Raw genomic sequence first — 72,089 nt, 5'->3', positions numbered from 1 at the left:
CAATCTCAATCAAGAGGTTGGGACCCTCAAGGTGGCTAGCTATGTGCAACTCCTTCTTGAGTAGGGTTTTATACAAGAGGGGGTGATGCTCTAATTTTGGATGTAGACCAAGTTATATGAGAGAATAATGGAGAGAAGAGAGACATTGTTGCAGTGAGTTGGATTTGATTGAATTGTTTTGGTGGTACATTGCTACTCTACATTGCTCATGATTTGACAATCCCTATAGGCACTGTCAACTCGATGCATATACGATTTCTTCTAAAATGGGTATTGAGAGTTGCATTGTTATTTGATTTCGTTGACTTGGGATTGATCTTGAATTTTTGTGGCAAGTGTAAAACTAGGGATAAGTGCTCTAGCATTCTTCTTGGGCAACATCTTTAGTACGACATCATGACTACCAGTTGCATGGGGCATCCTTCAATATATACAGGCATGTGGTTCACAAGCAAGTGCATGAGGCCTTGATTTTTAGGAACGATGTCCATCATTTTTTCCACATTGGCCATTTCGATTGAGACAAACTTTTGTGGAGTATACTAGGGAACTATCTTCTTATGCACATACTTCAAGCTAAGTTGAGTAACACCTTAGTAGGATCGATATTCATGCTCTATGCTAGGGTGATAGTTGTGTGAACACAAGCATTTGTAGTACATGGTGCAAGTGAAACTCACGAGTCACTACATGGTCTAGGGACTAAAATAGATGTAGCTAGTTTTCCAAGCAGCTCAATAAGATAGAGGTACTCTGGTATTACCTTTTTCAATGAGATTTGTATACATGGTGGTATTACTTTTTTATTATAAGTCACTTGTGGATGAGGGAAGGAGAAATTTGACACAAAAGAAAAAGGCTTGTAGGTGATAAGTCTAGCAAGAGATGTTGAAGAAATTTAGAGCTAGCAATGCGGGTCGAGGGCTAGAAGTTGTACTTTAGGTGCGAAGCATCGACCTAGGTGCATAGAGCTGAGTAAAAGCATTTACAAGTCTAATCTTTATGTGAAAAAACCTTGCATGACTATTGATTAATAGGTGTGTGCACCCATAGTGTTCTCCTAATGATAGTAACTCCATGGCTTCTTTGTGATCAAAGGCAAAAATATCTTCTACATATGCTTCCTATGGGCCTTGGAGTGTAGGAGATCATTTCCAAGTGAGTGATACTTATACATGGCAAAAGCAATGATCATGGTGATGCGATTTGCTAATCATCTTGAAAAGTGGTGTACTCTCTCAAGTACCTCTTCTTGGATATAAGGAATGACAATAATAGTAAAAATGGCATTTGAATTGTTGTGTAGTTACTCCAAAGCAACATTGCACCTTATTTTCCAAAGAGTAATGTTTATGTAGATTTTGATTATACAAATGGAAATGATGGTAGGCAAGAGAATGTTTATGTAGATTTTGACTATACAAATGGAAAATGTGATAGGCAAGAGAATGTGGGTGAGTTCAAAGCTTCACAAGAAATGAAGTAAGCATTTTATGAGCTAGATTGCTATTTCTAGATTATGCCAGCACAATTTTTGATGCATTTCTCTTGAGATAATGAATATTCCCATGTAGTGTTGCCACCGTACTTTTATCTAAGTGTGAGTTGATAAGGTTTGATGTGGATATGAGATAAGTGTGATACAAGCTAAGGTTCATAGGTTGGGGCTAATAGAAAAATGGTAATTTTGTGCTAGGCATTGCATTAGAGAGCATGCATGTTAAGTATGCTACTCTTGTAAAAGTGCAAGATGTGTTCCAAAAAAGCTTATAGCACCACATGTAGTCTTGTGGATTGTCCTAACTGCTTGATATCTGGACATGGACATCATGATAAAGCTTTGAAATGCTCTGGGCACATCCAAGATGAAAGTCTCTCTCTAAATGCTCTTGTGTAGGTTTACACACTTACACGTGTCTAGGTCTATGAGTCAACGAACATAAACACACTTTGTCTAAATTAGTGCTCAAAAGTGGGAAATGCAAGGGGAGACAGATAGATAGATATGAGAGATAAGTCTATGAATCAACGAATATAAACATATGTTGTCTAAATTAATGTCCAGGTAGTGCGGGAAATGCAAAGGAAGATAGAGAAAGAGAAAGATAGATCTAAGAAACTTGAAAGTGTATATATTAAACCTACTCGCGTGCGCATACACACAAAGAGAGAGAGAGAGAGAGAGAGAGAGAGAGAGAGAGAGAGAGAGAGAGAGAGAGAGAGAGAGAGAGAGAGAGAGAGAGAGAGAGAGAGAGTGTGTGTGTGTGTGTGTGTGTGTGTGTGTGTGTGAGGAAAATTTTAAATCTCAACAAAGGTGGAGAAGTGAGCTACCCGTTCTTGCAAGTTGCGATGGTGGCCCTATGGCTATTGAGCATGAAAAACCAAGATAGTGTGCAACATGAAAATTAGGTGCTCCTCTACACTTATTCAATCTTTGGAAGAATCCCTCGCAACACCATCCCAAAGCTGACAACATCGAGTTCAAAGATCCCTCGCAACAGTGGGACAATCACAATAGCAAGGTTAGTTTGCCCCATTATATTTTATTATGAGTCATGACGTATTCCACATCTGCAAAACATGAAATCTTGTGAGCTCTCATAGAGACATGGCTTTTTCTTTTGCCCCACTTTAACCACCGGGGCCAGTGTAAGGTCTCCAGTTTTCAAGCACAAAGTGATAGTAGATGCCTTGTGGTTGGATTGCTGGTACAATCCAACCTAGGTTTTTGAAGAGGTCGAAAAAATTAAATCAATGTCCACACTTAAATTGAGAAAAGGGGGGTCTCAAGAGGAGGATCTATCTTTCCAAAGGAGACTACTCATGTTGTGGGATTTGAAGGCTTGTGCAAAGCAAAAGGATGTATTCAAGGGCACAAGGCTACATGACGACATTTGCAAATAGGGGTTACTTGAAAGAAGCCCCTATTTTGCAAGCACTTTAATAACTATGTATGCTAAATGTGGTGCTCTTGCAAAAGCACATCAAAAGTTCTTGACAAACATATTGTTCATGATGGATTCTCTTGGACTGCACTGACTGCAAGAAATGTGCAAAATGGTCGCGGTGATGAAGCTCTAAAATTCTTTGATAAGATGCGGCATTGCCTTTTTCCATCTCAAAGCCAACATGAGACTATAACCAGCAACGTCTAGCATGCATAGGGGGACCCATGTATGTATTTATCCACAGCCCACTGCATGGGTGCCATAATATTATCTTGCTTCATCATGATTCATAACAAATACCCCCTGTCTCTATACAATAATCAACCCATACACTCCCTCTCTCAAAATTTAAAAAGTACAAATTAAAATCACTCACACACACACACACACACACACACACACACACACACACACACACACACACACACACACCCCTCTTCTTCATTTTTTTTCTTTTTTCGTAAAGTCTTCCCCCCTTTTCTCAAAACCAATCTCTCTCTCTCTCTCTCTCTCTCTCTCTCTCTCTCTCTCTCTCTCTCTCTCTCTCTCTCTCTCTCTCTCTCTCTCTGCCTAGTTATGAATTACTTCTTCTGATGTGGTGCAATGGTGGTCTTCACATTAACTCACCATGTCATTTTCTTAAGGCCTTCCAATATGTCATCTTCGGGTCATTTTCTGTTGCCCTCCTTTGCTGTGTAGTCATGTGTGTGGTCTTTCTCAACCAGTTCTTTAGGATAAAGCCTATGTGGATGACCTGCCTCATCAACCTCCAACATGCCCCAGCCACCCAATGTGCCCCCACGTTGTCCTACATTGAGCAATGTGCCCCCACATCCAGCATTGAACAGCTTCACTGATTAAACCAAGCAAGGTAGGATTTCAACAGACTTGGACTATATGCCTTCACTAATAAGCTTTTCTATTGCAGTATAATTAGCAACTCACTCTAAAAATTGGCTACCATGTTTCTATCATTTTGATTATAATGACAAATGTAGCACACCTAGGCTATATGCCATCACTATTTAATCCTACAAAGGCTTCTAACTATGAGAATATTATTTTGAGGGGTCTGGAAGGGGACTTGTATGTGGCAAGTAAATTTGTATGTGACAGCTAGTGTTTGACAATTTACCAGTTCCAAATGTCGTCACATGGAATGCCGCCATGCTTGTTGGGTATGTAAAACATGGGCCTTGTGAAGAAGCGTTGAGATGTTACAAGATGATGTAGCTGCAAAGAATACCTGCAAATGCTATTACATTTATCATGTATTTGAAAGCTTGTGGGACCTTGGGGGCATTAAGAGAGTAGGCTAGGAAATACATACTGAGATCAAGAACTCAAGCTTAGGAAATGATCCTACTATAGGAAATGTGTTGGTAGACATGTATGGGAGGTATGGTTCTATTGCAAAAGGTCACGTGCTTTCAACAACATGCTGACTAGAGATGTTGTATCACCACAGACTGATCTCATGAGGGCATATTGTGAGAATCATGAGAATGAAAAGGCTTTACAATGTTTTGAGGAGATGCAAGAGCAAGATATGTTTGTGGATGATGTAACTTTTGTCCTTTGCTTGAAGTCTTGTGGCATTTCACATGCCTAGATAAAGGATGACGTGTGCATCATGAAGTTTTTTAGAGTGGGTTTGACAAGGAGCTATTTACGAGTAGTGCGATGGTTGGTATGTATGGCCGATGCAACTCTCTTGCAGAAGAAGAACAAGTATTTGATCAGCTATCAATTGCAAACACATTCTCCTGGAAGGCACTCATGGCTAGATATGTTGACCATGGGCATAGTGAAGAGGCCACTGTCATGATTAGCTATGCCTTGAAAGCATGTGTTGCCATAGGAGCAACTGACAAGGATTAAAAAACTCATAATAAGATTGCTAGAATGTGGATGTTGGAGGGCAAGATTGTGTTCAAAAATGCTCTTGTGGATAGGTATGCCAAATGTGGTGCACTTGCAAAAGCATAAGAGGTCTTGGACTAGCTTCTTGCTTGGGATGTAGTGTCTTACTATCTTGGAGTGCACTTATTGCAGAGTATTTTAGAGGACTTGAGATAGTATTAAAGTATTAAAGTATTAAAGTCCCTTACAACAGTGGAACAATCGCAACATCAAGCTTAGTTTGCTCCAATCGATTTGATTATGACATATTCCACACCTGCAAAGCATGAAATCTTGTGAGCTCTCATAGAGACATGGCTTTTTCTTTTGCCCCATTGCAACCGCAAGCCAATGCAAGGTCTCCAGATTTCAAGCACAAAGTGATAGGCTGATGCCTTGTGGTTGGATTGCTGATACATACATACATACGTACGTACGTACGTACGTACGTATATGAACTGATCAAAGGAGTTCACAACAGAAAGGAGTTGTCTTTCCAAAGAAGACTACTTAGTTCTCATGTTGCGGGACTAATGAAGGCTTGTGCAAAGCAAAGGGATGTATTGAAGGGCACAAGGCTAGATGAGGACTAGGTGTATGATATATGAATGGCATCTATTGTGACATCCACAATTGTCGCACCTGTAGCGAGTCGTGCCCGCATGGCGGCCACCTGCAGAAGCCTCCACCTAGCCCTGCATTACCACTACCCGGCTCCTTCCTTTGTCAAGCTCCACTCCTACTCTCTCGCCTGCCACTCTCGAGATGCTCTACTCCTGCTGCCCCAGCAAGAAGCTTCGCAACAGTAGTAGCAAGCGTAAGCTCGACTTCGATGATGCGCCCTCCCTTCAATGGCCTTGTGCCATTTTGAGGCGGACAAGATTGTCCTAAAATTTGCCGCTCAAGGATCTGTAGACAACCTTCTAGCTACAGAAGAGGCAGGGGTGAAGCCAAGTTCGAAGAGGAAGGCACATGCCACCTCTCTTGTGAGCCCCAATGGCTTCTCCCACACGCACGGCCATAGCTCCTTGACTGCGGAGGATGATTGTGCTGACGTTGTGGAGGTCTTTAAAAGGCGTCGGCACTCCAAGCAAAAGAAAGGGCCAGAGATCTTTGCAGGATTTGCAGATAGAGAGTTCCATGTTGACTTTGATTTAACAGAGAAGGATAGAGGTGGGAGTGCCATGACACACGCATACAATAGAGAAGCTAGCAGTGGTGAAATTTCATGTAGTTTAGACTGCCTTGCCTTGGTTCTTGTCATGGACTCAAGCTCAAGGCCTTTAGCAATGGTTGCACTCTCTCAAGATTCAATGGTTGAGGATGTCGACACCCCAATCCTTTACCAGGATCCTTTCCCTTCTTTTCTGAGGCCCTCAGTAGTAGAGTGCATGGGAGTAAGAGAAAGACTATGGAGGCTACACGGGCCCCTTCAGGAGTATGACAAGCATAGAAATGCTAGAATCACTGCTCCATAGGTGATGGATTTGGAATATTCTAAGCAGGTGAACACTTCTGTCAAGGGATAGCAAATGCATCTAAAGGGAACATTGAAACAACAAGTTGCTATGGATGATCTGCACCTTAGGGAATGGTGCATTGTACTTGACTCACTTATTGGAACTATTCTCTCTCAGAACACCATAGATATGAATTCCAGGTGGGCATTTGCCTCATTGAAATGAAGGTACCCAACTTGGAAAGAGGTGATACATCCCCTTTCTCCCCAGCTAACTAGTGTCTTAATGCACTATTATGTTGTTAGTGTATAGGGCAGTCTTTTGTTGTTTGCGCTAATTTTTCTTGCGCAAGAATGGTTTTTGCATCTACTATCAGAACACCACTACAGTGCATTGAACGATGATGGTCTAGCGGGCTACACTTGTCCTTACAACTCGAGCTTGTGGATTCAAGCCTTGTTGGTGCATTACTTGGTGGGGCACCCATGTTCACATGGTGTGTTTGTGGGAAGCCTGCTGGCTCTGGTCAACTTATCACTTAATTGGTCCTCCTCCTCGGTAGGGTCACCAAGGAGTAGGGTGCCAATGCAATCATGCTCCACGGTTCATTGAGCTTGGGAGCTATTCTATGTGTTGGACAAGATGCTCTGGTATTTCATGTGTTAATCTATTGATATGCACATGAGGTTAAGATGATGGGTCTTGTTGCAGTTGAAATATCATATATGTTGTGCAATACATTGAGGTCTACTTTGTTTTAACAAGTCCAAACACCTCATTTTTTTCAGATCATGAAATTCATGAGGATTTAAGTCGGAAGAATGCTTGAAACTGTTGGTTCTCCTTTGAATGAAGGAAGAGTCCTTGGTTGGGAGACCTAATGGTATGCCGTTAAGAAATGCAACAAATGGAAAACGCACAGACAATATGGCTGTTATGCCTTGATAGAGCATAACGGGGTTATTCATTGCTGATTGATCTTTATTAGATAACTATACCACATGTATACAGTTGCTAATTTGATAATCTTTGGTGCTAGGCTAATCACTACTTACTGATCTCACGTCTCGTGTTGAGGCTAGCTTATCAACAGTTCCCCTAACTGTCATAGATGTTTGCATTCTTGTCATTTGACTCCAGCTATATCTTCTTTGACATGCTTGAAGTGCTTGATCTTACCGGTTGGCATTATCCTCTCCATTTGCTCGATTCACTTGTTCATGTCTCAAAATGGCCAGTGGGCAATATATTGTCCTAGAAAGCTTGAATAGCTCTAGCATAGCACTGGCCTTATGAGGGGTTGGTGGCAAGCTTGAGTGAGCAAAGATACTCCTAAACTCATGTATTTTTCATGTCAAACTTAGGTGCATTTTGCGATTGATGTCTCGTTGGTGTTGATTATTCAGTTAACTTGAAATTCAACATCTGCGGGAATGAAACTTGGGACTATCTATAAACATTAGCTTTGGTTTCCTTACTATTGGTAGGCCTCTATTGTGTAGGTGATAAATAGTGAAGCTTTTTACCCTTTATTATGGAGGTTTTTTGAAAGAATGAATTGATTGGCCATTGTGAAGAATGAGTGTTATTGGCTTATTGAGGCTAAGGGCAGTATGTATATCAATGCTTATATGAGGTTTTGTACATTGGACACAATTTGTGCACCTTTGCCCTGACCTATCATCAGTTCACAGTGGATATTCTTGTCTATCTTGTTATAGAAGGGCCCACTTATTTGTGGGCAAGGGCTCAAGAAGTTAAAATGGTTGGCCAGGAACTCAAGAAGTTATAAAAACACAATCTCTTCAACATTGTGTTACTTTGAAATGACAAGCTTCAACATGCTATATATGACATACTGGAGCTATGGTTGCCCATGAAAGTCAAGTTTTATTTTGAACTGGAACTTTGGAGGTGCCAAATATGTTGACTTCGACATGTATCAGGTGTGTAGATTGCACATATTCAAATGTGAATCCCTTGTTTTGGATGATCTCCTTTTCTTAAGGTAAGATATTCATCCTTATTTACTATTCTCTCTCATTGGATAAGAAGAGCTTTTCACAAACGTTGAAAGTGAAAACATTCACCACCAAAGTAGAGTTATGAAAGTAAGTATGCTAAAAGATAATGTGAATCCTTTGATACACTTTTTGAAATGTTCTTTGTAGGACATGCACCTGCCTTCCTCATGCACAAGAACTCCATAGTGTTGAAGCACAATTGGAGCCCCTACTTGGAGGAGAGAACAGCCCCAAAAACTATTTACATTGCTACGCATAAAGGGGTATTGTACAAGATAGCACTTTATTGAACTTGAGGTGGGAAGGACTAAGATGAAGCTAAGGTATAGCTTGTTTCAATCAACAATGTTAGGCCTTCTCATGGATCAACAATGAGTGACAACAACATTAGGTTTGACAACCAGTTGATCCTCCAACTACAAAACCACATTGGCTCACCTTTCAGCCTCAGGCTATAGTGAGGATGGCTCTAGTTGCCCAATTTGAGGATCTAGTATTGACCATACCCCATTGTAGTGGGGTTTTTTAATGGCCTAGAGCTCAAGAGTAAGGAGTCCTCGTCATCAAAATCTCCTCAAGTTGTGTCTCCTTAGACACCGATTGCCCAACTCTTGACATTAGTAGATGCCTTGCATTGGTCAAGCTGGTCTAACCCAAGGGCATGGGGATGTAACACTTCTCCCCTTAAATTGATGTCTCAGTTGTGAAGCTAAGCTCAAATAGCAACTGCCTCTACATTACAGTGATCCTTTCACTCGATCCAATAATTTGGATAGGTCATGTGACATTATTTATTAGCTTTTTGATTGAAAAGCAATTCAAATTCTTGTGGATCAGTGATCTCAATCTTATCCATGAATGGGAAGTCCTTTAGCAATCAAATTGTTGCCTAGTATCTTTTTCCCTAATGAACTCAATATCTAGCAAGTATCATTCTTGATCAACTTGTGTCTTAGAAATGTACGCTCTTATCAAATCTTCCTTTTTGTGATTTGTCCTTTCAGTTTGTTTGTCTATTTCTTCGGGGTGACCTTATGAGCACTAGCCTAGATGACTTTCTAAATTTTGAAAAGTTGTCTAACACAATAGTGTGAATTTAGGATCTCTATCATCGTGTTACCTTTTGGCAATTGAACTTATAACTTATACAGGTGCCATGCCAAGCATCGAGCCAATTCATGACTCTTCAATATGGACATGTTAGGAATAAATCGTGCAATCTTTGTCAAAGGATTAACCATGACCTGTGTTGCATCAAGGTGTAAGGTGTATACTAATTCTAGGCAACTTATTATCTAATCCACACACATGCCATGCTAGGATTTGTAATGGGTGCAAGAGCCCACCTTGATTGTTGATTATGTTCATAATCTTGTACAAATGATTCATACATTGGCAATAAAGGCTACAAGCCAATTGAGGTCAACATTCTCTATATGCCTACATTTTGTGCACTAGTGGATGGGATGAAGGCCATGTAGAGGGGCGAATAAGATCCCATGGGACTTGCCATTGATGTACAAAGACTTGAGTCCATAAAATAAGAATGAAAAGGATTAAGAAAGTACTAAGCACTTTGCACCTAGGCACATATTAACGCACATATATGAATAATTTTAATTATGTACATATTAATGATGAATGTTAATAATTTTAATTATGCACACAGCCATGTGTGTGATAGGAGAGGTTGTTTGACTAGCATGCACAGTGAATTCGGGATATGCATGTCACAAGAATCGATAAGGTAGTCGGCTCCTATCACTCATTGTGCGAAGGTGTATACTCTTCACATGCATGTGTATGACAAGGGATCGTTGATTGGCATGTATGTGTGTCATGACATGGGTCACTTGCCATGCATTATTTGTATCTTTGAGTCTTTGTGAGTTTTTTAGTCACTTGTGAGATACGTGGATTGGCATGTGTCGTGTATTCGACATATACATGTAATGATACTTGTCTTGTGATGGGTGGATGTGTGTGTGTATGGCTGAAAGGTGCTTACCAAGTAGGCACTTAGTCGTGAAGGCAGCAAGTGAGTGTCTTTTGACAAGTATGTCACAATTGACTTGGCAATGTGTCGTGAACTCGGCATAGATGTGTCATTTTGATTGTGACACCCTCCTTTCCCCCTTGGATATGGATGGGCGCTTGGTTGTGAATTCGGCTAGATAGCGTCCTAATGCGCTATAAATGAATAAATAAGTGATGGGTATTTGGTTGTGTTTTGGCTACATAATGTCTTGACATGCTAGTTGTCTAGTGTTGCTTGATGGGATGGGCATGTAGGTCGCACACTTGACCATAAAGTGTCCTCATGTGTGTAGACTTTAAAGCCCTAGCAATATTTTTGTGTATTTATGCTTTCATGAGAAAAAAAACTTGATGCAATCTATGTTGCATCTTCATTGTTCAATGTCTAAATGATATCATGCAATTTTAACTCAATTGAAGTCTATATACAACACTAGTATAACCCAAGTTTGATATCATGTAATTGTGTTTTTAATTAAGGATTGTATATCAAATGCTTATATTCAAGTGATGCAATCTAACTTACAATTGGGAGGCAAGGTCTTGGGTGCTATGCCTAGACGTTTTTTTCCTTTGTCACAAATTGGGGGGAATTGGCCTTGTTGAGATGGCTCTTAACGTTGCCAAAGCACTCTGCATTTGCTTGATAGGGGCCATATCGTCTAGTAACATAAGAGCAAATATCATCCATTGATAGTAACAATGTTGCCTTTGTCAACTTTTGCAATCGAGCATGTATAGCTATGCGTGCCTTGTTGCAACAAAAAGGGCTTTTGCACTTAGTTACTGATGTAGTCATGGATCATGACAAGAACTTGCATCTTTGTTGCACATTGCTTGGAAATGCACCTAAGATGCTTGAAGATCTTAGGGAGTTAGTACCATCATTTGTATCAAATGAGAAGTTGGCCTTATGAAACACAAAGTGGAGAGAGGAGGTGGCACATTCAAAGCAGGTGAAGGACTTGTTTGGTGCTTCCTCTCTGCCAAAGCGTTTGAAGACTACAATAGGTGCAAGTCCTAGTTGCAATTCCACAAGACAACAAGATCATCCATCGGAAGCAAGAACTATGTGGCAGACATTGAGGAATCACCAATGTGTGCCAATTATTGGCATTTCTTTTGATGCAATCAAGCTAGGCAGAGACATCGATAAAGGCTCCTTCGGACCGTGTGGCAACCACAATATATAATATCGGTTATTTTCCTTCAGATTTGAAATTTTGTGCCAAAATGTATAAGGGCTCTAATAATGCAAAGTTACAACAGCTTCAAGTGGAGCGTGGGATGCAAAAGGTCAATGTATCGATTGTGCGATGCATGGCCTTCACTTTTGAGCCCCTTTAGGTTACTGTCTTCACGTTATTCAATGGTGGTACATTGAATGATGTCTTGATGTGGGGTCCTTTCAAGGAATGTAGATACATAAGAACAATCGAGCGCTTGCGCAAGCCATTAGTGGGATTCAGCCCTAATCTTGACAAGGTACCCAATGCAGAGGAGAAAGCTAGGATTGTGGGCGTTATCAATAATATGTTGAACATTATTCATGCACTAGTGGATGGGATGGAGGCTGTGCATAGTGCTAGCATCATCCATTTCTTTCACTTGCATGCAAAGAACATGGTACTAGACTTTACCAAAGAGAACATCCCTAGGGTTGGCATCATAGACTGGAGTCTAATGCTCATTTCTTGCATGACAAGATTGGTAATCAATTGTGGTGGTCCAAATGATTCCATGCACCTCATAGATGAGTGTCGGCAGAAATGGGAGTTGGAAAGGAGAAGAAGACCTTGGATTGCACCTGAGATCTATGACCCACTATGCCAATCTACGTATAGTAAGGAGTTAGATATGTATGCAATTGGTTGGCTCATCATATGTCTTGTTGAGTTTTGGTGCCTAGGCCAAAACTTGTGGTTGTGTAGGAAGCCAAGGGATGCCCTAGATGAAGTGATCATGCATCTAATAGAGTTAAAGGCAAGTGATCGCATGTTGGTAGATGATAGGGCTACATGTATATCCTTTGCAAACCTCGACGACTTTTTGAGGGTAGAGTTTGGGATTGATCCTGCAAAGGCATAAAGACCCCTTGTAGAGCTTGGTCCTATCTTAGCTCACCTCTTTTGAATACCTCGACTCCTACAATCTCTACTTGCATTTTGTAAAACAATCTATCAGTTTTTGGAGTTTCCATTACTAGCCAAACATGTCTTGAAAAGATTGGCAACTTTGTAAAACTCTATACTCCATGGAACGAGACTCGTAATTTGTGCTTATAGATTAAGTTAAGTGCTTTTATTTTTTAGGAGTAATTATTCCAAGATTTCATGTCTATGTCTCATTCATGATTTGTTTTGTATGATTGATAGTTTTTTCAAGTTTTGAAATTCACTATTTGCATTGTGTCATGTTTTATATCGTGGTGAAGATTTTATATCTATAAATTGTTTCTAGTTAGCAAATGTGAAACACTTGTGAGTATTCTAATGCATACACGAGGTTTATGAGTGTGAATAATCATATATTGATATTGACATCATAGGCCATAATGCTTATCATAATCACTAGACCCATTGAGAGATTTTTACGGACCTTTGATAGCTACTTTGCGATTAATTCCATGATAAACTTGGATATCAAATTATCAACCATATCGCATTTTATCTCCATTGAGCTAGTGTCATTATTTAGTAAGCTTTTTTAAAATGTACAACAATGTATGTGTACATGTGTGTGTTTGTGTTATTCCTTGCAAATAAGATGCTTTAATCTAAAAGCTTGAAACCAATCTTTTATGGGTCGTAGTTAAGTTGGTGATGGTCTATATGTTTCTTTCAATTTCAAGTTATATTTGGTTTTATGTGCAACTGCAACAAAATGCGCAAGGATGTGCATGTGCACACATTTAAGGGTGTTGTTCCTTTTTGCAAACAAGGTGATTCAATCTAAAGGCTTGAAACCGATCTTTTATGGATCGTGGTTAAGTTAGTCATGGCTTATATGTTTCTTTAAATTCCAAGCTATATTTTGATTTATGTGCAATTGGTATAAAATGTGATCATATGTGTATGTGCACGTGTGTGTTGTTTCTTGTAAACAAGTTGCTTTAATCTAAAAGCTTGAAACCAATATTTTGTGAGTCGTAGTTAAGTGGTAATGGTTTGTATGTTTCTTTGATTTTCAAGTTATATTTGGATTTATGTGCAGCTGGTATTCTTTAAAAGTTGATATAATTTTATAGTAGCATTATGAAGGAACAAAATCTTAGGTATTGTTTTGCGTGTTTTTCTGCAGGCATGGGTAGATTAAAGAAACAAAAAATTTGGTTTCAAAGGGAGATATTGCCGTTTTTTTTGGCCATCCAAAAAATACCCATGTAACCACAAATGTTATTAATGATTCACAAACATCAACAAATCAACCAGATACGTCTATTCTTGGAAATGAAGCAAATAATGAGACTGAAACACCATATTAAATAGTAAGAGATCAACAAATTTGTGCCACTACTAGTGTTAGAGTAGTTGAAATACAAGTTACACCAACTGTACAAAATCCTTCATGTCAACTTATACAAACAAATGAAGAAGGGATGTCAAGTTCCTTGAAAAGCACACAAGCTAGTGAGAAGAAGAATAAAAGAATTTGGAGCCTTGCAAAGCGTACATTTCAACTAGATTAAGTTAGTAAATTTCCATTCATTGAGCCAGTTATACCGATAGATGATTCTACTCCAAGAAAGGCTCGATGTATTAGTTGCTTATGGAAAAAGGGAACTAGTTACACACATCAACTCAAAAGACACTATAGAGAAGCAAGTAGGTAAGGTATATGAAAAAACCATTGTTGATGGGCAAGAAGTAAGTCAAGTAAGATGGAAGTCTAGTGAGGAGTGTCTGCATGCAGATATGAATTAGCCTTTGCACGAGGAGAGATTCAAAAGATGGCATGAGATCATGAACTTTCAATCAGAACTTAGCAAGAGATTTTTAAAGATAAACAAAAATGGTATAGTATGCATTAAAGTACATTCAAGGTTGGTACATCTTTATGTCTCTAAGAAGCGAGTTCGAGGACGGTTTGTTAGAAGACAACCTATAAAGATGGAAACTTTTAATAATATAGTGGAGAGTGTCAAAATTACATTAGCACAAGTTGCACGGTTTGTGTCATAGGAAATAAGAGAACGGTTTCCAAGAGATGAACTATTGGAGGCAATGTCAACAGTTTATCCAAATTTTTGAACCATCAGCAAGAAATGCATGCTCTTCAAGCAGATTTCAAGAAAAGAGTTTATGTTCTTAAAGATCACTTTGGGAAAGTGTTACAATTGCAAAGGTCTGATGCAACCTTCTCGGCGATAGATGGAGATGTACTTTTGCAATCACAATGATTTGGAGAGACCATGTGGCATCAATTTACATAACTTGTAGGGCCTATAAAATCAGGTGCAATTATTCTATTATGGAATAGGTTGAGCATGAGTTAAGTTCTCCAAGATCGTATGCTTGAATATTTTCGACCTGTTGACTTGGCTCAAACAATGATTTTAGGATACGTGGAGGATGAAATAATGTTTAGTGTTATGGCTTTTTTAAAAGACAAGGTGTGCAACAAGTTAAGTATAAACTTGGATACTTGCATGAGATTATATGTTTCCCATTAGTACTCTCAGTAGAGAACTTTCCCTACGATCGAGCTTTGGCATATGGGATATCAATCAATACTCGGTGAAATCAATTGGATATCAACACAAGGTCGACATCAGTACCGTCATCATCATCAACAAAACTACATGAAAATGATAAAGTTCCCAAATTTACAGATGGATGGCAAGCCTAAGATAATCAAGTTGCTCTTTGTGTAATCAACTTGAATGGTGAAGCTTTTGTATAGACAATCCAAGTGAATGTTGCACTGTGGCTCATCAATACATTATTTATAAGTATTTGCTCATAGGAAAGTTGAGCTTTATAAATCAATGTGTATTGATTTGATTTACCTTACTTTAGTTGTACTATTTTCTTTGCAATAACACGGTCATTGGTTGAATTATCTTTTATTCAATATTTTTTCTACGTTATTATTAAGAAAACTTTACCATCTTGAGTTCAAAAATAACACTTTAAACCTTTTATTACTTTATTATTTTCATAAAAAATATTCGCCAACCAATTATAGGATATCTTTGGTTTAGAGAACAAATTGCCACATTTTCAAAATTCTAAAATACAAGTTTCGCCACATATTCTATAACATATAAGTATACATTGGCTCTTAAAATGATCTATGGCTAGGAGATGTATATGATGGAGCTTACTAAATCTTTCTTTCAATGACAATTGTTGATGTACATATCAATGTATGTGATTTGGGGATCAATTGTTGATGTACATATCAATATATATGATTTTGGGATCTTATAAGTAAAATTCAAAGTTCTGATGTTGAGATACACTAGTATAATATGTTAGACTATACTTTCAAGCTATGTGCCCATTATAATGCGTGAAAAACTAGCAATGCTAAAGTGAAACTTGTGAGTGTGGTGTATATGGGATATTCGAGGAATACAATTGTCATGTACTCTCATGTATATGTACTTGCTTTTCCTATTTGTGGAAAAAATATTATTGTGGCTAAAAAAGAATATAAAACACATATTAGACTACTTCAGAAAGAAGCCATAAAGGCCATAATTTAGAGGAATTTGAACCACTCAGAAGAAACCAAGCAAGGAAAAATGAAATCCCAGAGCTAAGAAATTGAAATAATGAATACCCCATAGTAGGAAAAGGAAAACATTATTGAAAGACAGCCAATCATAAAAAATATCATAGAGATACACATGATAGAGATCTAGTTGTTAATGTGTAGTCGTCATAAAAAATAAAAGAGTTTTAGCCAACAGAAAATAGCGTAGTGGATCGAGTGTGGGTTGAGTTCGGGGGATGCGTGAGTCGCGATCCCTACGTTGTGCATCCTTTGAGGCACATCTTTACTATTAGTTAGGGGGAGGTGGGGGCAGGTGCCACGTGGCAGCCCCCAACCTCCCAACAAAGAAATGCGGGGGCAGGTGCCACGCGTCCAGCACCCGCCGTCACCGCAAAAATCACGCCTGGCCGCCAGGGCGAGTCTCCGCGGCTAGTTGCAAATCTATTGACGGGAAAAATAAAAAAGAAGAGTTTTATATTCTATCATAAAATAGGTCACTATTCAAGTAAAGCATAAGAGACCGCCCACAAGTAGCATGCACGCCTTATCTGGTTTCCCGTTTGGGTGGCAGGCGTGAGAAGGGTGGCGAGTCGAGAGCCTGGCCGTCTCTGTCAGCGCCTCTCAATAGCCCATCAACAAACGATCGAATGCATGCAGAATAGAGAAAGAAAGAAGAGGCTGAGAAGAGGCAAGCCTTCTTTTACCCTCTTGGCAAGGACCCTACTGCCCCACCCCTAAAATATCTCCTGTTGGAATCAGCCAGGCAATCACAGCGACAGCCCCTTGTGAAGGCGGACATTGGGGTTTGTCTGTCTGTCTGTCTGTCTGTCTGTGTGCCTCTCATGAAGGAGCTTGCCTCCTGTCATGCTCACCTACTGTCCATGGTGAGATTAAGCAAATTACACATCCACCAGGACCACTTCGAGGACCAATTCGAGATCCCTTTTGAGGACTCTGCATCCAGATTGCTCCTCTCCCTGACCAATGCCCTGCATTCCCCTCGTGGTGGCCACACCATCTCGCCCAAGGGAACCCGGACGGAGGGCTTGAGAGTCGACTTGCTGCATTTGCGCTTGCCCTTCGGGAGCAGGAAAGGAAGAAGAAATGCAGAGTCAGCGACAATTAGGGGTGGCAGCAACACCTCTGCAGTCCGCGCATTCACACCGGCCCCGACGTGTCAGCCTCACGATCCCGAATTCGGTGTGGAGCACCCTTCTGCAGACCAGCTTTTGAGCCATCCCCTTGCACTCCTATCCTATGTGCCCAAGAATATTGCTCTCTTTGTAGCTGGTGCAGTTGCAGGTGCAGCCGCCAAAATCGTCACTGCTCCCTTGGATAGAGTCAAGCTTCTGATGCAGGTATGGGCATACATTTAGAAGAATGTGTATCTTCATGGGGTAGATGTATTAGGGCAAGCTTGACATGAAATTCGCTGCAGGTTCATGGAGTCAGAGCAGCCCAAGAAAATGCAAGTCAAAAAATTGGTTTTCTAGAGGTGCACATTTAACATTACTTTTCACAATTTCACTACATTTAGGCTTCAGCTTTGTGTGACATGAAGTCAAGAATCACTTGATTAAAAAGCAGGATAGAAAGGAGCCTTGTTGGAGTACGTTTCTACTCTGTTGCACATTTGTGCAATAGTTTTAAGTTCCAAAGAATGTAGTATCTTGGTTGTATTGATTGTTTGTTGTCCTCTTAAATTTGGACCAACTGAGGATCTGAGCTCTTTTAAATTTGTATTAACATATCCAATAAACAGCAATGGCTCCTTAATTTAATGGGGTCACAGTAGACACGAGTAATTGATCTTTATGTTTGCAAGTGCTAGCTGCATGAGATTGGTCATTGAGGGTAGATTGTCTCGTATCAAAGCTATGAATTTAAAATTACAATATTAGGAGAGGATTATGAATAACAGGAAAGCACACTCTAAGAGACAAACTGAATATATTCTTCCTACAATGTTTAACTGATTTTGATTTGCTTTGTTCTATCTCTTTCCTGACCATATATATCACTTTCCATATTCTTTCGGATCACATAGTGTGAAGTAGCACCAGTCAATCTTGTCTCTTCATGCATTTCCATCTGTTGGTGTGGTGTCATTATGAGTAACTGTGTCCTTAAACCATTGGTGAGTCAGGTAGTAACCATTTAGTAGCAGAATTAGTTTCTTATGCAAGAATTCTGGATCATCTGGAGGCATGCCAAAATAGGTATGTGAATTACCCTTACTATCATAACTGAAAAGCTTACCCTTAGGCAGGTAATATCCTTGCATCTGTGAGCCTTGCATGGGTAATTTTGCAAGTTCTTTCACCTCCATTCTCTCAACTCCTTCCCTTAATGTTCTTGGTGGTGGGCTTGACTCATTATATGGGTCGGTACTGGTTCAAAACAGTCCAAGGAGACATTATTCATGGTGCTAGACGGTGTGCACTAGTGTGGCATAGCTGGTGGAGCAGGCTTTCAGCTCAAAGGGAAGACTAAAACTGAGGCTTGAGAAGTAACATGTGAATGAAAAAGTGGAGGATATATCTATTCAAATTGACGATTTCAAGATTCAAGACTCCTTGAAGGTGGCATCTCTAATTAATTTGGATATTATGGTGTAAGCTTAGCAGATGGTCGTACCCATTCAGTTCTCATCTTGGATGAATTGTGGTCATGTGAGCTAGGAGGTTATCATACCTATTCAGTTCTCATTCAGGATGAGTGATGAAGTTCTTCCCAGGCATTGTTACACCCCTTATCAGCAAGAGCTTAAGAGTGGCAGTTATTTATCATATCCAAACATGGCAGGCCTCCTCAATGGTTGACAAGTTTTGTTGGTGTATGTGTAGGAGGGAATGGAGGATCCTTCCATGCCTCCCCAAAGAGTGATGTTGATGAGACATGTATGACATTGCCATGGGAGTTTGACTTTCCATCATTGAATTAGTCAACTAGGAGATGCACAAGAGGGTTTGATGAGCATGCTGCTTCCAAGCTAGAGCTAGATGATCTTACTCTTTGCAGACCCCTTTTTGACAACGCTTTGCTCTCATCTTCTCTTATGCTTCATGTTTGGGCATAAGAGGCAGTGTGATTAGGCTAATTTTATTGTTTGCTAGCTGCAAAGGTTGGCAAAATCTGTCCATTGGAAACAACCCCAAAAAGGGCCAAATTAGATTATTTGTTGAGTTCGAGTTTGATAGGATTGATGCCTACCCAAACTCGATAGAAAGCGACCAAGAGGACAACAGTTCTTGTTCCCATTAATTCCCATTGTTATCAGTGCCAATACTACTTGATCAATGAACACAGACACTCTCTATAGAAAGTAGCCAAGATGACAACAATTCTTGTTCCCATTAATTCCCATTGTTATTAGTGCCAATACTACCACATACACTCTCTAGGAAAGTCTCATAATTTAATGAAAGCTTGGTAATTAGCATGTTTTGGGTATGTTTCAAAGAGCTAATTGATTAATAATGGTTTTTTAGCTCAACACCCCCTCTTGGACCCAAAAGTGGTACCTAAGAGGGACTGCAAAGCAAAAGCTCAGCCCATAATACCCTGAGGCATCCCAACCCAATGTAGCTATGGCATTGGACAAAGGATGCATGTTGGTTGCCCGATGGCCTACCAAGATTACAGAGGCAATGGTAAACTTATCCTGGGAGGCCAACCTAGAGAGACCAAGGCATTAAACAAAGAGTGTTCATTAGCTGCCCAATGGCCTACCAGGACCTATAAAGGCAATGGAATTGCTTTGAGCTTTTTTTTCTCCTTTTTTTGTGGGTCCTTTCAAGATGGTTAGATCCAACATCACATAACAAAAAGCAATCCCAACCACCCATGGGTGTTTGTGTTGAAGAAAATATGGAGGGTAGGTGTGAGATGTAGCCATAGGGCGAATATCACCATAGAGACTGCTATGTGAGCTGCTGTGAATATGGTGGATCCAATCAATCACTCTTTGAATGAAAAGTGTTAAATAAGCATATATGCATGGTAATGCCAATGCATGGGATAATACAAAGGGCAATGTAGAATGTAATAGTCAAGCAAAATGCTACGCTACTATCACTTGGACAGTGTACTCATGTGAAATTGTTCACTTGCTCAAGCGCTCTTTTACAATCATGATGATCAATATGCAAATGGATAATGATACCATAGTATAAAAGGTCACGAATACAATGGTGACCAAAATCATATAAGCACCAAGAAAATAAGCCACTTCCTCTCACCACTAGATAGTGGAAAGAAGTTGTACGAGACCCCCTTTCTCCATCATGTTGAAGTAGAAGAGGGGAAGGAGCACCCATACTGATCCGCGGTAGCAAGTATTGTAAGATTGCTCTAGCTTAAATTCTAAGCAAATAGTACCTAACTCAACTTTTTTGGATTGATGATGGATTTACTAGCTAGTCCAATGGCACTCTAGTTATCATAGAAAATCATTGTTGGAATGTCACATAGAAAATAAAACTCTACTAGTAAGCTTCTCAAGTAGACAGCCTCTATGGTGCCATCAGAGAGAGCTCAATACTAAGCCATGATAGTGAAGGCAGCCATTGCCTCCTACTTATGGCTGGACAAAACAACGGTAGCCATACTTGGGAAAAAAATGTTGTAGAAATTACATGGTGCAATGGACAAAATTTGAACAAGGAGTAGAGAATACATACCAAATATGAGAAGAAGAGAAACTTCTTTTGAATTCAAACAAATTGATACAAAGATGGCTTTGTTCACTTGTGTGCTTCCACTATGAAGCTTAGATGGCGATCCAGAACAAACAAATGATAGGCTAAGAACTTAAGGCTAGTTGTAAGAACTTTGATTGGGTGAAAGATAGATTAATAATAGCTTTGGAGGGGTCCCACACCCTGCAACTCGATGCATTGTGCGTCGAGTTATTACTAGTATAACTACTCTATCTAACTCAAAGGCTAGATCCACAAAGGTCACTTTTTTGCCATCCGGTCACATAGACCTTATCTGACATATATGTCAAGAGCCAACCAATATCCATGCTCACACATGGCTTCTCCTCATAATGGCGACCTTACAACTTAGAGTGCCATGGATCATCGGTGGTACCTTACGAGGATGGACATTGAGCATATCTAACAAATGTATCACCATGGTGTCAAGATCTCTTGCCCAATCAGAGTCAGTATACCCCTACAAAATCAAACCGTTATTATAGTATAAGCCAAAATAATAAGTACAACTTAATATATCTTAACACATGTAAACAAGCAATTCAATCTAACATTTTCGTGCATTGAAATACTAGCCAAGTAATGAAAATGAAAATGCAAGATCTGGCCTAGTGTATATCAACCAAAGGTTGGAAATAAAGGCTCACTGCGCCTTTTACAGTGTTCAGGTGTGAACACACCCTCACACTCTTGTACTTTATATATATTATCAAAACCTAAAAAGTGGTACACTTGTCTTTGTACCGAACATTAAGTGTGTTGAGCTCACTCTCCTCTCTACTGCTCTCTACTCTTTGTGTGATATCTGATGTGCTTACCCTCAGCTCACTCAGTCTAGACACATCAGGCTCCAACAAACCGGTATTAGAGCCAGTGACGAGCGTTAAGCTGCAGGACAGGCGAGTAGGAGTTGCAGGTATCGCAGTGCGTGTCAGTGTTGTTGCAGGAGTTGCAGGGTCGCAAGGCACACAATAAGTCATGCGACAGGTCGATCAAGGGAAGGGGGGTCAAGGAGCTGACGCACAAGGCGGACGGGACCAGTGACCAAGACTAATTGCCATGAGACTGGCACGCGGCGACTAGTCCGCAGTGGCCAGGCGACCATGAGACGGCAGTCAATGTTTTTTTAAATCAGAAATATCTGTTTTTTTCCCTCCCTTCTCTATCTGGCATTCACACGCAAAGGCACAAAGTGAAATTTTGCCCAAGAAAATTGCGGCTTTTCTCCAATTAGGGAATCTCAGCACGGGACAAGACAATCCAACTCAGAAATTGCACATTTGGTGCACATCTGCTTGAGAAATTTTGGGGATTCTCACATTTTAGTGGAATTTCTTCAATTTTATTAAAATGTGTGTACTCTAAATCCAAAATTTTAGGGCTTTTGCAAAATCCCTTCAATCTGTGCAACAGATCTATGGTACATCCACTTGGGTACATGTATTGATGCAATCTAGACGGATATCCTCTAAAATCTTGGGACTTTTGATCAAAATTGTCAAATTTGTGCCTGGGGATGCCTTTAAAGCAGAAATTGCAGTGAAATTTTGGGGATTTCACATGTAACTAGTGGCTTGGTCTCTAAATGTGTTAGTAATTGCTTGAGAAGTGCAGCAAAAGACATCCTTATAACTCTGAAAATCTATTTGTAGATCTGAAATTTCTGCAATCTTGGGATTTTTTCATTGCTGGTTGGTACTTTTGTGTACCATGGATACTTGTGTCACATTTGGGCTTATCTTTGGTGACTTGCTAGTCAATTTGGGACTGCAAATTATGGCTGGAAATAGTGAAGCAATAATCTGTTGCATATTAAAAAGCTTGAGGGTGCACATAATTTTGCAATATGGCAAAAACAATGCTACAATGTCTTGGTGCAAAGAAACATGTAAAGCCCATCAAAACAAAGGGAATCAAACCAGCAGACATGGAACAAGACGAGTGGGATGATTTGGACGAGCTTGCTTGCTCTACCATTGAGCTCTTAGTGTCAAACAACTTGCTCTTTAACATTGAGAAGTTGAATTCAGCATATGCAATGTGGCAAAGGCTTGAAGAATTGTATGCTCAGAAAAGTGCAGCCAACAAGGTTTATTGGTTGAAAAAATTAATGGGCTTTTGCATGAAAGAAGGTATGGCCATGTCTATACATTTGAATGAGTTTAACTCAATTTTCAATCAGTTGATTACTTTGGATTTCCATATTGATGAAGAGTTCAAGGCTACTTTCTTGCTATGTACTTTTCTTGAAAGTTGGGATACTTTTAGGACAGCTTTGAGTAATTCGAATGCTCAGCTGTTATACTCTGATGTGGAGAGTTCTTTGCTGATGGAAGAACTCAATAGGCAGAATAACTTGGCAAACAAGTCTTCTAATATTAGCATTACACATTAGAGGCAGATTTCAGCACAAGGACAGCTTTGAAAATAGAGCACGCAGCAAGTCTCGTGGAAAAATGTGGAGTGCCATCATTGTGGCAAAAAAGGGCACCACAAACGGAATTGTTTTTAATTGAAGAAAGAGAAGGGCAAAAACAAAAACACTGAAGCCAACAAGGTTGAAAACAAGAACAGCCAACCTGCAAAGAAAAGCAATGTGAAAATAGAAGAGGTTAATGTAGTCACTCATGATACTGACAGTGATGGGGATGTACTTCTTGCTTCTTCTTTGAGTGTACATGCATTGATTGTAGATGTCGAGTATGATATGTATGTGGTGAGGAGAGAGAAAGACTAAAAACGCAGGCAGGACAGCCTACAAGAGAGAGAAATACTAAAAGCGTAGGTTGCAGGAGAGAGAAAGACTAAAAACGTAGCAAGACAGCCTACAAGAGAGAGAAAATTGCCAGTTGACACTTGCAGCAGCTGGGCGACAGCCAACAGGAAGCAAACGCAGGGCTGTGATGACATGGTAGACTGTACAGTAGCAGGTTTGCGCAGGAACAGCAGTCGCTTGGCTGAAATCAGCTCCAAACTGTGCGAAGAGGGCTAGAAATCAAGCGCCAACTGATGCAATTGACAGCTTCGGTTGAGATGTCCTTCACGAACAGGGTATGGGCAGTAAAGTGAAACACTTGAAATCTGCAAAAACAAGATTGTGGACTGAATGGAGGTCTACATACGTATTTATAGAAAGTTTAGGCCCTCCCAAGTGGGTTTGTGCTTATGGGACACAGAAACTCTCTAGGATCGTGTTTCTTTTAAATGAACTAGGTTTCTTCATTAATTAAGCAAGTTTTGGGGATGTTCCTTTCATGTCACAGGGGAGATAACTATGCATGTAAAATTGTAGACATTGGTAGTGTGAAACTGGAATTTCAACATGGCTCCATGTTTGATTTACATAATGTGAGACATGTAGCTCAGCTCAAGAAGAGCTTGATAAGCACAAGGCAACTAGATGATAAAGGCTATTACACCACCTTTGGGGATAGCAAATAGAAAATCTGTAAGGGCTCTCGCATTGTTGCCAAGGGGTCCAAAAGTAATACCTTGTATACTTTGCATGTATCTAGGATGCATGACCATGTAGTCCCCATAACTGAGCAGTGAGGTGTTTCTTTGTGGCATTGCCGGTTGGGACACATGAGTCAATTTGGAATGAAAGTGCTCTCTCGTTTGGGTTATTTACCGTCTTTGAGGTATTTTGATTTTGAACAGTGCGGATTATGAGGGGCAGTGAGCTCCCTTTTAATCCCTTTGCTGTCACAAAAGTCTTGAAAGGCTTTGGACACGTTCCCCACCATTGTCAGAGCAAAGGTATTTTAATGTCTTGCTGGTCTGATTTTCAGCAAGTACCAAGAATTTTTCAAATTTATCCAAGGCCTCATCTTTGCGACGGATTGAATAAACCCATACTTTGCGTGTGGCATCATCAACAAAGGTAATGAAATACTTCTTCCCCCCTAAAGATAATCTTGGCATTTGACATACATCTGAATGTACCCACTCTAAGGGTGAAGACTTTAGAGAAAGAGATTTTTTGTGTGACGATTGAGCATGTTTACCATAAATAAAATGATGTTACCCTGCAAATGGGTTTACAAAATGAAAGTCACTTTTGGTTCTTTGCCAAAGTACAAGGCACGCTTGGTTGCTAAAGGGTACAAGCAAGAACATGGAATTGATTTTGATGAAATCTTTTCTCCTGTAGTCAAAATGAATACTTTGCAAACCATCTTGGGCTTGGTTGCATCTGAAGACATGGAACTCATACAGATGGATGTAAAAACTGCATTCTTATATGGTGATCTGCATGAGGAGATTTATATGTAGAAGCTTGAAGGTTTTGCTGCAAAGGGAAAATAACACATGGTATGTAAACTCAACAAGAGTTTGTATGGGCTGAAGCAGGCACCATGAGAATGGTATCATAAATTTGATACATTCATGCAATCTCAAGGATTTCATCGTTCTCAAGTTGATCACTACTTATACACCAAGAAGGTAGCAAATGGCAGCCTTATTCTCTTGGTTTTGTATGTGGATGACATGCTGATTGCAGGGCAAGGATATTCATGTCTTGGACTCCTTGAAGGAGTGTTTACACAATAGCTTTGATATGAAAGATCCTGGTGAGGCCAATTACATTCTTGGCATGCGTATACTCAGAGATAGATCAAAGGGTCTTCTTTATTTGTCATAGCAAGAGTACGTCACGAAAGTTCTGCAATGTTTTAATATGGAGGGGGGAAAGCCATTAGCGTACCGTTGCCTCCTTATGTGAAACTTAGTGCAGATGATAGCCCTACATCAGATCATGGAAAGGCTGAAATGGCCAAGATATCCTTGAAAGGTGAGAAGGATCGAAGCTTGCATGGGAGAGCTATGGCGGGAGAGCAAGAGCAAGAGAGAGAGAGACTCACAATGTGGAAACTCCAACAGTCACAATGTGTGACTTGCCTTCCTTTTATCCATCTGTCACTAAAAGAACAAAGAATAAAGTGACGGTGATGGGCGCTCGCCGCCTACAGCGTGCAGGTGTGGGTATTGTCAATGTAGTAATACAGAGGCATCTTTACCCCCAAAAACCTCCCACTTAAAGGCGAATTTGCCTTAGTGAGGAGTGAAAAAGAAAAAGAAAAGACAATACAACATGTACACATTTACAACAAGATGAGGAAAGACGTCATCTCACCCCACTCCCATCAATCTCCTGAGGAAGGACAAAGCGCTCCATAGAGAGGCTTTAAGTGAGCAGATCTGCAGGATTTTGGTTAGTCGAGATCTTGACGAGGTCAACAGACTTGTCCTCAACGATCCCACGTATGAAGTGATACCTCACCTCCATGTATTTCATCTTCGCATGGAAGACCAGATTCTTGGCTAACTGAATAGCACTCATAGAATCCGAATGCAATGTAGGATAGCATCGATACTAAGATCACAAATCAAATGGCCTAACCATATGGCCTCCTTGCAAGCCTTAGTGGCTGCAACATACTCAGCCTCAGTGGTGGGGAAAGAGCCGTATACTTCTGCACCCTAGACATCCAAGAGACAGCTCCTCCAGTAAAGGTGAACACATAGTCAAAAGTGGATTTCCTACTATCTGCATGTCCTGCATAATCAGAGTCAATGTACCCCATGACTCTTGTATCCTGGCTGCCGTAGCATATGCACATATCTGCAGTACCCTTTAGGTACCTCATGATACCCTTCACAGCATCCCAATGCTTCTTACCAGGTGTAGCCATATAGCGTGCCACAACATCAACTGCAAAGGCAATATTTGGATGAGTGGCTATTATGGCATACATAAGACTGTTCATCGCGGATGCATAGGGAATCTTGGCCATCTTGGCCCTCTGCTCATCTGTCAGCAGACAACGGACAATCGGCCTGTGAGACCTTTACATAAGAAGGCAATGGACAGCCAATAGGCTTTACGTTCTGCATGCGGAAGCGCTCAAGGACTTTATGAATGTACTTCCTCTGTGACAAGTAGAGGGGTCCCTGATGCCTGTCGCGTCTAATGCGCATACCAAGTATGTGAGAGGCCTGTCCCACATCCTTCATTGCACCCTTAATAGGACATCCTCAAGCCAACCATGCAAACCCACCCTTGGCATGTCATCATAGAACCTTCTACAAGATATATCATGTCATTGCTTGCATCGTCGATGATGTCATCATAGAACATTCTAGAAGACTTTTAGCCACCCTCCAACACCTATAAAAGGAGAGGCTCACCATAGAGCTCCTCAGTCTTGCCAATGCCAATCTTGTGAGCTCAAGGAGTCCAGACCTCCAAGTAAGTAACTTCGAGTTCCAGTTCTAGTTCTTGTCCAGTCATGGTATCTAGTCTTGTCTTGTCCTCCATTATACTCCTATTGTCTTGTCACCTTGTAATCTCGTAGTACGGGAGTACTGTCTTGTATTTTATTCATTTCTGTTGAGGGAGATCTTGTAATTCTAACATCTTGTATCCATACCTACGGTCCCTGGTTTTGGAATCCTTCATATCCTATTGAGTCCTGTTGTTTATACCTACGGTGCCAAGTTGTGGGATTTTCTGTATCTTCTTAAGCTATCATTGTACCTTGTGCCCCTACATGGGATTACTTTGTAATTAGAATTTCTGTAACAAATCTTGCATCTAGTCTAGTCTCTCGAGCACAGTTTAGTGCTCCTATAATAATGAAGAGACCATTGGCAAAGGTGATAGTCACTCTTGGGAGAGAGCTATGCAATCAAAATACGTCTCCTTGCAGAAAAATCATATGTGGGATTTGGTTCCTTTGCCTAGTGGAAAGCATGCTTTGCCGTGCAAGTGGCTATACAAGTTGAAGTGTATCCTTTGATACTCCAAGCCAACATATAAGGCTAGATTGGTTGCTGAGGGTTTTAAGTAGGAGCATGGTATTGACTTTGATGAGGTATTCTCTCCTATGGTTGAGATGACTACCTTATACTTAGTATTGGCTTTGGTTGTGTAATTAGATCTGGATCTTTATCAAATGGATGTAAACATAGGGACTTGCATGATGAGATTTATATGCAATAGTCTAAGGGCTTTGAGGAAAAAGGTAGGGAACACCTAGTGTGCAAGTTGAGAAGAGCCTTTATTGCCTTAAGTAAGCATCTAGGGAAGGGTACCACAAGTTTGATTCTTTCATGTATTCACAGGGATATACACGTATTGATATAGATTCATGCCTCTACACGAAGAAGGCTCGTGATGGTTATTTTACTATCTTGGTACTTTATGTGGATGATATGTTGATTGCTAGGAGAGCTCATGATGAGCTGGATGCCTTGAAAAATCAGCTCAAAAAGAGCTTTGAGATAAAGGACATGGAATAGGCCTCATATATTCTTGGCATGTGCATCATGCGTGATCGCTCTAAGGGGCTTCTTTGCTTGTCACAAAAGGACTACATACAAAAGGTCCTTGAGCGCTTCCATACGCATAATGCTACGCCTATTGGTTATCCTTTATCTTTCCATGTGAAGATTAGCCAGGAAGACTATTCCCAGTTAGATGAGCTGAAGGCTGAGATGGCCAAGATCCCTTATGCATTGGCAGTGGATAGTTTGATATATGCCATGATAGCCACTCATCCAAACATAGCATTTGTAGTGGGATTTGTGGTATGCTATATGGATACACCTAGCTAGCGACATTGGAATACTATAAAGAATATCATGAGGTATCTGAAAGGCAGTGCATATATGAGTATTTGCTATGGTGGTCAAGATATTACAATGGTGGATTACACTGACTCCGATTATATAGTTTGCCTTTTGGATATCTCTTCACTTTTGCTAGAGGTGATGTTTCTTGGATATCCATGGTGTAGAAATGCACGGCCTTATCCACTACTGAGACAGAGTATGTTATAACCATTGAGGCTTGCAAGAAGGCCCTATGGTTAGGCCATTTGGTGATAGACATTGGTATTACTATTACTCCTACATTGCATTTGGATTCTATGAGTGCTATTTAGTTGGCCAATAATTTGGTCTTCCACGCAAGGACAAAGCATATTGAGGTGTGCTATCACTTTATTAGGGAGGTGGTAGAGGACAAGTTTGTTGAGCCTGTGTCAGATCTCGACTGATGAGAATCTTATAGATTTGCTAGGAACATGGAGTGAACTCGGTAAACATGGAGAAGAGGAGAGAAGAGAGAAGAAACTCTGATGAATGGAATGATGAAGATCTGAATTATGAAGTGAATGTGATACAAGGGAACAAGGGTACCGTAGCATAAGGAAGATGATGAAGACAGCCACGAACCATGAACCGGGTAGTGGAGAGGCTAGAGAGAAGAGGTGACGGACTGAATGAATCAGCTGTAAGGAATGAATGAGAGAGTGGCCTATAAATAGGCACAATTAATCTAGGATGGCGCTCCTTTTTGGGGCTGCAAACCCTAAATGCAAAACACAGAAATGCAAACTGCGGGTGAAGGGTGAAGGGTTTCTCAACACCATTTGCCATATCTCTTACTTTGTTCTTGCTTCTGCTTGTGTGTTTCTACTCGGGATCTACCTTTCAGTTAGAAGGTAGATCCAAATATATCTTAAAAAGTCATCCATAATAAGAAAGAAGTACAAAGCACCATTAATGACAGTGGTCGATGCTGGTCCACAAAGGTCAATATAAATAAACCTAAGAGGCCCCTCAGCTTGATGAGTGGACTACTGAGGAAATGGTCTGAGGTGCTATTTTTCAAGCTAACAAGCTTTATGGACGTCCTTGGATAATTTCAAGCAAAGAAGGCCCTCAATCATGTGGTGGCACAACTCATAAAGGGAGTTATTCCCAAGGTGTTCAAAGTGGAAGTGCCAAAGATGCTCATCATTCATGGGCTTCCTAGTAGTGGCTAGGGTATGAAGCTGGTGGAACTCAAAGCCTTCTAATGTTGGCTGGAAGAGAATATGTTGTTGGGATGTAAAGGCCCTTTATTCACCTCCATGTATCGTACACGTGTATTATTATGTTGTACATGTGAATGCACCCTTACGTGCCCTAAGTATAAATACATTTTATTCTTTGTGTACCATCGCATTGTTGGTACACCAAAATCAGATCATACTCTCTCTCAGTCACTCTCAACCTGCACTCTTCTGCTGCTGAAGATCTTCACTCTTCCCCATAGCCACTCACAACAACTGGTATCAGAGCTGATGGTCCAAGCCGGCAGTCCCTGCACACAGTGCAGTCTTTTCAAACGGGCTGCTGAGGTCAAGTGTGACAAGAGCAAGCAATGACTATAGTTGCAAGCGAACGGATAACCCAGACGACAGGTCTACCGGGAGAGACGGACTGCTCGCAATCAGGATGAGTCGTTGGGGTGACAGGCTCAGCTTTACTCTTCACCTCCCTTTGGTAAATCGGTCCATGAAATATTTCCATCCAGTGATTTCTTGTATTTTTCAAGAGGTTGTTTCCACCCTCTTCTTTATTTCAAACCTCCAAATGTATAAAAAATCAACAAAGTATTAGACAAATATTTTTTGGTGATTTTCTCGGATCATATAGCCCCCCTAACCTGGCTAGAGGTATTTATGCCTCTAGACACTCTTTAGTATCTTGAGCTGACCCCACCCTGATGTGATAGGGTTTTAAGCGCCATTTATTTACCCTGGTCTTGTGCACTTTTCCCTCAATGTCTTGAAGTTTGTAGGAGCCATTGTTGAATTTTTTTGTGACTCAAAATAGTCCCTCCCACCAGTAGAGAAACTTGCCATCCTTTCTTTTATCAAAGCGATTGTCATATCGAAGCACTAAAGATCCCTCCTTGATGTTTTTATCTGTTAGCTTCTTGTTGAACTTTTCTCTACGCTTCTCAGCTTCCTGGGAGTAGTGGTTGATGGCTTCTTCACGATCCAATTGTAGCCTCTCTAGGTCCAGTAATCTTTGATACAACTTCTTCTTTTGAGAGCCTACTGTGCCACCTAATACTCGAAGGCTAGCTAATTTCACCTCAATAGGCAAAAGAGCCTCTTGTCCATAAACTAGATGAAAAGGTGTGAACCCTAACATGGTTTTGAAGGAGGTTCTGTAAGCTCATAGAGCTCCACTATACCTAAGGAGAGAAAACAACAATGCCTGCGGCTGCCTTATCCTTAGTTCTCTTGTATGCACCATCAAAGTAGAGGCTATAAGCATCTACAAGAGTCTTTATGCATGGGGGTGGTGGAAGGTCCTTTCTTTTTACTCTGAGATTTTTCTCATAGCACATGTTTGTGAATATATCAACTAGGCATGCTCGAGTTGTTTTTTCAACCTGCACTGTATAATCAAACTCTTGAAGTCGGACCACCCACTTTGCTATTTTGTCAGAGATTTCCATATGTTGTAGTGCATAGGAAAACATATTCTCCACAGTGATAATCACAAACCTCTTTGGAAGTAAATATGGCCGAAATTTGGTTACTGCAAACATGAGGGCCAACACTAGTTGTTCCATGGAGGTGTAAGCCTTCTCTGAGGCTTTCATGAGGCGACTGGCAAAAAACACAGGCCTCATGAAAGATGTTTTTGGATCTTTTTGTAGGAGAGCAGCACCAATGGCCTCTTCTTCCACGCTAGGGTTTACAAAGAATGTTTCTTCCCAACAAGGCTGGAGGATTATAGGAAGTGACTTCAACATTTTCTTTATCTCCTTAAAATGTCATTCACTTTGTTTACTCCATACGAGTGTTTCTTGGCGTGTCAGTTTCTGCAGGGGATATATGGCCTGAGAGAGTAAGTGTATAAATCTACCCAAATATCTTAGCTTTTGTAAGAAGGAGACTTATTGTTTGATGGAGGTTGGAAAAGGTAGAGCTAGCAATGTTTCTACCTTTTTTTGGATCTACCTCAATTCCTTCAATTGACACTACATGCCCTAGTAGTGTAACCTTGCTTTCTCCAATGTGACATTTATCCTTATTTAGTTGTTCATTCAACCTAGCTAAGCGAGTAAATCCTTCATCAACCTTCTGTAGATGTATGTTCCTTGAGCTGTAAATACAAAAGTCATCTATGAAAACCCTTATGGACTTACCAGAGTAAGGTTGGAAGACCATATTCATGAATCGTTGAAAGGTTGCTGAGGCATTTGTGAGACCAAAGGGCATGACCCGAAAGACAAAACAGCACATGGTGTGATGAAAGTGGTCTTCTTTTAATCCTCCTCTGCAATGCGAATCTGAAAATAGCCAGAGTAGCCATCACACACTGTATACCGCTCATATCCCGCTACTTCATTCAAGATTTCATCTTGAAATGGGAGAGGGAAGTGGTCCCTCTTTGTTGCAGCATTTAGTGGCTTGTAATCTATGCATACTCGCCACTTACCATTTTTCTTTGGCCTCACTACTGCTGGGGAGACCCATTCTGAATCTTCCACTGGGTATATGAATCCTGCATTCAAGAGTCTCTTCATCTCCGTAAACAGTACATCCTGTTGCACAACTCCCAGTCTTCTCAATCTTTGTATTGCAGGTTTGCTTTCTTCTTTGAGTTGGATGTGATGCTTCACTGTAGTGACACCTGTAATGTGAGTATAATCAGAAATAAACAATGATGCATGCTTCTTGAGAACATTCACATAACCCTCCCTTTCTTCATCCTTTATATCCTTGGATATCATCTTCTCTAGGCTAGCATCCCATACATCTTCTCCTTGGATTCTTGGGCTGTCTTCTGATGAGGTAGGTTCCTTTAAGGTGACACCCATAACTTCGAGAGTGCTATCATTCTCTCCACTTGAACTCTCTTCCTCTTCTACCGATGAGGAACATTCAGTTGAGCTCCACTCATTGGCATACGTTTCTAGTTGAAGGTTCTCTTGATGCCCACTCTTCAAGTTGTAAACCACCTTTTGATCGTGGCCACCCACCTTACGTGGCCTCAACTCCAGATCCTGTGTTGCCCAATCTTGCCTAGCTTCGATGCCCATAAGCCAAGGTCTCCCTAGGATAAGGGGATATTCTTCTCCCTTTACTAGCATCACATAAATATCCATTGCTGCAGTGATTCCAAAAATAGAAACTCTCAAAGCTTTCACTACACCCACACATGTGACCGCATCATTGTTGGCCATCTTTTTCCTAAAGGTAGAGGATTCCATTACTTCTAAGCCTTATTGATGCATAAGCTTTTCTGTCATGACACAAACCTCTGCTCCATTATTGATGTATGTTTTTCGAATCCGTTGACCTTTGATTTGAGCCTCCACTAAAGGCACTATATCTTTGAGGGGATACGCCTTGATTGCACTAACCATTTTACCTTGCCTTGCCCTTGTGCTTACCATTTTTTATCATTGTCGTCGTAGCTTTGCAGAGGCATGAAGTAGTTGTGGCCAAGTAATTTTTGTCCCTTGAGAGCTCACATCTGCTATTAGATCTAAGGTTGTGTCCGAGAACCCAAAGGGAAGTCGGAGATATCAATTTTAGACCTAGTTCGAGTCTTTTTCTTCTTCCCTTCATCTCTAGGCACCCGTGATGTACTTGCCTCATTGATTGCTTCCTTGCTTGCCTCAGTTTGGACATGTATCCGCTTGATAGGCATGGTCTCTACTACATCTACTTTATCTTACCTCTCGCTATTTCTTGTTGGAGCCTTCTATCCTTGACCACCCTCTCTATTTTTATGACATTAATATTTGATTGAACAGCAAGGGTTTCAGCTTGAATATAAGGTGATTGTAAAATTGCAGGTCATGACTGCTCTTGCTTTTGAGTCCTAGCACGAGGAGCGCTTACTTGTTGTTGAGGACCTCTGGCAGGGTGATCATTTCTTCTAGGGTGAGAACAATTGTACATGCCATGTCTATTTTCTCCACAATTGTAATACAACATCTCCCTTGCTTGTCGTCGCATTTGTGGTCGATTCCCACCATTCCCCTCGATAGGTCTTCTTGCACCTTGCACAAGATTCACTCTCAAACCCTCTAGTTGATTAGTAAGATTGTTTATTTGTTGGATCTTGTCTTCTTGACCTCTAACAAGACCTGGTGTATTAGATACATTTGGGGGAACTTGAGAGGCCTCCATAGTTATGATGTTGTTTTCCTAAACTGCTTGGCTAGCTTGGGCTTGATAGAAAATCTTTCGATTCTTTTTCCTAGTGATTTTCAAAGCATATTCAAAAGTATTTGAAAATTTCATCTTTACCTTCTCCCTGAACAAGGGATACAAACCTCAAATAAATCGATCCTTTTGAAGACAGTTTAAAGCTCTCTCACTAGGATTCAGTGAGTCTGACCACTGTCCGAAAAGCTTCAAAAACCCTTCCTTATAAGTTGCGTAACCATAAGGATCACTTTGATGGAAGGCTAAAAGCCGTTGCCATAACTCTTCAGCTGAGTTAGTTTGTTGAAATCTCTGCAAGAAAGCTGCCTTCAATCGCTCCCATTCAACTCTTTGGGCCGGATTTAGAGTTTAGAACCACGCTCTAGCTTCTTCCTTGAGCATAAAAGGAAAAGCCCTCAACTTTAATACTTGATCATCCCTTCCAGAGACAAGGAAGGCCATCTTAAGATTATCCAAAAAATCCACTGTATTTTTCTCGTTGCGCCCAAAGAAGCTTGAAAATGCCATGTTGCCTTAATAGAGTACAAAGATGAACACGTTTAGACTTAAGTTGTATTTTATGAGGGGAAGGATGAATGGGTTCACAGATGCATTGATTTGAGGATGACGTCTAGGTCCCTGTATGCTTTTAATAATGCCTTGGAATCTAAGCTTTGTGCTGGCTACAATATGCACAGTTTGCATAGCAGGAGGTTGGATTGGTCGATATAACTCGTGGTGATTCATGAGAAACTATTATAATAAAATAAAGACATGTACATTGAAGGAGTCATTGTAGTCTGGCATTGGGAAGATTATAGGTTCTAGTGATATAAGAATCTCCCTTAATCTTTCAGTCCCAAAGTACATGACAAGACGCTGCTGGAAGAAAATCTTCCTACTGATGCATACATTAACTTGGATGTTTTGTATAGAGTGGAAGGTGTAGAAATTCGGGCCATTATTATTATTCATAAGTGGAGACTACTTAAGGGAGTAGAGAAAATGCACTTTCTTGAATTACAAAGGGTTTTTCCCAGAGTCTTTCTTTCTGGAATCCACCAACTTTGCTATATAGAGAATTTGCTCACCAATGATTGTTGTTGCCTTAGTGTGTCCATCCTAGGCGACATATATTTAATAAGGTGTGATGGCTATATTTTCAACCACACCCAACCTTCGAGTTAGCAACAGTTGAAGGTAGTCTCCATACTTTGCACCTCTCAAAACTCCACACCGTTCATGCATAGTTGTCCTCCTTTGATGTGGATTATGCCAGAGAGAGAGAGATTTGATAATTTGGAGAAAAAGACCTCCCGGAAGGGCCTTCACTTTGTTTGCAAAACACTCACCACAATTATGAGAACCTAGCAATTGATGGCAACATGATTTTTTCTGTTGTGAGAGAATGGAATTTCTAAGATAAACACCTTTCACCCGCATACGTGCTGTCATCCGATAGGCATACTTCCTTTCTAGGGTTTCCTTGGGAGACCATTGTGGGAGTCGTGGACTTTGACCAGCTTCAAAAAGAGTTGGTGAAGGCGTTGGAGAAGAGCCACTTGGAGCACTTGTTATAGAGGATGTACCACTATGTGTTGTATCATCCAGCATAAGGAGGTAGAGAATTGTGGACGAGAATGTCCTCAGCGCGAGCACCAATTTATGACGAAGGAAATTCGGTATGGAAGCCTCTATACTATGCTTAATTTCCTTCTGCCACAAAGTGAATGAGATAAGGGCATCAGCTGGTCATGGAAGAGCGGACTAGGACACTATGCAAGAGTGAGAGGAGCTTGTGAGGGAGAAGAGAGGAAAACTGAGAGAGAGAGAGAGAGAGAGAGAGAGAGAGAGAGAGAGAGAGAGAGAACTACAAAAAATAGATGAATCAATAAAACTTAAGAGAGCACAAGAGATGGAGAACCCTCAAGACATAACCAATATATACAATATGGACACCAATAGCATGGGCTTATTACACTGTAGAGTATGCATAAGCTATAGTAAGGGAATGAACTACATAAGCTCATGAGAGAGAATGGGGAAGGCTCAATAGGGCTGAAGAAGGCCTCTTGGCTTTCTCTTGCAAATTACAAAGAAGAAGGCCTCTTTATATAGGTCGTGAGGGTATTTAGTGAGGAGGTTAAGATAGAATAGGAAGTAACACCACCAAACCTGCATTTAAGCGGTTCCGCCAATGTGGAAGTTCCATCTAGATGTTTTGTTGACTAATTTTGTACTTAATCAAGTTTCATCATAAGTGAGTTGTCTCCATTTCCCCCCCCATAGCTTGAGTCCAAGAGCTCTCCTATAAAAAAAATATAGAGAATCTTCATAAAATAAGATCATATCTAGCAATAATGGAGAGAGAGCAGTCAGAATTCATACATTACTACTACAACTAAGGATGATTTGAGGGTGATTTAGGAGGGGAATTCTAATGGTTTATTAGCTTAAGAGAGAAAAGAAGAGAGGAAAAAATGTTGGGAATCCAATTAATGATGTTTTATGAAAGTATTAAGTGTGAAGAAGAAAGTGTGGGTATGTATAAAATTGGGAGGTGATCTCCACCGCAGTTGGAAGAAGTTGGCTTCCACCATTTTGGCCATATCTTCCGACTTGTAGCTCCAAAAATTATAAAAAAATACTAGCCGAAGCTTTAGCTTACGCGCTACAACTTTCATGTTGAAAAGTTTTTTTGGATTAGAGTGGAAGTATTTTTAAAAAATCTTACAAAATCATGTGTCTGATTTTTCTTCCACTAATGCTTCCAAGAAGGGTCTCATTTGTTGGAATTATCATAAGGCTCCAAAGCCATGATATTATGAGCCTCATATGCCCTTTGGATGGTTTCAAATCCATTTCATATCTTTTCTTTTCACATTACACATTTTTCCTTCACCTTCCTTCATTGATATTTACTCTTCACGCCCCCCTTAGTAAACCGATCCATGAAATATTTCCATTCAGTGATTTCTTGGATTTCCCAATGGACCGGTTTACCAAGGGAGAGGTGAAGAGTAAAGATAAATGGAGGAAGGTGAATGAAAAATGTGAAATGGATTTGGAGTCATCTAAAGGACATGCGAGGCTCATAATGTCATGGCTTTGGAGTCTTATGTTAATTCAAACAAATGAGACTTTTCTTGGAAGCATTAGTGAAAGAAAAATCAAATACATGATTTTTTAAGATTTTTAAAAAATACTTCCACTCCGATCCAAAAAAACTTTTCAACATGAAAGTTGTAGCACGTGAGCTGAAGTTTCGGTTGGTATTTTTTAATAATTTTTTGTAGCTACGAATCGGGAGATATGACCAAAATGGTGGACGTCAACTTTTCCCAACTGCGGTGTAGACCATCTCCCAATTTTATACACACCCACACTTTCTTCCCCACACTTGACACTTCTATAAAACATCATTCATTAGACTCCCAACCCTTTCCCCTCTCTTCTCCTCTCTCTCAAGCCAATAAACCATTAGAATTTCCCTCCTAAATCACCCTCAAATCATCCTTAATTGTAGTAGTAATGTATGAATTTCTAACTACTCTCTCTCCATTATTGCTAGATATGATCTTATTTTATGAAGATTCTCTATATTTTTTTATAGGAGAGCTCTTGGACTTAAGCTATGGGGGGGAGAATGGAGACAACTCACCTATGATGGAGCTTGATTAAGTACAAAATTAGTCAACAAAACATCTAGATGGAGCTTCCACATTGGTGGAATTGCCTTAATGCAGCTTTGGTGGTGTTAATTCCTATTCTATCTTAATCTCCTCCCTAAACACCCTCAAGGTCTATATAAAGAGGCCACCTTCTTTGTAATTTGCAAAAGAGAGCCAAGAGGTCTTCTTCAGCCCTATTGAGCCTTTTGCATTCTCTCTCATGAGCTTATGTAGTTCATTACCTTACTATAGCTTATGTATGCTCTACAATGTAATAAGCCCATGCTATTGGTGTCCATATTGTGTATATTGGTTATATCTTGAGGGTTCTCTATCTAGTTCTCTTTCTTTCTCTCTCTCTCTTTTTTTTTCGTAAAAGGTAATTGTATTAATTACGAAGAAGGTACAAGATTACATGATTACACGAGTACAAGAGGCACGAGGGCCATAGGCCAACGTGTGGGAAATCCCCGGACTAGGGTACTAAAAAGTTACACCAATCATGGCAAGGACCCAGAGGCAATTGCCAAATGCCAGGAATACAAATCCTCCCGAGGGAGCAAGTCAGAGTGCCTGATGAGATCTAGCTGCCAATGCAAGAGCCCTTTAAGCCTTGCAATATGTCGCGGTACATTAGAAGCCGAATCAAAGAGAAAAGCATTTCGGGTGGTCCAAATGTGCCAGCATCCCCAGTATCTGAAAAAATGGAATAAGATCTTCATATGTAACGGTGGTGGTGTGGGATACTTCGGGCGCACAAAAACCCAATCGAAGGGAGTCAGTGAAGACCCCACCACCGCGTGCCAGATTCGTGACAAGAGTGACCAGATATTCTTGGCGAGCGGGCAAGAAAGAAAACGATGTCGGGCCGATTCCGCCGAAGTGGTGCAGAAGAAGCAAGTGCCATTCGAGATTCGACGCTTGGAAAGGGCCGAGGCAAGAGGAAGACCACCAATCATTACCCGCCACAGAAAGACCTTGCATTTGAAAGGTGTCTTGTTCTGCCATCCCTCCATCAGCGTTGCCTGCCACCATGACAGTGATTTCCGCAGGCCCCAAACAGCATTAACTTTCACGCCCAACCATTGGTGATCTTTAATGAGAAGATGATACACCTGATTAGTAGAGGCCTCTTCCAGACCCAACCGGCCTGCAAGGTCCCAGTCCTGCCAAGGGCGATCCATAGCCAGGGTAGGAAAGGGTTGCCTACCCTGAAGTTCCGAGGAAAGCCTCCCCCATAAATTACGGTATCCGCGTGGGATCCTGAAAAGTCTCCTAGCAGTCCGAAATGATGCAAGGACATTGCGAGTGGCAAGGGTAGCATCCGCAATCGAAGTCACACCCAAACGGGCCATGCGGTTAAATCTTGGTCTGAGCTGATGTTTATCTTCCCATGAAAGTAATGTGGATACCGCCAACAATTCCAGCTGAAAAGAATTTGTCTGCACGCGGTCCCCTACAGGATGCCAACGGGCCTTTTGGAGCACCACTTTCCAAGAGCCGACCAAATGCACTAACAAAGAGGAAGAGGGACTGGAGAAACGAGCGTCAGCATTAAGGACATGCCACCATGAGGCTCGAAGCCGTGTGTTACCCTGGCGGAGGCCGCTGTCCTCAAGAAAATAACGGGCTATGATGGTCCACGGGTGATGATCCACACACATGGCACGAAACAGAGACCAACGAAGAGCCAGCATATGAGTTTTTGCATCCAAAATAGCTCCACCACCCATGCGCTTAGGGGTACATGCATGTGACCATGAAATCCAGGAAATGCCTGCCTGCAGTGAATCTTTCTTCCATAGCATGAAACGAATGGGACGAGTAAGAGCCTTCAAAGTACTGGGCGTCCATGGCAGTAATGGCAGGAAATACGTCAGCATTGGTAGCATAATTGTCTGAGCCACTTTGAGACGGACATGGAACGGCCAGGCTTGCGACTTCCAATACATAAACTTCACGGTCAGTTTGTGTGAAATCCACTCCAGCAGGGCCTTTGGCCGTACATCCACCCCCAATGGGTATCCAAGATGCCTGACAATCGCGCCACGAGAAACCACCTGGCCCTGCCAGCCTAATGACTCTAAATCAGGCTCCGTGCAACTGAGAATGGCTGACTTGAAGGCATTGATGCGAAGACCAGAAGCTTGACCAAAGAGCGTCCAAACATCTAATGCCTTGCGAATGTTATCCCTGTCCGCCTGCAAAATCATAAAGGAGTCATCAGCCAAGGATTGGCTAATGAAGTGCTGCCCCAAAGGAAGAGATAACCCTGCCAGCTGGGCAGAAGCCGCCATGGAGGATAACATTGAAAGGACCGGGTGAGTCGCCAAGGCAAAGAAGAGAGGACTCAAAGGGCAGCCTTGTCTGAGCGAGCGTGCAAGGAGAAATGGCTCTGTGACCCCACCATTAAGCATAACTCTTGAAGAAGTCTCAGTACTAATGGTGTAGATCAATCGGGACATGCGGATCCCAAAGCCCATAGCAGACATAAGCTCTGCAAGGAAAGACCAGTCCACACAGTCAAACGCCTTTTCCAGGTCCAGTTGAATCAAGACCACTTGCTGATTGTAGTGCCTCGCATAATCAATAGCCATTTGCACATTCAAGATATTGTGCAAAATGTTGCGTCCCTTAATGAAACCATATTGGAGGGGGTGCACAAGAGCTGGAAGGTGCTTGTGAAGCCGATTTGCCAGCACTTTGGAAAAGAGTTTATACATCACGCCCATCAACGAAATTGGTCTCCAGTGTTGCAGCTTTGACGGCGAAGGGACCTTGGGGATCAGTTTGATGAGGCCTTCTTTCCATGAAGAAGGCATGACCCCTGTTTCCCAAACCTGCTGGAACATGACCACCAAAGGCTTTACCAACTGCGTGGCTGAGTGCTCAAAAAATTCATTAGTGAGACCATCCCAACCAGGACTTTTATCCTTAGGCAGGTGCAACAACACATCCATAACCTCCTCTTCGCAAATATCCGCCTCCAAAGAGGCTTGCATATCAAGCGGAACCTGCTGGTGGACCAGCTGATAGAAGACCGAGCGGGCATGCGTAACCTGGCTAGACGGCAAGGATGAAGAACCAAAAAGATCCATAAAATAATTTCTGCACATATTGATAATGGTCTGCGGATCAGTGACCATGCGACCTTCCGAGTCCTGAAGTCGAGTCATATTTTCGCGAGCCGGAGAAGCATGCAAGGCGCGAAAGAACTTATGAGACTGGCAGACATTATCTTGCAATGTGTCAGTCAAGTTATGCAGCTTGGCCTGCTGATAAGATTTCAAGCTAAAGACTTGAATAAGATGGGCCAAACGCCGCTCCAGTGACAGCAGAAAATCATCATCTGGGGAATCCAGGAGCAAGGAACGGACCAAGGCCAATAAGTCCTCTGCTGCAAGTCGACGGCGGCGACAAAGAGAGGCAGTGTGAATCCCATACTGCCGAGCAACCCGCTGCACATTAGAGAGCAGGCGTGCAAACGAAGCCAAGCCCTCAGAGGCGAAGTCCAATAAGAACCTCTCAATCAGTTGCTGCATATAATCTTGAAAAATTGGATGCTTCAAATAAGAGGAGTTGAAGCGTAAAGGGAGCTTATCCAGGAACTGCATAAAAGGTGCAACAGATTGTGCCCGCATCTCAAGCTGGAGGGGAAAATGATCCGACAACGCACATTGCTGCAAGACCTTCATCTCCAGCATCTCGGGAAGAAAATCATCCCCCTGCATGATATACATTCTGTCCAATCGCGACCAAGTGGTTGCATATTGTGCAGAATGAAAAGTAAAACCTGAAACAGAAGGGTGAAGCCACGACCAAAGATCTTGCTTAAGTATGTGCAAAGCAAAAGAGTTCCACACCCGGCTTTCTGGCGTATCCATTACCGAATGCCCTGAGGTGGACTGCGAAGAGTCAACGCACATATTGAAATCTCCCATCAAAAACCCTCTGCGGCCAAGTGCCATGGAGCCCTGCAAAGTCAACCATAGATCCCGTCGGGATGTGGGATCATTGGGAGCATAAAGTCCCAGCAGCCATAAAATCTCACCTTCAAATAGGACTTCGATTACCAGAAAGCGGCCGTGCACATCATTTTTAACAAGAACAGGCTGGTATTTCTCATGAACAATCATCAGCACGCCCGAATAATGCTTGGCATGTGTCCCTGCATAAAACAGACGAAATCCACGACAATCCACAATCTTTCCTGCCTCACCATGACTTTTGTGCTCCACTGCACATAATACATCCCACTGATTTTCATGCAAGACAGACCACATGGTATGCTGCTTATGGCGAGAGCAAATGCCTCGCACGTTCCACGTTGCAATCTTCATATATTTTCAAACAAAGGAAGTCAGGAACGAGGCGCCTGTTGCCTCGATTGCATCTTTTCCGCGAGGGCATCCAGGACACCCTCATCCAGAAAATCAGCCAATACTGCAAATGAATTCGGGCGACCTGCTTTAGAGGTAGAAGGGAAATCCACTACCTTGGGAGCAGGGCGGGGATAACGCCTATCCCAAGGAGTAATCACATTGCCTTTCGCATCAAACGCCAGCTTAGCAGGTGGGCCCTTGGGGCCCTCGGATTAGACTTTCCTTGAAGACGGATTGCGGGGGGCTGACGGGGCCATGGTACGCACAACCTGCTGTGGGGTGACCATGTCTTTCCTGCGCGTGTACGTGCGCACGGAATCCGGGGAAACATGAGGCCCAGGATCTGCCAGGCCTGCGTCCAACTTTTTACCTTTTTTTTGTCGTGCCTCAATCCAATCAGAGGTAGGAGAATCCAAAGCTCGGACCTGTTGTTTACCTTTTTCCATGACAGTAGGGGGCTGAAGTGTCTCCTGTGTCTGGGCATCAAGCACCATGTCATCCTTGGGCTGCACAACTTGTGCCTCCTCAGAAGACAGTTGCCGTTCCGGGCATTCAGCTACAAAATGCCCTAATTTACCACATGAAAAGCAGTGTCCGGCAAAATTGCCCCATTTCAGGCGAAAATGCAAAGGATGCATGCCAGCGCAATTGAGGCGAAGCCACGCAGGCCTTTTCCTGGCCGTATCCCATAACATGCATAGACGGTTTCGGTTCATAGCCCTGAGGCTGGGGGGAACCAGCACTGTGCCGACAACCGCCATCGCGTCTTTCAACAATGGCCAATATACCGCTGGACAATTTTCCACTTCCACCCACACCGGGCATTCGCGTTGAAGCAGACGCTGGAAGTCAGCCATAGGGCGCCATGGTACCACATGGACCAAGCGGCGGTCAAAGAATAGTGGCAACTTGGACAGTAGCTCAGCTCGATGCGATTCGGATTTCAACAGCACCTCGTAAAAGCCGCGAGGGCCAAGGAAGATCTCCTCAACATACTCCCCTTGCAATAAGTGGTGCATCCATTGGCGAATATGTGAGAGCACTGGGATCCTGCCGGTGAAAAAAAGTATAACTGCACGGTCATAGAACACCGAGAAGAACCGCAAGACTGATTTTGGGTCCACTGTCGCTTCCAGCACATCATCCGCAGCCGCAGCAGAGAAAGTTTCATTATTATGCTGGACATAATCGCCAAGCAGAGTATTGGCAAAGTCCAGCAAATGCTCCCAGTCTATTTCCTGCGAATCCACAGGTTCGGAGGCAACCTGCGCATAGGAACGGTCCTGAGGACCCATTGGCTCGTCTGAAGTGTGCTTAGAGCGTTTGCCTGCCGGCGGCAGTTCAGAATCCGGAGGCGGCTCCTCCGTGCATGGCACCATATCCTCCGGCTCCTCGGTATCGGAATCAGGGCCAAGGGCTGCCACCGTCCGGTCGAGAAAATCCATATCCAGGCCAGCCATACCGCTATCTTCTCTCGTTCGCTCGCTCCCTCACTGCAGCAGCAGGATACACTGTCTACAGTCTCTGCTCTTCAAGAATCTGCTGCCTCCTCGGCACAGATCTGTCCTTCGGCCTCTCTCTCTCTCTGTGTGTGTGTGTGTGTACAGGAGTACACAGGTCAGGTCAGGTCGATCCTGCGCAGGGTCGTTTTGCAGGGTCCAGCTGCACGCAGGGTCCAGTCGAACCTGCGCTGCCCTGGGGAAAAGGACCAGGCGATGCGCAGGGCAGGGCGGCGCGCAGGGCAGGGCAGGGCGACGACACGCAGGGCAGGGCGGCGCGCAGGGGGCAAAGAAGGGCGACGGGGCATCAGAGGCAGCCGCAGACGCGCAGGGGGCAACGAAGGGCGACGGGGCAGGGCGGCGCGCAGGGGGCGAGACGCAGGGCAGGGCGGCGCGAAGGGCATCAGAAGCAGGCGACGGGGCGTCAGAGGCAGCTGCAGCCGACAGGGCTTCAAAGCCTGACGCAGACGACGGGCCTGCAGGCGACGGTCAGACAGTCGTCAGATGCAGCCGCAGACGACAGTCTCTCTCTCTCTCTCTCTTTCTCCTTTCTCTCTCTCTCTCTCTCTTTTATAGTTTTCCTCTCTCTCTCTCTCTCTCTCTTTTATAGTTTTCCTCTCTTCTCCCTCACAAGCTCCTCTCCCTCTTGCATAGCCTTCTGGTCCGCTCTTGCATGACTAGGTGGTGGCCTTACCTCATTCACTTTGTGGCAGATTGAAGTTTGGCATAGTATAGAGATTGCCATACCGAATTTCCTTCGTCATAAATTGATGCCTCCGCTGAGAACATTCTCATCCACAATTCTTTACATTCTTATGCGGGACGATACAACACATAGTGATGCATACTCTACAACAAGTGCTCCAAGTGGCTCTTCTCCAACGCCTTTACCAACTCTTTTTGAAGCTGGTCGAAGTCCACGACTCCCACAATGGTCTGCCAAGGAAGCCCAAGAAAGGAAGTATGCCTATTGGATGACGGCACGTATGCGGGTGAAAGGTGTACACCTTAAAAATTTCATTCTCTCACAACAGAAAAAATCATATTGCCATCAATTGCTAGGTTCTCATAATTGTGGTGAGTGTTTTGCAAACAAAGTGAAGGCCCTTCCGGGAGGTCCTCGTCTCCAAATCATCAAATCCCTCTCTCTCTGGCCTAATCCACATTAAAGGAGAACAACTATGCATGAACAATGTGGAGTTTTGTAGAGGTGCAAAGTATGGAGACTACCTTCAACTGTTACTAGCTCGAAGGTTGGGTGTAGTTGAAAAGGTGGCGATCACACCTTATTAAATATATATCTCCGAGGATGGATATACTAAGGCAAGAACAATCACTGGTGAACAAATTCTCTGTATAGCAAAGTTGGTGGTTTCCAGAAAGAAACACGAAAAAATCCTTTATAATTCAAGAAAGTGCATTTTCTCTACTCCCTTAAGTAGTCTCCACTTATGAATAATAATAATGGCCCGAATTTCTACACCTTCCACTCTGTACAAAACATCCGAGTTAATGTATGCATCAGTAAGAAGATTTTCTTCCAGCAATATCTTGTCATGTACTTTGGGGGTGAAAGATTAAGGGAGATTCTTGTATCACCAGAACCTATAATCTTCCCAATGCTAGACTACAATGCATCCTTCAATGTACATGTCTTTATTTTATTATAATAGTTTCTCATGAATTACTGCGAGTTATATGGACCAATCCAACCTCTTGCTATGCTAATTGTGCTTATTGTAGCCAGCACAAAGCTTAGATTCCAAGGCATTATTAGAAGCATACTGGGGCCTAGACGTCTTCCTGAAATCAATGTATCTGTAAACCCGTTCATCATTCCCCTCATAAAATAAAACCTAGGTCTAGACGTGTTCATCTTTATACTCTACTAAGGCAACATGGCATTTCCAAGCTTCTTTGTGCGCAATGGAAAAAATGCAGTGGATTTTTTGAACAACCTTGAGATGGTCTTCCTTGTCTCTGGGAGGGATGTTGAAGCATTAAAGTTGAGGGCTTTTCCTTTGGTGCTCAAGGAAGAAGCTAGAACGTGGTTCCAAACTCTAAATTCGGCCCAAAGAGCTGAATGGGAGGGATTGAAGGCAGCTTTCTTGCATAGATTTCAACAAACTAACTCAGTTGAAGAGTTATGGCAACGACTTTTGGCCCTCCATCAAAGTGATCCTTATGGTTATGCAACTTATGAGTAAGGGTTTTTGAAGCTTTGGGGACAGTGGTCAGACTCACTGAATCCTGGTGAGAGAGCTTTAAACTACCTTCAAAAGGATCGATTTATTTCAAGTTTGTACCCCTTGCTCAGGGAGAAGGTAAATGTGAAATTTCCAAACATTTTTGAAGATGCTTTGAGAATCACTAGGGAAAAGAATCGAAAGATTCTCTACTAAGCCCAAGCTAGCCAAGCAGTTTTGGGAAACAACATCACAACTATGGAGGCCTCTCAAGTTCCCCCAAATATATCTAATGCACCAGGCCTTGTTAGAGGTCACGAAGACATGATCCAACAAATAAAAAATCTTACTAATTAACTAGAGGGTTTGAGAGTGAATCTTGTGCAAGGTGCAAGAAGACCTATCGAGGGGAATGGTGGGAATTGATCACAAATGTGACGACAAGCAAGGGAGATGTTGTGTTACAACTGTGGAGAAAATAGACATGGCATGTACAATTGTCCTCACCCTAGAAGATATGATCACCCTGCTAGAGGTCCTCGACAACAAGCGCTCTTCGTGCTAAGACTCAAGAGCAAGAGCAATCACGACCTTCAATTTTACAACCACCTTATGTTCAAGCTGAAACCCTTGCTGTTCAACTAAATGTTAATGTCATAAAAATAGAGGAGGTGGTCAGGGATAGAAGGCTCCAAGAAGAAATAGCGAGAGGTAAGATGAAGGTAGATGTAGTAGAGACCATGCCTATCAAGCGGGTACGTGTCCAAATTGAGGCAAGCAAGGAAGTAATCAATGAGGCAAGTACATCACGGGCACCTAGAGATAAAGGGAAGAAGAAAAAGACTCGAACTAGGTCTAAAATTGATCTCCGACTTCCCTTTGGGTTCTCGGACACAATCTTATGATCTGATAGCAAATGTGAGCTCTCAAGGGCAAAAAATTACTTGGCCACAACTACTTCATGCCTCTGCAAAGCTACGACGATAACGGTAAAAAATGGTAAGCTCAAGGGCAAGGCAAGGTAAAATGGTTAGTGCAATCAAGGCATATGGCCTCAAAGATATAGTGCCTTTAGTGGAGGCTTAAATCAAAGGTCAACGGATTCGAAAAACATACATCGATAGTGGAGCAGAGGTTTGTGTCATGACAGAAAAGCTTATGCATCAATTAGGCTTAGAAGTAATGAAATCCTCTACCTTTAGAGCAAAGATAGCCAACAATGATGCGGTCACATGTGTGGGTGTAGTGAAAGCTTTGAGAGTTTCTGTTTTTGGAATCACTGCAGTAGTGGATGTTTATGTGATGCCAGTAAAGGGAGAATGATATTCCCTCATCCTAGGGAGACCTTGGTTTATGGATATCGGAGCTAGGCAAGATTGAGCAACAGGAGATCTGGAGTTGAGGCCACGTAAGGTGGGTGGCCACTTTCAAAAGGTGGTTTACAACTTGAAGAGTAGGCGTTAAGAGAACCTTGAAGAAGAGGAAGAGAGTTCAAGTGGGGAGAGTGATAGCACTCTTGAAGTTATGGGCGTCACCTTAAAGGAACCTACCTCATCAGAAGACAACCCAAGAATCCAAGGAGAATATGTGTGGGATGCTAGCCTAAAGAAGATGATATCCAAGGATATAAAGGATGAAGAAAGGGAGGGTTATATGAATATTCTCAAGAAGCATGCATCATTGTTTATTTCTGACTATACTCACATTACAGGTGTCACTGCAGTGAAGCATCACGTCCAACTCAAAGAAGGAAGCAAACCTGTAGTACAAAGATTGAGAAGACTGGGAGTTGTGCAACAGGATGCACTGTTGACAGAGGTGAAGAGACTCTTGAATGCAGGATTCATATACCCAGTGGAAGATTCAGAATGGGTCTCCCCAGTAGTAGTGAGGTCAAAGAAAAATGGTAAGTGGCGAGTATGCATAGATTACAAGCCACTAAATATTGCAACAAAGAGAGACCACTTCCCTCTCTCATTTCAGGATGAAATCTTGAATGAAGTAGTGGAACATGAGTGGTATACAGTGTGTGATGGCTACTCTGGCTACTTCTAGATTCGCATTGCAGAGGAGGATAAAAAAAAGATCACTTTCATCATACCATGGGGCTGTTTTGCCTTTCGGGTCATGCCCTTTGGTCTCACAAATGCCCCAGCAACCTTTCAACGATTCATGAATATGGTCTTCAAACCTTACTCCGGTAAGTCCATAAGGGTTTTCATAGATGACTTTTGGATTTACAGCTCTAGGAAGATATATCTACGCAAGGTTGATGAAGGATTTACTCACTTAGCTAGGTTGGGTGGACAACTAAATAAGGATAAATGTCACGTTGGAGAAAGCAAGGTTACACTACTAGGGCATGTAGTGTCAATTGAAGGAATTGAGGTAGATCTAAAAAAGGTAGAAACATTGCTAGCTCTACCTTCCCCAACCTCCATCAAAGAATTAGTCTCCTTCTTTCAAAAGCTAAGATATTTGGGTAGATTTATACACTTACTCTCTCAGGCCATATATCCCCTGCAGCAACTGACACTCCAAGAAACACTTGTATGGAGTGAACAAAGTGAAGGATATTTTAAGGAGATAAAGAAAATGTTGGGGTCACTTCCTATAATCCTCCAGTCTTGTTGGAAAGAAACATTCTTTGTAAAATCTAGCATGGGAGAAGAGGGCATTGGTGCTGCTCTCCTACAAAAAGATCCAAAAACATCCTTCATGAGGCATGTGTATTTTGTCAGCCGCCTCATGAAGGCCTCAAAGAAGGCTTACACCTCCATGGAACAACTAGTGTTGACCCTCATGTTTGCAGTAACCAAATTTCAGCCATATTTACTTCCAAAGAGGTTTGTGATCATCACTGTGGAGGATATGTTCCCCTATGGACTATAACATATGGAAATCTCTAACAAAATAGCAAAGTGGGTGGTCCAACTTGAAGAGTTTGATTATACAGTGCAGGTTGAAAAACAACTCAAGCATGTCTGGCTGATATTTTGACAAATAGGTGCTATGAGAAAAATCTCAGGGTGAAAAGAAAGGACATTCTACCACCCCTATCCATAAAGACTCTTGTAGATGCTTATAGCCTCTACTTTGATGGTGTATACAAGATAACTAAGGATAAGGCAGCCGCAGGCATTGTTGTTTTCTCTCATTTAGAAGAGAAAATCTATGGTGAAGGAATCATCTTGGAAGGTGTCCACGCTAACAATGAGGCAGAATATCAAGCTTTAATTCATGGTCTTTGTTGGTGTCTTAATAATTCAATCGAGAGGTTGAATGCTTTTGGAGACTGCATGCTATTGGTAAGGTAGATGCAAGGTACATGGGCATGCAAAAATACAAACCTCTCTAGTAAAATGAGAGAGGCCAAATCTCTTATGAGAAGATTTAGAGAGGCACAAGTACATCATGTGCCAAGAGACCAGAACAACGATGCCGACCATCTAGCATCAACAAAGCTGAATGAGTCAATGGTGGGAGAGTGGCTATCAAACCCCCACTTCAGCAAGGCAAGGAAGACTTAGAAGATATTCTACACCTCTTAGAGCAAGGAGAAGCTTCGAAACACCTGACTAAGGGAGAAAGCCAGTGGCTAGCTTGGAAGGCTACAAGATATCGCATGGTAAATGATAGTTTGTATTGTCTTGGTAAGGATGGTGTGCTTAGGAAAGTGCCTTCAAAGTGGAAAATTAAAGAAATCTTAAAAGCTTGCCATGATGATGTGTGAGGAGGCCACTTTGCACACGACATCACAAGTAGAAAGGTTCTACAAGCCGGCTTTACTTGGCCCAGCCTACACCAAGATGTCAAATATTGGTATCAAACATGTAAAGAATGTCAGAAATCAGGACCACGACGGCTCATAGCAGAACCCCAAACCCTAATCAAGGTCTATGGACCCTTTGAGAAGTGGAAAATTGATGCCATAGCGCCTCTACCACGCACTCCATCAGGAAAAGAGTATATTATCATGGGGGTAGATTACATGACTCGATAGACCGAGGCTATGCCAACTAGAAGAATCACTGCTAAGGAAGTGAGTAAATTTATCTTTGACCACATTTGTTGTAGGTTTGGTATCCCTCTTGAAATACTATCATATAGAGGACCAGTGTTTAGAGCTAATGTGGTGGGTGAACTCATGCAAAAGCTAAATATTCAATGACGACACTCTACCCCTTACTACCCTCAATGCAATGGATTGGTGGAGAAGATAAATGGAATGATTTGTAAAATCATCAGCAAACAGGTATAGTGGAGCTCTATGGGCTTACAGAACCTCCTTCAAAACCATATTAGGGTTCACACCTTTTTATCTAGTTTATGGACAAGAGGCTCTTTTGCCTATTGAGGTGAAATTAGCTAGTATTCAGGTATTAGGTGGCACAGTAGGCTCTCAAAAGGAGAAGTTATATTAAAGATTACTTGACCTAGAGAGGGTACAATTGGATTGTGAAGAAGCCATCATCCACTACTGCCAGGAAGCTGAGAAGCGAAGAGAAAAGTTCATTTAACAAGAAGCTAACATATAAAAACATCAAGGAGGGATCTTTAGTGCTTTGATATGACAATCGCTTTGATAAAGGAAAGGATGGCAAGTTTCTCTACCGGTGGGAGGGACCGTTTTGGGTCACAAAAAAAATTCAACAATGGCTCCTACAAACTTCAAGACATTGAGGGAAAAGTCACAAGACCAGGGTAAATGGATGGCGCTTAAAACCCTATCACATCAGGGTGGGGTCAACTCAAGATACCAAAGAGTGTCTAGAGGCATAAATACCTCTAGCCAGGTTGGGGAGGGACTATATGATCTGAGAAAATAACAAAAAAATATTTTTCTAACACTTTGTTGATTTTTTGTACATTTGGAGGTTTGAAATAAACAAGAGGGTGGAAACAACCTCTTGGAAAATCCAAGAAATCACTGGATGGAAATATTTCATGGACCGGTTTACCAAGGGGGGGTAAAGAGTAAAGATCAATGGAGAAAGATGAAGAAAAAATGTTTAATGTGAAAAGAAAAGATATGAAATGGATTTTCAGCCATCGAAAGGGCATGTGAGGCTCATAATGTCATGGCTTTGGAGCCTTATGATAATTCAAACAAATGGGACCCTTCTTGGAAGCATTAGTGAAAGAAAAATCAGACACATGATTTTGTAAGATTTTTTAAAAATACTTCCACTCCGATCCAAAAAAACTTTTCAACATGAAAGTTGTAGCGAGTGAGCTGAAGTTTCGGCTAGTATTTTTTTATAATTTTTTGGAGCTACGAGTCGGGAGATATGGCCAAAATGGTGGATACCAACTTTTTCCAACTGCGGTGGAGACCACCTCCCAATTTTATACATACCCATACTTTATTCCCCACACTTAATACTTCCATAAAACATCATTCATTAGACTCCCAACCCTTTTCCCTCTCTTCTCCTCTCTCTCAAGCTAATAAACCATTAGAATTCCCCTCCTAAATCACCCTCAAATCATCCTTAATTGTAGTAGTAATATCTGAATTTTTCACTACTCTCTCTTCATTATTGCTAGATATGATATTATTTTAAGAAGATTCTCTATATTTTTTTATAGGAGAGCTCTTGGAATCAAGCTATGGGGGGGAGAATGGAGACAACTCACCTATGATGGAGCTTGATTAAGTACAAAATTGGTCAACAAAACATCTAAATGGAGCTTCCACATTGGTGGAACCGCCTTAATGCAGCTTTGGTGGTGTTAATTCCTATTCTATCTTAACCTCCTCCCTAAACACCCTCAAGGCCTATATAAAGAGGCATTCTCCTTTGTAATTTACAAGAGAGAACCAAGAGGCCTTCTTCAACCCTATTGAGCCTTCCTCATTCTCTCTTATGAGCTTATGCAGTCCATTCCCTTTCTATAGCTTATGCATACTCTACAGTGTAATAAGCCCATGCTATTGGTGTCCATATTGTGTATATCGGTTATGTCTTGTGGGCTTCCATCTCTTGTGCCCTCTTAAGTTTTATTGATTCATTTTTTTTTTGTAGTTCTCTCTCTCTCTTGGGCTGTCCACTTTCACCGACACTATTTGGGCTGTATATAGATGAAATTTTAGAATACGTGGATAGGACTGGTGGGGCGGACTCAGTCTAGCTGGAGTGTTGATACCATTACTGCTTTATGCCGATGATATTGTACTTATATCTGACTCACCTGAGGGACTAAATAGACACTTGGATGCATTATCAGCTTTTTACAGAGATAGAGATCTTAAGGTGAACCTTGGGAAAACTAAAGTTATGGTATCTAACACTTCAGCTGCTTGGGTGAAAAGAGCTGAGCACCAGTTTACTTTTGATGGAGAGCCAATGGAGATGGTTAGGCAGTATGTCTATTTGGGGGTCACATTAAAGGGACCACAGTTCTCTTGGGGAGAGACATTAGAGGCTCGTTTGGCAAAAGCATATGCAGCCTTAGGTGCATTGGAGAGGCAATGTACTCACATACAATTTCATGAGCCGCGCACCAAATTGTGGCTTTTTGACACCCTGGTTATACCCACACTCCTATATGGGGCAGATATTTGGAGTCCGAGTCTCTTTCACACGAGGAGACAGCCTTTGGGAGACCAGGATGAACCAGAGAAGGAATACTATGACGGGTGGAAGCATATGGAAAGACCACTGGTCATGATGATCTCACGTATGATACGAGCGAAGAGCTCGACCCCACATGAGATTATCAGAGCTGAGTTGGGAGCCTCATTCATGGTGGCTGAGGCCTTAGTCCAGGCAGTGACTTTCATACATAGACTATGGGAGCTCCCAAGATAGATACCCACGGCTAGCCCTAGCCTCTTATAGACAACTAGCAGCATATGGTGACAGACACTGTTGGTATGCTTAGATGAGTACATGGACGAGTCTACATGGGCTGCAAATTGACAGACTACCCCCCTTTGAATATAGCTTGGATTGACCTACACTTGACCTAAGCCGATCAGAGCTAAACCATGTGATCAGAGCAGACATACTGAAGTTAGATACGGAGAAGACCTGGATCTGACCCCCCTCCCCCCATGGCACGAAGATGGCACACTACCAGACCCACTTCCTTCAGGTATCTGAGGATGGTTTCATCACCCGATCCAATTACATGGACACACAGCTGTCTCATGGACTACGCACAGTTATTGGTCAGATCCGCACCTCATCCCACCACTTGAGGATTGAGACAGGCAGATGGAAGGGTATACAGACAGAAGAACGCATATGCCCACTATGCGACAGAGAGCCAAAGACAGAGTAACACTACATCTTCCGATGCACTGTATATTATGACATACGAGGTAGATACCACTGTCTGTTTCGAGAGGGTTTTGGACCCCTGAGACAGATCATGCAGTTTGAGGATCAGAGATGCTTGGGATTCTTTCTCTTGGAGCTCTAGAGGCGCAGAGCAACAATACTACGGAGTAGGAGGCCCCCACAGCTCGGCTCACATAGACAGAGAGCAGTCACTGACTTTTTCACTGATACACGACAGAGTATGGCAGATACCACTACTACTGCCACACAGCCTACAAGAGTACATCATCATTGGACCTCATCTTCTGTAGGTGTCCTTTTGGATAGAGCAGTGGCACTTAGCCGGTCTAGGCACCCAGGTCCACCCGGACGAAGACCTAGACATCCACACCATAGAAAAATTAAAGCCATCATTGAGCGCATCAAGAGACAGATGCCGAGACGCCTCAGCCATGCAGAGATACACCTCCTTAGAGAACAGACATATCATTGATGGAGAGCTTTCCTTTCTCTACTCTCACTTTCAAATCACTGACATGTTTTCCTTTTATAGGACACTTTTTTTTTTTTTCAGTCTTATAGGCATGTTTTTCATATTTTTCTCATTCTAGATGAGAAACACACCATCATTATATGTATTGCTTTGGTCTCATAGGCCACATTGGCCTTTTAGAGACGCTAATACACACACACACACACACACACACTCTCTCTCTCTCTCTCTCTCTCTCACACACACAGTTTTTCTTTCTTTTCCCTGACAAGCTCCTCTCCCTCTTGCATAGCATCCTAGTCCGCTCTTCCATGACTAGGTGGTGCCCTTACCTCATTCACTTTGTGGCAGAAGGGAGTTTGGCTGATGTAATCTGCAGAAGGGAGTTGATGGTATATGTCACATGTGGGATATGCAGATTACTAAGGCTGATGTGATTGATGCACTTTTATCAGTTGATGATGGTGTCACTCAAACTTGGATTGTAGACTCTGTGTTGGGATATAAAGGCCCGGTAACCTCCGTGTATAGTATACACACATTGTACATGTGAACGCATCCTTTACATGCCCTAAGTATAAATACATTTTATTCTTTGTGTACCAACACATTGTTGGTACACTCTTATCGTCTCGTACTTTCACTCTGCTCACACTTTCTCAAGCCGTCACACTCACCGGTTCACTCCTGCTCAACCTATGTTTCTATCGCTTCCAACAAGTGGTATCAGAGCATCAGGTCCCACACGCTTCCTAAGATTGACAAGTATGATCTGACCTGACAAGATCGGCTGACAAGAGCTGGACGCAGCTGTCAGGTCGACGTAAAGGACCAGGCGGGATCAGGATCAGTCGAGGTGCTGAGCATGTGGCGGCCAGCAAGCAGTAGTCGCAGCGTGGAACAGGCAAGCGACCTTCAGCAGGAAAGTGACAGGCAGAGTCGACTGGTAGTAGACGTGCAGACAGGTCGTCGGGAACGTGGACCAACCAGGCAGCAACTACTCTCACATGTACCAACCAGGTGGCACTGGGCAATGGGCGTGGACCAGGCGGTGGTTATTGCACGCGGTGAAGACATGAGGTGACTGATGTGTTTGGCAAGGAGATGCCGTGTCGCGACAGAGGGGGCCATCGTGGAGAACTGTCGTAGGGCGTGAGACACACGCATGGAACGGACGCCAGCCGGCTGTCAGTAATGCGATGGTCAACGGACCCCGTGTCTATTAATTTGTTTTAATTAAAAAAAATTCATGTAATCTCTTCAATTACCACTTGCCTTGGCGGGTGTTCACACACCAAAGGCACAGTTTCAAAATCTGTGCAAATCGGGCCAGAGAATTTGGGGCTTTTCCCAAATTTGATCCCATCTAGGCGTGACAGTAAATTCCGACTTAGATTTTGCAGATATTGTGAGAGGTGACCCAAATTAATTTGGGGATTTTACCAAATTTGTCAGATTTTCGCTCTTCTAGGCAAAATTTCCTGACATTGGATCCCAGAAATTTGGGGCTTTTCATGTATTGGCAAAGCTTTACTCAGCTAGGTCAGATTGACTGACATTCATGCAAATTTGGACTTGAAATTTTGGGGATTTGCGCAGAGTTTGGTAAATTTCTGCATCTTTTCCCCGTATATTGGCTGGTTCATGTACAAACAGCAGAAATTTACTTCTGGTTGAGAAATAACAGTAGTGCATTTTGCTGGTTCAGCTTGTGTTTTTCACATATTGGTGCATTTACTCGTGTTCGTGATAAAATTGCTACAACTTCTTCCAGTTGAGACATCAAGAGTTTGATCGAGATCAAATGGTTTGATGGTCATGGCTTTGACCTTTGGAAAGACCGTATGCAGGGCATTTTGTTCCTAAAGGATTGTGAGGATGCTTTGCAGAAAGACAAACCCGCACTAATGTCTGATGCAGATTGGGCCAAAGTGAATAAAAAGGCTGTGGCTTACATTAAGATGGGTGTCATTGATGACATTTTGACAAACATTAAGGGTTTAGACACAGGTTATGCAATATGGGAGAAGCTGAAAACTACTTATGAGATCACCATACCTGTTAATCAAGTGCATTTAATGCACAAGTTGGTGAATATGCGACTGGATGAGTCAAAGTCTGCAGGCTGAGCACTTGAGTGCATTTACAGGGATTCTAAATCAGCTCAAAGATGCAAACTTGGACTTTGATGATAAGTTGAGGGCGATCTTTTTTATCATGACACTGCCGGACTCGTGAGAAACCTTGGTGGTTTCACTCAGCAATAACCCCAATCTCTCATATGATGGGGTGAGGGGTACTATCTTGAATGAAGAAATTACACGTATGTCTAGTGGAGAAGGCAGCAACTCAGCTTATAATGTAAGAGGCAGGGCTGAAAAGAAAAATGCAAATGCAGGGCAGAGAAACAGGAGCAAGAGCAAAGGAAAGGATAAGAGTGACATTACTTGCTATCACTATGGTCGGAAGGGCCACAAGAAACCTGATTGCAGATACTATAAGAAGGAACGAGAGAGAAAGAATGCAGGAGATAAAAAGAAGAAGGAAGAAAAGACAGATGTATCGGAGACAACCAAAGGCAAAGAGAAGGCCAATATGGCCTCTAGCGTAGTCATAGAAGAGCTTTCAGATACAGAGGTTGATGTATTATGAGCAGTTGATTATGATGTCCTTGTATGTCACATGCATGATATACATATTACCAAGGCTGATGTGATTGATGCACTCTTGTCAGTTGATGATGGTGTGACTCAGACTTGGATTGTAGACTCTGGTGCCTCTTTCCATGTAACTCCTTTCTTGGAGTGTTTTGCTATGTTCAATGCAGGTAGTTATGGAAAAGTGTACCTTGGAAATAACCATGCTTGCAGCATTGATGGGATTGGCACCGTACACTTGTCTTTAGACAATGGTCAAGAGCTTGTGTTGAAAGATGTCAGATGTGTGCTTGCATTAAAAAGAGTTTACTATCTGTTGGTCAGCTTGACTTGCATGGCTACACCACACTGTTTGGTGGTGGTTTGTGGAAAGTAAAAAAGGGGTCCATGTTGATTGCAAAAGGAACCAAGAAGGGCACATTGTATTGTTTGCATTGTAAAGCCTTGAATGGCAAGTTTCTTACAGTTGTGCTGAAATTTGCAGCCACTTGGAGTTATGGCATAAGAGATTAGGCCATATGAGCCAAAAAGGACATGATGTCCTTACCTCTTTGAAGAGGGTTGATGGAAAAGGCTCTAAACTTGATTTTTGTAATGAGTGTCAATTTGGAAAGCAAATAAAAAATTCTTTTTACTCTAGTGTCTCACGTAAGTCCAATGTCTTGGACTTAGTGCATTCTGATGTATGTAGTATGCTCGTGAAATCGTTGGGTGGTGCTGTATATTTTGTCTCCTTTAGTGATGACCGTTTCAAGAAGATATGGGTGCATTTGCTGAAAAAGAAAAGTGAAGTGTTTGCTGTTTTTAAACCTTTTCATGCATTTGTGACCACTCAGACAGGTAGAAAGCTAAAATGCTTGAGAACTGATAATGGGGGTGAGTTCATATCGACTGAATTCAAGTCCTTCTGTGACTTGCATGGTATTAAGAGGGAGCTTACAGCCCCTTACAACCCTTCTTCAAATGGGGTGGCTAAAAGATATAACAGGACTTTATGTGAAAGAGTGCGGTGCATGTTGTCCACTGCTAATCTCCCTCATGCATTTTGGGGAGAGGCACTCAAAACCATGGTTCACATTTGCAAGCGCTCTCCAAACAGGTCCTTAGATAATGGCATCCCTGAGGAGGTTTGGTCTGGCAAATCAACTTCATATGACCATTTACGCATATTTGGCTATGATGCTTTTATGCATGTTAGGGATGAGCTAAGGAATAAACTTGACCCAAAATCCACCAAAGGCATTTTCATGGCTATGGTGATGAGGGTGAATTTGGATACAGAGTGTGGTTACCTCAATCCAAGAAAATTATTCGCAGCCATAATGTTGTGTTTAATGAGGCAAAATTGCTGAAAGGCTCTTTAGCCTCTAATGAAGATATGAAAAAGGTGAAATTTCAGAGTTTGCAGCCACACATTACTTCAGAAAATGAGCCTCAAGGTGCTGTACCACAGGTTGAAACTGATGATCAGCCGGTTATTTTTGAGCCAGATGATGATGGACAGCAAATAGAAGCACAAGGAGGTCATGGACAGCAAGATAGGCTTGCCGATTATGAAAATGCAGGTGCTGGAAATGAAAATGAAGGTGCTGTACAGCATAAACAATATGCTGAAAATGGTTTACAGCAGCAAATGAATGCTGAAAATAATATACCTCCAGATGTAGACCCAATTCTTGAAAATGTTAATCATTGGGTACGCAGGTTTACATGCGTAAGAAGGCAACCACATAGGTTTGTCCCCTCCTTGTATTATGTGATGCTTACAGATGAGGGTGAGCCTCTTACATACAAAGAGGCCAAGTCATGTGAGTTCAGCAGTAAGTGGGAGCTAGCTATGCTGGAAGAGATTAAATCTCTATATGCAAATGATACTTGGGATCTTGTGTCATTGCCAAAGGGAAGGAAACCACTTCCAAACAAATGGTATACAAAGTCAAAACAGTTGATGGGAAACCCAAGTACAAGGCAAGGCTAGTTGCCAAAGGTTATGCATAAAAGGAAGGGATTAACTTCCAAGAGGTCTTCTCACCTGTTGTGAAGATGATCACTTTACATGTGCTTTTTGCTTTTACTGCTGTTTTGGATTTAGAGCTGTATCAAATGGATGTAAAAATAGCTTTTTTGCATGGTGACATTGATGAGGAAATCTACATGAAACAGCCCAAGGGCTTTGTAGTTCCTGGAAAAGAGCAGATGGTGTGTAAGCTAAAACGCAGCCTGTATGGGCTGAAGCAAGCACCACGGCAGTTGTACAAAAATTTTGATACTTTTATGCTATCTCATGAGTTTACACGCAATCATGCAGATCATTGCTTGTACATGAAAAAGAATACAGATGGCAGCCCCATCATACTTGTTTTGTATGTGGATGATATGTTACTAGCTCGGAAAAGAAAGACTAGCTTGGATGCTCTCAAAAATCAACTGAAATCAGCTTTCTCCATGAAAGATTTGGGGAATATAGAGCATATTTTGGACATGAGGATTCGTAGAGATAGAATGTAGAAATTGTTGTTTTTATCTTAAGAAAAGTACATTGGAAAGGTACTGGACAGATTTAACATGGCTGAAGCTAAGCTTTTTGGGATACCCTTACCTCCTTATCTCAAGCTTAGCAAAGCCAACAGTCCAAAAGATGACGTGGAAGCAAATGCTATGAAGGGAGTTTCTCCACAAGCATCAACTTGTGGCTCTCTTATGTATGCTATGGTTGCTACTCGTCCAGACATTGCTCATGCAGTGGGAGTTGTTAGCAGGTTTATGTCAAATCCTAGCAAAGCACATTGGGAGGCTGTCAAGTGTATTCTTCGATACCTTAAGGGTACACAAAGAAAAAGTACTTGCTATGGGCATGGTACACTTAGTTTGCAGGGTTATTGTGATGCAGACATGGCAGGCAACTTGGACACACGTAGATCCACCAACGGGTATGTCTTTACAGTTGTTGGTGGGGCTGTTTCTTGAAAAAGGGTTTCATGCTAAAGGAACCAAGAAGGGCACTTTGTATTGTCTGCATTGTAAAGCTTTGAATGGCAAGTTTCTTGCAGTTGCTGAAATTGGCTATCATTTGGAGTTGCGGCATAAGAGATTAGGCCATATGAGCCAGAAAGGACTTGATGTCCTTACCTCTTTGAAAAGGGTTGATGGAAAAGACTCTAAACTTGATTTTTGTAATGATTGTCAGTTTGGAAAGCAAATAAAAAATTCATTTTACTCTAGTGTCTCTCGTAAGTTGAATGTCTTGGACTTTGTGTATTCTGATGTATATAGTATGCCCTTGAAATCGTTGGATGGTGTTGCATATTTTCTCTCTTTTATTGATGATTGTTCCAAGAAGATTTGGGTTTATCTGTTGAAAAAGAAAAGTGAAGTATTTGTTGTTTTAAAACTTTTCATGCATTTGTGACCACTCCCACATGTAGAAAGTTGAAATGCTTGAGAACTGATAATGGGGGTGAGTTTACGTCTACTGAGTTTAAGTTTTTCTGTGACTTGCATGGAATCAAGAGGGAGCTTAAAGCTCCTTATAGCCCTTCTTCAAATGGGGTGGCTGAAAGATACAATAGGACTTTATGTGAAAGAGTGCGGTGCATGCTATCCACTGCTAAATCTCCCTTATGAATATTGGGGAGAGGCACTTAAAACCGCGGTTCACATTTGCAACCGCTCTCCAAACAAGTCCTTAAATAATGGCATCCCTGAGGAGGTTTGGTTTGGCAAATCGGCCTCATATAACCATTTACAGATATTCGGTTTTGATGTTGCTTTTGTGCATGTTAGAGATGAGCTGATGAGTAAACTTGACCCGAAATCCATTAAAGGCATTTTCATGAGGTTTCTTTAGTGAGTTCCTAGCTCTGATACCATGTAAAGGAATGAGAGACAATGAACATGGAAGAAGAATGAATAATGAATAATACAATGCTCATTGCAGTAAACACGCTATGCAACATGAATATGAAATCTCGAACTTCCATGTCTCTGAAGGAGTGGGGCAGAGAGATGAGCTAGAGAGTGTGTCATACTCTATATGGATCTGGGAATGTAGCAAGTAGCCTCTGAAAGCAATTAGCAGCTGCAAATGCAGATCCATGTGTCTGGATCAGGCTACACATGGCAGTGGCAGCTATGTCTGGATCAGGCTAAACATGGCAGTGGCAGCTTGCAAATAGTGGGTAGCAAGCTGAGAATGATCAGGAGGATGATGGCGACAGCTAGAACTGCAAAACACAGCCTTCAGGCTGGCCTTGGATGGCTGGCGACAACTTAGGATTGCAAACACAGGTTGTAGGAGCTGGATACAGCAAACACAAGTGTCAAGCAGCTCATTGACTGATGGTGATGGCTGGAAGATAGTGTAGACAGGCTGAAAGGTGTCTCACCAGCTGCAAACACAAGTGTTTGGGCAATGTAGACTGATTGCCATGAGCTAGAGCAAGGCTGGCAGCACCATGAACCGAGGTACCCACCATGAAGGGGTATAGACAGAAATGGGAAGAAGGTGCCAGCTGATGGAGGGCCTACAATAATGAGATGGGCTGTTTGGAAGGGCAGCCTCCTATTTATAGATATGGATCCTTCCAAATTAGGGTTTGGGTTATGGGACCTAGACACTCTCTAGGAAAGTCAGGTACTTTAATGAAAGTTTGGTAATAAGCATGTTTTGGGGCTGCTTTAAAGAGCTAAGCAGTTTGTATTGCATTTTTAGCTCAACATAGCCATGACCACTGAATAGGAACATTAAGCTAAAGGGTAGCCTATTGGTCTACTTGATTCACCTGAGTTGTGAGTTTGTAGAAGTTGCTAACTGTCAAGTGTAATATTCAGAAGCTTCTTCATATGTGAAAACTCTGAATCCTTGTTTACTTCCAAGCTTCACCTGCTTTGAGAGATTGCATTTAACTCTTGAGTTTTATTGCCTTTCTTAGATAAATATCCCTTCTCTTTGTTAAGTTTAAAACTAAGTACAGATACTGAGGCATATAACTAAGAATACTCTGAGGAAGCTAAAGAAATAAACCTCTGTAGGGAGGCAGATTGGGAAAACCATAAAGATTTAATCAGGTCAAAGTATAAGTTTTTGGAACTTTGCTTCTAAAATTTTGGCACCAGGTTATGCTAAAGATGGTTTTCTAAGATTTTTGGTTTTAACCTCTTCATCCTGATTCAAGCTTTTGTACCTTCCAGGCTACTATAAGGATTGGAAAGGAAGAAGGTTGGAAGGGTTATTGGAAAGGGAACTTTCCTCAGGTGCAAAATCAAGCCGCATCATGCTTTTGCTAGCTAACAGATTTGGCGCCACCTATTTAGTTGTAAGCAAATTTAGAATTAGTGGTATTGGAGATTTATTTATTTTCTTGTGCCAATAGGTGATAAGAGTTATTCCATACAGTGCTGTTCAACTCTTTGCATACGAGATTTACAAGGTAATTTTACATTGTAGTTTTTGTGACCAAATTAGACATGCAAAGATAAGTTACTAAATGGAGCACTCTTGATGTCACAAGCATTCATGGCTTTATTTGTGGAAGTTGTTAAGTTTGATATTAGCTAGCTCACAGTCTTGTACTCACTTTAATTGGATTTGGAACTTAACATGTGCTGTTATTTTGCATGCATATTGTCCTGCTTATTATTCAACTTAGTTAGCATTACTGTTTGTAAAGTACACTAACTGTGCATCATCAGATCATGGATTGCAATATGATGGTTTATAGAATAGAGAAAACAGGTGCACCCAACTATTTTTAAAAAACTTTTAGCAATGTAACTTCGAGACAAGACTCAAGTAACCTGGTCCCTGTTGAAATCTGGACCACCTACATGCAAAAATAAAGGCCACAATAGCTAGCCTACCTGACAAAATTTGTGAAAATATGCTAAATGGGCTTATACTGAGATCTTCTAGATTTATGGATTGAGCGGAAGAAATAAGATGTGTCTCTCAACTAAAGCATACTGTTTAATTTCTAGGAGGAAAACTGGTCTCTCTAGCATTATGCTGTATGATTTACTACTAAATAGCTGATGACAAGTTAGACAGAAGTAATGAAGTGGTTTTAGCCATGTGAAACTCATGCCTAAGCTCCACTTGAGACATTTGAACTGTGGTTTACATGAGATTGATTTTCATATTATTTGTCAAGTTTGTGACTACAAATTTGGCTGTATGGCTCCTGTGTTGTTCAGTGTAATTAAGAAACACCCTCATGTATTTAAGTTTCTTTGGCCCCCACAGAAGGTCTTTACTGGCAAGGACAAGCAGCTGTCAGTGACTGGGCGGCTAGCAGCTGGTGCATGTGCAGGCATGACTTCAACTCTGGTGAGTGCTTTCAAGTTCTTTGACAACTAACAAAATATCAAAAAATTGCAGCACTTTGGCTTAAGCCATTAAACCTGTATTATGTTTTCAACATTTTCTCTGGAAAGTTGAGGTAAATCCTGGTTTAAGAATTGGTTCAGTTGCTTAGCTGTCAATCAAACAGAGTGTTACTAACATTCTGTAGACACTTAGCATGTAGTCACACACATAGGTACATACCAAGTTGTTCCACCTTAAAATTCAGCTATTATAAATGCTCTATTCACTGGCTATGCATTTCTTTTCCAGGTGACTTACCCACTTGATGTGCTCCGTTTAAGATTAGCAGTAGATCCAGCCTGCAAATCTATGATTCAGGTTTTTATTCTACAAACGGTTGCTGTGCCTACTGGTTATATATGCCAAGTTGATAATGCTATGAATTCCTAACATTCAGGTTGCATCTTGCATGATGCGAGAAGAAGGTGTATCTTCTTTTTACAAGGGCTTGGGGCCTTCACTTCTTGGGATTGCTCCATACATTGCATTGAACTTCTGTGTTTTCGACTTGTAAGTAAGCCATGTTTACAGGGGGTCGTGAGTTGGGACGGATTCCAGCCTTTTGCATTCAATGTTTTCATCTTGAAACTTCTGCAGGATGAAAAATTCTTTATCAGAAGACATCAGGAACAAGCCATCGGCATTATTTGCCACTGCTTTCTTGTCAGCCAGCTTGGCAACTGCAATGTGCTACCCACTTGATACAGTGAGAAGGCAGCTGCAAATGAAAGGCACACCCTATGCCAATATTGCAGATGCAATTCCAGGCAAGTAATCTCAATCCCAGTATTATGAAATAAAACTACTTTCAGGAGGAATGAGATCTAAGTAGGTTTTGCTACCACAATGTACACAGCATAGCAAGGGTCTTACTGTTAAGAAGAGTGCTAGGGTTTGCACTCAGGACACACAGAGTGTACGACCACGACAGAAACACAAAGACACAGACACAGACATAGAGGGAAAAACTCAAACCCTAAATGCAAAACTCAAAACTCAAACACAAAACTCAAAACTCAAAACTCAAACACAAAAACTCAAACACAAACAGAAGAAGGGAGAGAGAACACAACTCTGAAGTGAATGAATGCTGTAAATGAATGTAAGAGTGTACAATGTGCTCAAGGGCAGAGCAATGTCGGAGTGTGACGTCCACTGAAGACGGATCCCAAGTCTGTGGCCGCTAGTCGGAGTGTAGGAGTGCTGAATAGTGAATGGCAGCAGGCTGATCACCAAAACGCAGCAGTCTGGAGGCTGGAAACTGGTAAACGCAGCAGTGTACCACCGATCGGGGGCTGGAAACTGTGCACAGTCTGCTGTAAACAGCAGGCTGAAACAGTGTCTGAGAGTGTCAGGGCCTGCAATGTGGAAAACGCAGGCTGGCTGACCCTCGAGATGATGGACAGCAAGCTGAACAGCAGTCTGGGACAGTTTGGAGCAGTCGCCAGCAGCTGAGAGCGGTCGCCTACAGCAATGGACAGGCTGAAGATGATGTGGCTGCAGTCAATGATAGCTGGACAGTAGATGGAGTTAGGCTGCAGGCTAGAAACTGGGCGCCAACAGCAGCAGAGGGTGTGTGGGGTGGTGTAACCTGCAAACAAGGATGATTGTTGAATGGGGACAGCTTGTCTATTTATAGATGTGGAAGGGCACCCCAAAAATTAGGGTTTCCACTAAACTTACTCGAATCGCTCCTCGTTTTAGGGTTTCCACTGAACTCTCTCAAACGGCTCCCGTTTTAGGGTTTTACTCTAAAAGAGCATTTTTAGCGTGTTTTGGGGCTGTTTAAGAGGCTAATTAGCAAGTAATGCATATTTTAGCTCAACACCCCCTCTCAGGCCCAAAACTGAGCCGAAAGGTTAGGCTAGCCATTGTGATGTTGATGTATCCCAAGGCATCCAACCCCAAAGTAGCCAAGGCATCGGACAAAGGGTGCACGTCGGCTACCCAGTGGCCTACCAAGACTACAGAGGCGATGGTTATCTTACCAAGGGAATCCAAGTAGTCACCCCAGAGAGGACAGGGCATCAGACAAAGGGTGCACTTTTGGCTACCCAGTGGCCTACCAAGTCCTAGAAAGGCGGATGGAACCACATTGAACTTTGTGTGTTTTTTTTTTTTTTTTTGAATAAGTGTGGTAAATTTTATGGGATACGGCCGATTGAGTAATAGTGACCCAAAAGACGGGATTAGGGAGGGTACACCCAACACATCACAAAACAGTACAAGCTAACCCATCCACTCAGGGTGTCAATAATGAGGAAAAGTAGGTGATGAGATATCCATGTGATGAAGGATGGTGGTGTGGTAATAGCAGCCGCCGGTGGAAATAGCTTAGGATCTGCTCAAGTGGTGCTCTGCACAATGAGATGCAAAGTATGCTACATGCTGAAGAATGCTCATGCAGCAAGTGCCACTTGGACAGTGTCTCTTATGGAAAAATTGTTCACTTTTCTAAGCGCCCTAGTACAAAGATGATGAAATAATACAATGCAAAGAGTAAGGTACTACAGGGGGGAGAAGCCGATGCCAAAGACAAAGTGCTGAAGCTTGTAGAATACCAAGAAGGGTAGGAATCTCCTCTCAACCTGGACGTAGATGCCAAAGAAGGAAGAGGAGCCTGATGTCGGTCTTCGTGTGGTGCCGAGAACCATAAGGAATGAAGAGAAGGAGGAAGCATCCGAGCTGGAAGAGCTAGGTAGAAGTCACTGCCATGATAGCATCAAGAGAGATGCTGCACGATCCGCGTCGGGAGGGAAAGCCTCCATGTTGGTAGAAGAGCAAAACTCCAAGGATGATGAAACCATGAAGGAATGGTGCACATCCCAAGTCTCCAGCCCAGATAGGACTGGGCAAACTTGCATGTTAGCCCTACACTGAAAACAAAACCTGCAAAGGAGATCAAAGTTTGCAATTACAGAGGTCAGTAGTGAGATACTCCAAAAACAAAACAAAACAAAAATGAAAAGCTAATTGAAGGAACAAGTGCAAAGATGCAAATGTGTATATGTGTGTGAGTAAATGTAGTGGAAAACTTAAAATGTAAAGACAAAAGTCCTATATGTCCGACTCTAAGAGTGCGAAAAATAAATGCTAGACTGACCTAGGATATCCGAAAGGACCTAGAGATATGCTAGTCTAAGAAGGTGGCCACCATTGCGTACGCCCAGTAGCAGGGCTTTGCAAAGGGAACGCCTGACGAGGTGGAGAGGAAGGTGAGATAGATGCATGAAGTGCAACGGGATCGGTACGTGTAGACCAATCAACCAATCCTTCAGGAGTAGGGAAGGATGGCTGCTGAGGCTGTCCGTATGCCACATGTCCAGCAGTGGTTGTGAGGGCTAGAGGAGTAGATGGGGCAGCAGTGGAAGGCGTAGTTCCACTGGACTGTGAAGTCGCAGCGGTTTGTTGAGGCTTTTTAGGTGGAAGACCTTGGGCCTTGGAGCGACACTCCTCGTCCACATGGCCTGCTATCTGGCAGTGTGTGCAAAACCAATTTTTCTTAGGGAGTTGCTACCAGATAGGTCTTGATTCTTTGGTTGCATCGGAGGAAGAGGAGTCACCCTTTGATTGGCTTGCCTTCGCATCTAGCGAATTCTTGCCACTGGTGGTTTTCCCTCCTGAAGAAGAAGCAACTAACCCCCTCTGCTCTGAATAAGGCTGTGATGAGGATTTCTTGTGGACTTGATGATGCAGCCTTGCGTAACACAAGAACTTGCACTCAAACTCGTAGAAGGTTGGCAATCGAGGTTGGGAGATGATGTGTTGAATGAAATCGAAGTATTTTGCGGGCAACTTATTCAAGAAGAATGTAACGTAATCATCATCTGACTTTGGAGAGCCAGTAGTGGCGAACTTGGCAAGTAACCGCCTATAGTCAGCCAGCTTGACTTTCAGATCATCCCCTTTCTTAAGAGAGAACTATTGAAGCTCGAAGTCAAGATTGATGCGTCGAGTATGATCACGAGCCGCATAGCGGTCGAGAAGGTGACTCCAATGCTCTGACTCAAGCGGGAAGTGCTGCAACTGAGAGTGAAACTCAGGAAGCAATCCCTACATCAGCTCAATATTGGTTGTAGCATTGCGGACTCTCCATTGACGGATGTAGTCAGGGTGAGCTAGTTGAGGGTCTGGCATAGGCTTTAGATTAAGGACGAGGTCCCAAAGACCCTGAGACTCAAGCACTTGTTGCATAAAATTCAACCAAGTAGTGAAATTTGACCCGTTAAAACGTGTCTTATCCGTGAAGTCATTCTTGGCCGTTGCAATAGGAGTGGTAGTGCTCGGAGATGGATGGTGTGAAAAAGTGTAGTGGGGGTAGGATGGGGGAGTGGAGTACACTTGGGAATGGGCCCCAGAGTGCCCACCAGACATACGGGTAGTGTGCAAGGTGGATCTATAGGTAGGGATGGGCTGACTAGGCATGGGCATGGTAGCCACATGAGGAACCCAAGGAGGTGGGATGGGAACACGAGGAGCAGAAGATGGGAATCCCTGCGTAGGTGTAACCCAAGGAGAGTGTGAAGACGCACCATAAGCTAAGGATGGAAACCCCTGCGTATGAGTGGTCATGGGAGATGTGAAGCTGGGGATAGTGAGGGGGATGCCCATCATAGTCGACCCAGGAGTGATGGGTGTGCTCATTTGTTGAAAGGTGAAAGGCACTGTGTTAAAGGGTGGCATTCCCCCTAATGAAGTACCATGGTGCAACGAGGTAGAGAATGGGGTGGAGAAGGAAAAGGTGTTAGAAGCGGAGATGGAAGATCCAACCCCTAGGGTGTGTGAAGCAAATGTGGAGTGTAATCCAAGATTTTGGAAAGATGATGAGAGATGATCAAGGTGTGATATAGAAGAGGGTGGGATGGGAGGGAAGTGAGAAGTGTGTGTGATATGCTCAAATGAAACAGAAGCTATAGATGTACCTGAATTCTGTCTGCTTCATGAGCCCCCTCTATTGAAGTTCACATACACAAAGCCATCCGGATCCTGTATCTCAAAAGAAGAAACAGGCGAGGGTTTAGATTCATGCAACACAAAAGAATTGTATAAACATGACATTGGATGTGGCTGAGATGATGAAGATGGATCACCAGACGTTCCGAATGCCGTATGTCCACCATGATCGGAGAGGTAACCAGCCTCACCAACCGGTCCGGATGTGGTAGCAAAACTAGTAGGAGGGGTGTAAACATCACCGTACTTATTGTGATAGTACTTCTCAAAGTCCTCCTCTGTCATGTTAGTGAAATCTGGTAAAGGTGGAGTGTAGTCCTCCTCACCGAGTCCATAATGCTGTCTCAGGTTCTCCAATGATGGAGAAGCTTGATAAGACATCATAGGAACCGGAGAAGAAAGTGTCTGGGACATTGTGATTTGGTTACGAGTCGTATTGTGTGCCTTGCACAAAGACTAGCTCTCAACAATATCTGGAGGATACTCTTTATAAGAGCACCAGCTTTGATACCACTGAGGACACAGAGTGTACGACCACGACAGAAACACAAACACACAGACACTGACACAGAGGGCAAAATTCAAATCCTAAACGCAAAACTTAAAACTCAAACACAAAAACTCAAACACAAACAGAAGAAGGGAGAGAGAACACAACACTGAAGTGAATGAATCCTGTAAATGAATGTAAGAGTGTACAGTGTGCTCAAGGGCAGAGCAATGTCGGAGTGTGACATCCACCGAAGACGGATCCCAAGTCTATGACCACCAGTCGGAGTGTAGGAGTGCTGAATAGTGAATGGTAGCAGGCTGGTGGTCACCAAAACGCAGCAGTCTGGAGGCTGGAAATTGGTAAACGCAGCAGTGTACCTCCAATCGGGGGCTGGAAACTGTGCACAGTCTGCTGTAAACAGCAGGCTGAAATAGTGTCTGAGTCTGAGAGTGTCAGGGCTTGCAATGCTGAAAACGCCGGCTGGCTGAGCTTGGAGATGATGGACAACATGCTGAACAGCAGTCTGGGACAGTTTGGAGCAGTCGCCAGCAGCTGAGAGCTGTCGCCTACAGCAATGGACAGGCTGAAGATGATGTGGCTGCAGTCGATGATGGCTGGACATCAGATGGAGGAGGGCTGCAGGCTGGAAACTGGGCACCAACAGCAGCAGAGGGTGTGTGGGCTGGTGTAACCTGCAAACAAGGATGATTGCTGAATTGGGGCAGCCTGTCTATTTATAGATGTGGAAGGGCGCCCCAAAAATTAGGGTTTCCACTAAATTTTCTCGAACCGCTCCCTGTTTTAGGGTTTCCACTGAACTCTCTCGAACCGCTCCCCATTTTAGGGTTTTACTCTAAAAGAGCATTTTTAGTGTGTTTTGGAGCTGTTTAAGAGGCTAATCAGCAAGTAATGCATATTTTAGCTCAACACTTAACATTTGAGTTCCTTGCGAATTGTATGTTCTACTCCCAGTCGAGAGAGAGAACAATGTTAAGACTTTGGTGTATGCTTCTTGAATACTGGCATGGTGAGTGTGGCTGATTGCAGAGCCTTGTCTTGTTTGTTTGATGACAATTTGACCAGAGGACTATTTTCACAGAATGAATTCCAAACGCGCACACACTCACTCACACGCTCACATGCATGCATGCATGCACACATATATACACACACACACCCACCCACACATGCATGCTTGCACATGGTGTGTGCGCTTGCACATGCACATGTAGTAATGGTTCACACACAATATGTGTATAGGTGTGTATAATAATCCTTAACTAGCCTGGATTTTTTTGTCTCCGTTGGAGTCCATACTCCTTTCAATCACCATTCCAGGCTATTAGATTGGAGTTCACAGCGGGTTGCTCCTGTTTCTAGATCTCTGCCTCTTTCTACATTTTGATTATTTAATTGGTGTATCTTCCTGTTCTGTCTTCACCATGCATCTGGGAGCATGTCAATGCTTTATGTTGGGCAGCAACTCAGGGAACAGTGCAACATGTTTTTTGGGGCTACCCTGGCTCTCACTCCCTCCTTGACAGTGTCTCAAGAGCTCATTTTCCCCTTGCTACTTTTGGGAAGTTCTTCTGGCTCTTTGGCATTGTTCTTACTGCCTTACATTCTCACTTGTGCTTCTTCCACTGGGTGAGATGCTGGGCTTTATGGGTGGTTTGGTGATCTCCCAATGGTGCTGTTTTTGGTGACCCATCGTTTGACATTTAACAGCTTCTTTCAGAGGTCAATTCAGCAGTCTTTGTTCGACTGTCTCTCTTCATGAGATTGATCACCATATGTATTCACTTTTTTCTTTGTTCTTTTAGTGCGTCTTGTGTCCTCACTGAACAACACATTTGCTATACGTTAGTGTAGTACATCTGACTCATTTCATCCCAAAAAGAAAGGGGGGGCGTGGTTTACATTTTTGGTGTCGAGTCGCACAAAGCATCAACAGGGTGATGGGGGTTGTTTCCGATAGCCCTGTTTGGCATGTTGTCGCGCCAATCGCAAGCAGGGTGAGTTGGGGGAAGATCATTATTCACTGCCCCTCTTAGCACAAGGTTAAAAGGCTGTGCTGTAAACGTTCTAGCAGTGCTACTATCTCTAATGGCGTTCCTACAACAGACGTTGGCAGCAAGCAGCTGACAGGTGTGAGCTATTAATGCTGTTAGAATACCCTTGGTACGCGTCCATGGGACCATGGGGATAGACTTGCTGTTAGAATACCCTTGGTACACGTCCGTGGGAGCTATTAATGCTGTTAGAATACCCTTGGTACGCGTCCGTGGGACCATGGGGATAGACTTGCCCTCCACTACACTTCTGCTGCTGCCCCTGCGGCCCCTGGCACGAGGTGGCACTTTTGATGAGTCTCAAGCGTTTCAGGTCTATGCATGTTTTTTTGTTGTGGTCCACTCAAGAAGAACCTGATCTGTAAACATGCATCATGGATCCACTTCTTTGCATCAGTCAAGTAGATGCTTAGTATGGTTGATCTTGTCCCCTTCCATAGATTGTGGGCCTTCTCTTCCTTGTTTGAGTGCTCTCTGTTTCTTGTTTCTCATTTCTAGTTGTCAGCACTTAAATTCTGTACTTTCCTCTTCATCCCAATCGTATCAACTCTCGTTGGGCATGCATGTTCTCTGGAGTCTTTCGTGGTAGTTGGTTCCCAGGGAAGTACATGAACCAGCCCTTTGTTTTAGAATAAAGGTCCTGAATAGATGATTTTCCCACTGCTTTGTTATTGAGTCTCTCGAGAAGTTGGAAAGGAAAGCTGACAGCTCCGTACACATAGATACGAAGCCACCAGCTAGCTGCAGGTGGTTTCAACTCTCTGATAAGAGGAACATTAATGTAACATTGGACACCCTTTATCTAGGCAGGTTTCCTTATCTCAATACTAGATTTTGTAATTGTTATCCATGCTTTAGGTTGGAAGGTTGAGTACATGTTTGTTATGTGGTCACAGACAAGGCCCTGATTAATCTTTCTGCAGGTATTGTAGCAAAAGATGGCTTCATGGGGCTTTATCGTGGCTTTGTTCCAAATGCTCTAAAAAACCTACCTAATAACAGGTGACTAACTGGTGCCTCTGCCTAATCTGTGTGTGTCTACTTGTACGTGCTATGTTGACGTTCCTTGTATACAGTCCTTGTTTCATGGGTTATGTCCCCATGTATAGTGTGCATGTCTGTCTTGCATCTTTTTCTCCTTCACTTGCCGAGGAAAACAGTCAAGTGTGTGTGCTCTGATGCTTTACTGATGTAATTGTCTTACTTTGAACCACAGAAGTTCTGAGTGTTTGAGCTGTGGAAACCAGGGAGCTAATGAAGTAGTTTGCTGGAGATACATACATGACTGATATGTCTGTGTGCGTGTGTGTGATTTGTATCTATGCAGTATTAGGTTGACAGCATTTGATGCTGCAAAGAGATTAGTTAATGCAAGTCAGCAAGAATTTCAACGGCTACTAAGGGTGAGACGGGAGCAGATAGTGAAGGCCCAGCTGTAGGGACCAGCTGGAAGGGCATGTCTGCAATTTTTTCATTCTTTGTCCTGCTAGCAACATGTACAGTCCTGCCTTTAAGCAATGGTGGGGCCATCAGCCGAGTGACTTGATCTGCATCTGTCAGGGAATGGTTAGATTTAATCAATGTTTAGTTCTCCTGCAGTGCAGTCTGGCAGTTTCTCCTACCTATACACGATATGCTTCCCTTAGCATATTTTCACCTTACCCTTCAGATCATCATGCTTGTGGATCTTGGAAAATGATGTCATGTGTGGTAGCAAGAGTTTAAAAGCATTTGGTGGTTGATGAAAGCCTTTCCACCAAGAAATTTACAAATTCCATGGTAGGCTTTGGATCAAATTCTCTTGAGATTTGGTGGTGTATAAACCCCCCCCTCCCCCCTCCCCCCTTTCCCCCCCCCCCCCCCCCCCCCCCAACAAATTTTTTTCTTTCCTTTCTTTTTTGTGGTTAAATGCTTTCTTTTAGTAAGGTGCTAAGGTGGAGCCCCCTCATACATGTGAGGCAAATTGAGGCTGGTCCACCCTTGTGATCCAACCACACACACACTGCTGCTTTGGCAGCTCACCCCTGAGGCTGTTAGGTCAAGGTTTTGCCATTCTAGTGGGCTGAAATGCCTTGCCTTGAGTGTGGAATTTGCCACTTAGCGAACACTAAATCTAACCCTAGTTTTTCAAAGGAGCATATGATAATGTTTATCCCAACATGTGCAACAAGGATTATCTATGGCAAGGTGGGCCATGCAATTCA

General features: G+C 42.4%; 1 protein-coding gene across 1 annotated transcript; it reads left to right on the top strand.

The window, feature by feature from the left end:
• Positions 1-16,757: 16,757 nt before the first annotated feature.
• Positions 16,758-71,728, top strand: LOC148013747 (putative envelope ADP,ATP carrier protein, chloroplastic). The gene is made up of 10 exons (XM_087668361.1): positions 16,758-17,450; positions 17,531-17,587; positions 61,194-61,256; positions 61,376-61,432; positions 62,245-62,328; positions 62,617-62,685; positions 62,765-62,877; positions 62,965-63,134; positions 70,809-70,887; positions 71,213-71,728. Exons 1-10 carry the CDS (start codon positions 16,935-16,937, stop codon positions 71,322-71,324), a joined length of 1,320 nt encoding a protein of 439 aa, XP_087524487.1. The 5' UTR covers positions 16,758-16,934; the 3' UTR covers positions 71,325-71,728.
• Positions 71,729-72,089: the final 361 nt, after the last annotated feature.

Source organism: Lygodium microphyllum, chromosome 26 (assembly GCF_053477565.2).
Source record: "Lygodium microphyllum isolate KBCC chromosome 26, Lygodium_microphyllum_v1.1.10, whole genome shotgun sequence".
Classification (NCBI taxonomy): domain Eukaryota; kingdom Viridiplantae; phylum Streptophyta; class Polypodiopsida; order Schizaeales; family Lygodiaceae; genus Lygodium; species Lygodium microphyllum.
The sequence above is the reverse complement of the archived record's forward strand: the minus strand, read 5'-3'. Positions and strand labels throughout refer to the sequence as shown.

Excerpts from the sequence above, each read along its gene's own strand:
- LOC148013747 (XM_087668361.1), top strand. The coding sequence starts at position 16,935 with ATGAAGGAGCTTGCCTCCTGTCATGCTCACCTACTGTCCATGGTGAGA. Across the intron at positions 17,451-17,530 it reads GAGTCAAGCTTCTGATGCAG|GTTCATGGAGTCAGAGCAGC; the intron begins GTATGGGCATAC and ends AATTCGCTGCAG. Across the intron at positions 61,257-61,375 it reads GGAAAGGGAACTTTCCTCAG|GTGATAAGAGTTATTCCATA; the intron begins GTGCAAAATCAA and ends TTGTGCCAATAG.